The sequence below is a fragment of the Thamnophis sirtalis genome, unplaced genomic scaffold (assembly GCF_051295495.1).
Source record: "Thamnophis sirtalis isolate CommonGarterSnake01/CBP01778 unplaced genomic scaffold, rThaSir2_p1.2 scaffold_4, whole genome shotgun sequence".
NCBI classification, from domain to species: Eukaryota; Metazoa; Chordata; class Lepidosauria; order Squamata; family Natricidae; genus Thamnophis; species Thamnophis sirtalis.
Window position 1 is genome coordinate 82,594,255 of NW_028261384.1, and position 72,089 is coordinate 82,666,343.

The 72,089-nt window shown below is 37.7% G+C and overlaps 2 protein-coding genes across 6 annotated transcripts; one reads left to right on the forward strand and one right to left on the reverse strand.

The window, feature by feature from the left end:
- Positions 1-13,635: 13,635 nt before the first annotated feature.
- CHMP5 (charged multivesicular body protein 5) lies at positions 13,636-32,831 on the forward strand. The gene is made up of 8 exons (XM_087713196.1): positions 13,636-13,806; positions 15,467-15,571; positions 20,232-20,278; positions 28,222-28,315; positions 28,398-28,469; positions 29,310-29,418; positions 29,931-30,043; positions 30,903-32,831. Exons 1-8 carry the CDS (start codon positions 13,738-13,740, stop codon positions 30,951-30,953), a joined length of 660 nt encoding a protein of 219 aa, XP_087569322.1. The 5' UTR covers positions 13,636-13,737; the 3' UTR covers positions 30,954-32,831.
- Positions 32,832-34,837: 2,006 nt separating this feature from the next.
- Positions 34,838-56,878, reverse strand: FH (fumarate hydratase). Of its 5 annotated transcripts, none has more exons than XM_087713197.1 (11): positions 56,646-56,796; positions 52,311-52,441; positions 49,693-49,827; positions 48,832-48,942; positions 47,308-47,484; positions 46,307-46,489; positions 45,967-46,132; positions 43,399-43,602; positions 40,665-40,792; positions 38,491-38,644; positions 34,838-35,031 (listed from the first exon to the last, which is right to left on the reverse strand). In XM_087713197.1, exons 2-11 carry the CDS (start codon positions 52,359-52,361, stop codon positions 34,889-34,891), a joined length of 1,452 nt encoding a protein of 483 aa, XP_087569323.1. In that variant the 5' UTR covers positions 52,362-52,441; positions 56,646-56,796; the 3' UTR covers positions 34,838-34,888. The 5 variants fall into 5 exon arrangements, with proteins under 5 accessions (XP_087569323.1, XP_087569324.1, XP_087569326.1 ...); XM_087713198.1 differs by having other exon boundaries at positions 52,311-52,461; positions 56,646-56,793; XM_087713200.1 differs by lacking the exon at positions 56,646-56,796 and adding an exon at positions 50,981-51,011 and having other exon boundaries at positions 52,311-52,444.
- Between the last annotated feature and the right edge of the window lie 15,211 nt (positions 56,879-72,089).

Genomic DNA, 72,089 nt, shown 5'->3' on the forward strand with positions numbered 1-72,089 from the left:
TACAAATCATATTGTATTGTAGTACCACCAGAACAAGATTTTGTGATTGGACTCTGACAAAAAAAAGAGACCTGAAATCCACCAGATTTATCTGTTTTGAAGTAATTGAAATATTATGTTTACACAACATTTATAAATAAATATACTTTTTTAACCTCAGTATTTGAATATTCATAGTATTTTGAATCATAACTATGGTTGGATTCACTCAGTGTGCTAGACCAAATAACTAGGTTGTTTCAAATTCAATGTGGTACCTGAATGCAGACTAATGGAGAAGCGCTTGGAACCATAATTCTTTACATACAGTTTGTAAGGCTCCCAGTTTTATCCAGACCAAGAATGAACATTAAGAGCTTTTCTTTCAGCTTCGCAAAATGATTTTGAAATATTAATCCAGATCAGTGTTTTAATACAATACAATGAATCATAAAAATAGAGGAATTCTAAACTGGACAGATCCATAATATATGGACTGTAAAACAGTCCATTTCATCTTTTGTTTAGCATTTTTCTCTGGCTTTTATTTCCTTTACTTGAGTCTGCACCAGTATCTCTTTTTACTGCCATACCGTTATGACATTGTATTCATCTCATTCGGAACTCATGAGAAGCTCAGTTATCCATAACTATATTTTAAATATTGAAAGACTGCTTTCCCCCCCCCCTTCCCCAAAGCAACAAGGCATTTTTTGTGCTGAAGAATCTGTACATATTACCAATTATTTGGATGTTATTGAAATCAGGTGACATTGCATCTCCCACACCAGGGCTGGCACCTACTGGCTGAGTCGGGCTAAGGCTGGCATGTGCCTTCCTCTCTCTTGCTCAGGGCTATTTTGCTTTATATGAAAAGTCTACTTTTTGAAACCAGACTGCCCTTCTACTGGTCTACAAACTGACCACAGTTCAGAGAGCTATGTCTGAAGAGTGGTTGATGGGCAATGGCAGTAGATAAGATTGGGGAGGGGAGGAATACACCCTACTGTAAAGTGAGAGGAGGTTTTCTGTATCTGTTGTGCAAGTCTCCCTATATTATACAATATAATACAATAGCAGAGTTGGAATGGACCTTGGAGGTCTTCTAGTCCAACCCCCTGCCTAGGCAGGAAACCCTATACCATTCCAGACAAATGGCTATCCAACATCTTCTTAAAGACTTCCAGTGTTGGGGCATTCACAATTTCTAGAGGCAAGCTGTTCCGCTAATTAATTGTTCTAACTGTCAGGAAATTTCTCCTCAGTTCTAAGTTGCTTCTCCCCTTGATTAGTTTCCACCCATTGCTTCTTGTTCTACCCTCAGGTGCCCTGGAGAATAGTTTGCCTCCCTCTTCTTTGTGGCAACCCCTGAGATATTGCAAATCTCCCAAGTTACTCCTTTGAACATAGGTGTGGTATTCTTCTGTAATTTCCTTGTTTTGGCTGATAATTACACTTATTTAACTACAATTACAGTTGCATACAGTCAGAATGAATTTTGATAGGTAGCTAAACTCTTGGTCAAGCCATCAATCAGAACTCGTCTTCCTTATTCCATCTCATGGAATTAACTTTTCATCTACTACCTTATAGCATAAAAATGAAAACAAGGAAAGTGATTGGTAGATGTTTCCTGCTAGCTAGTACTATAATGCTTATTCAGAAGAGGAGAAAAACAAATATGGGGGAATCCATCAATCCCTCTCTTTAATATGTACTGTACATTATAAGCAAGGGAAGCATCAGTTGTTTATACAGTATATATGGAAGAATATCAATCATCAATTGAAGAAACATGTTTTATGCTATACAATTTTCTGCCATCTCAAGGGCTCACAGACAACTTAATTCAACAATGAAACAGAGCCTGTAGTTTATTACACTGAATCCAGGAACAAGTGTGTATGTGTAAAATGATTTTAATATTTGAAGAGCACATTGGGGCTTCTATTACCTTAGTCTGTAAATGCAAACTGAACATAGAACCTAGTTCAGACAGCATACTAAACCATACATTTCATTCAAGTTTAGTTAGTCTCTTGTATGAACTTAATAGGAATGCAAAATATTCAAAATGGGGAAGAATTGAAGGTATCTGTGCTAGATTCAAAGAACTGTTTCACTTTTGGATCCAAATATTGAATATCTCTACAATCAAGTCATTGTGATTTTCAAACCATGAATTTCAGCTAGTGTCTTGTGTGAACACAGCTGTTGTCCCCAATTCTGGTCTGAGCCTGGTGCCGAAGCCAATGATGGACGCCAGACACGAGGTGCAGGTTTTCTGATTGGTTTTTATTGGAGTATTCCAAGGAAAAGGGTTCCTGATCAAAAGGCCAAGAACTAAAAACAAAGGGTTCAGAAAACTTTATACATTTTCACTAAAGGAGAAGGCGGGACAAGGTGAAATAATAAGAAATATCATTTAATAAACATTTTAGCAATAATTCTACAATTTGTTCTATTGGTATATAGCTGTCGCATTCCTAAGCCTTGCTAATGAATGCCCCAGAAGTTATCTAACAGACATTTCATTTGCTGCCGGTCATCTCTATTCCTAACTTTTAGCTGAGGTCTGCAAGTTGTCTAATTCTTGTTACTTTTATCAACTTTCTAACTACCCATAATTGCTACAAGCTTTACATATGGATATTTCCTGTTGATAAGCATTCTTTGTTCTTGTGAGACAGACAGACCCACACATTCCAATTACAGTTTTCCTGATTTACTTTCAAATGTGTGCCATGAACTTGCTTTAGCAGCCAGCCCATCATTCCACCACCCCCCTTTGAATCTGAAAATGATGTAATTTTCCAAGATTCACCCAAAATCAATATCTGCATACTGGAGACCCCTTAATTTGCTTACAGGTGGAAAGGCAACGTAAAAGACATTGTAATGCACAACAGGTTATTAAAAGAACAATGATTATGCCTGCCAGGGTCATTACTTACTTAGTACCTACTTAACCAGTGAAATCAGGCAACCATCCTGTCAGTCAATGCCACTAGTCTTTCTGTTCCTCCATGTGGGGAGAGGGTGTTGTAGTTATCTTTGTGATGTGTGTAATTCAGCTGTGGAATTCCTCCGATTTGTTCAGAATATGTACACAGCATCGTTGTCCAAGTAGTGCATACACATCTCCTTAGGATGCTAATATCATATCAAGAGCCATTCTATTCTGGACTGTCATTGTCCGAATGGCTTCTTGTTCTAGGATTTCCTTCACTGCTTGTATGTGATACAAGGCATTACTGAGGGACCAAAGCCCACAGAACAAAGTAAGGGGTTGGTAGTTCTTCAAATACTTTCTGGATTGTTCAAGATCCCTATGATTTCCAATCTTTCTTTCAGGTAAAGTGGGCTTAATGTAGGTGGGTGGGAAGGGCACAGATACGTAACAAACCATATGGTCGCATCCCAACAGTTGTTAAGTCTATTTGTCTTAATATCTTAGCCTTCACAGACACAGACACACCAATCAGCTAGTGGTAATAATTGGGTAACTCCTAATTCTAGTGTGGGTAGCTACAAATACCTTTGGGGAAAATTTTCTAATTGAGAAAACACCTAAGGGAGATCGCAGTTCTCCTCTCACACAACTATGGTTCTGGAGGCTTTTGATTCCAGAACAATAAGTTAAGTCCCAATTCTTCTGAGAAAGTCACAGGTTCCGTAGTCCAAGAATCAGGAAGGGCAGATTGTGGGTATTTTTCATTCTGGAAGTGATGTATCCAAGATGCGAGGCCTTTCACTTTTAGTGCTGTATGCGTGGTCTGCAGCACATGAAATGGTCCCTTCCACTTCTCATCCAAGGAAGTTTTTGGTCCTCACATCTTTACAAGCATCCAGTCTGCAGGCTGAAATGGATGCACTGGATGATCTAGTGCTGCAGGTAACAGGAAAGAAAATTCATAACCCCAGCAAGTTGTCTTATATATTGGTACAAGGTCAGTTCGCCCACCAATGGGATGGACCTCTCCTCTGCCTTTAGGGAGGAATGTGGTCATTCAAAAAGGGCCTCAAAGAGGCTCAAGCCTATTTGCTTTCGAAGTATAATGTGAAGCCCCAACAATGTGAGTGGCAAAGTTTGCAGTGAGGACAGGTGAGCGTCTTGGCATAGCTTAGCTAGCTGTTGTTTTTGAAAATCAATTTTTTCATAGGACTATTTGCCAGGTGGTAGGCTGAGTAAAGCTTCCAAGTGATGTTTCACACAAACTTAGCTATGAAATATGGGTCACAATCAAATGATACACTATTTGGCAGCCCAAACCTAGGAACAATTTCTTCCAGTAGGATGTTTAGTACTTTATGATCTTTATTAGTCCTGCAAGCAAAAGCCTCAGGCCATCCTGTGAAGGTACATTATAGTCCCAAAACATACTTAAAACCTTGCTTTCTAGGTAATGGAGTGAAATCTATTTCTCAAATTGTCCCTGAGTGCAAAGTATGCCTTTAAGTCGGACTCATAGGAGTGGGCGTCTGTCCACTTTTGGATTATTTCTGGCACAAATCAGACAAGCTGCTACAGCTTGGAGATAGAGGATTAGAGACCCTTGCCTACTACACAGCATATCACAAAATGTATCAGTGCTTTTGACTCCCAATGTGTGCCAGCATGTATTTGTTATAAAAGAATCCTTAGAGGCGTATCTGGTAGAATAAATTTGTTCTCTACCCTCCACCACCCATCATTCCCCTCCATGCCACCGATAAACTTGGCCCATGCCCTGTCTCCAGGTGTATAAGAGGGCGGGGAAGTAGGTATGGATGGAGACATCAGAATTAGGAATACTGGTCATTCTGAGTGTCATAGGGCAATTTCCTTAGCAGCCCTATCTGCAGCCAGTTCCCTTTCCTGTAAAGAGTGTTTTCCTTAGAATGCCCCTTGACATGTATGACTGCTACTTCTTTTGGCTGCCAGACTGCTTCCAATAATTGTAAAATTTGTGGACCATACTTAATAGTTACCCCCCTTGCATTTAATAATCCTCTTTCCTTCCATAAAGGTCCATGGGCTTGCAAGATTCCAAAAGGCATATTTGCCATCTGCGTAAATATTTACTGTTAGTCCTATAGCCAGCTGTAAAGCTCTAGTTAGACCTTCCAGCTCAGCCAGTTGAGCAGAAGTGTTTACTGGTAGAGATTTGGTTTCTATTACTCCCCACGGTGTGACCACTGCATATCCTGCCTTTCTTAGACCTTCCATCATAAAGCTACTACCATCTGTAAACCATTCACTGTCAGCATTTGGGAGAGGTTGATCACTAAGTTTGGGTCTACTGGCAGATACAGAATCTACTACCTGTATGCAATCATGATGCAATTCAATATCTACTTGGGACAAGAATGTGACTGGATTAAGGGTATTGCATACCTCTAATTGTATGGCTGGGGAGTCAAGCAGGATAGTCTGATACTTGGCTTGGCGGCCCCCAGTCATCCAAAATGCTCCTTTCACTTCAATAATGTCCTGAACCCCGTGTGGGACTTTGACTATTAGATGTTATCCCAGTGTTAACTTTCGGGCTCCCTCAACTAGCAGGACAGTTGCTGCTGCAGCTCTCAGACATATTGGCCATCCCAATGCCACCCCATCTATTTGCTTACTAAAATATACCACAGGCCTTTGCCATGAGCTAGTTTCTGGGTGAGAACTCCTGCAGCAATGCCTTTCCACTCATGTACAAAGAGGGTAAAAGGTCTAGTGAGGTCTGGAAGTCCCAGTGCCAGTGCTTTCATAAGCTCACTCTTTATTTGTGTAAATGCTTGTTGGCATTCTCCAGTCCATTCAAATATTTTCCCATCCCCCTTTATCAGATTCATAAAGGGGCTTGACAATAAATCAAAAATTAAGAATCCAAATTCTACAAAAACCAGCCATCTCCAAGAATCCCAATTGTTTTCTAATAACAGAGGGCTTTAATAGATTGCTTTAGGTTCACAGTCTATGCTGTCCTGTAGAGAAGTCATGCCCTAAGGCATGGGTTGTCAACCTGGGTTCCACCACAAAACCGCGGACGACAAAATCGCGGTCGACGAAAGCGCGTATGTGATGTCATCACAGCGCGACGAAAAAGATCAAAAAATGTAAAAATAAAGCTAAAACCTTCCCCTAACCCCTCCAAACCTAACCCTAAACCTAACCCTAAACCTAACCCTTAACCTAACGAAAAACCTAACGCTAACCCTTAACCTAACGCTAAACGTAACGCTAACGCTCTAAACCTAACCCTAACCCTTAACCTAACCCTAACCCTAACCCTTAACCTAACGCTTACCTTTATGTGAATCGGCTTGCTGTAATTTAATTTTTATTTCAATTTTTCGATCTTTTTCGTCGCGTTGTGATGACGTCACATACACGATTTCGTCGACCGCGCTTTTGTGGAACGCGGTTTTGACGGGTCATGGTCAACCTGGTCCCTACTGCCCACTAGTGGGCATTTTGGGATTCCAGGAGGGCGGTAGGGACTTTGGAGGTTAAAACCTGCTTTTGAGTGAGTGGGCAAGTGCGAGTGCAAACATCAATAAGCCAACGTGCGCGTGCATGCAAACAAGCAAACACATGGGAAGAGGAAGGGGAGGAGTGGAAACTGATAGCAGGGACAGGCAGATAAGTTTTGTTATCTTATAAAATAAAGCGGAGCAGAGCAGTTGCAAAATAGGAGAAAGAAAAGTTATAGGTAGGGGAGAATTGTTGTTGGCTAATAATAAGTGGGCTAACTAGCTCAGCCTTACTTTTGTACATTGCCCTACGAAAGGTAAAAAAAGGAGATAAAAAGGAAAAGATTAAAAAAATTATCAAAAGGAAGAAAAATAGAGAAAAGGGAATAAAATAAGGGAGGAGAGTAAGCAGTGTTTAGTCTGACTCAATAAATTAAGTTTTGTTATCTTATAAAATAAAAGAAAGAAACAAGTAAAAGAAGAAGAAGGAGAAAATAAAAAAGGGAAAAAGAGATCCTTGATATAGTGAAATACTAGAAGGCAGGAAAGAATTTTTGTTTTGATGGTGACACTTAATAAAAATTGGCACCTAATACAGCATTGTTTTTGGTGTTTGTAATAAAAGGGAAAAGAGGAGGGGAAAAAGCACTGTGTGGAGTGCAGATCAAAACGTAAGAGTAAAAGTAGTTGTTAAATTGTGAAACAAATTTAGAACCCATGTCTGAAAAAAAGAAATATGCTCATGTTCTGCACTTGCGCAAAAACTGATGGGCGGTAAGGAAATTTTTCCATCAAGAAAGATCCATTAGTGGGCGATAAGTAGAAAAAGGTTGACTACCACTGCCCTAACTTTTCACCTTCTGCTGTGCATTTTGGGCTTTTGTTTTTTCAGGCACATTATAGCCTTTCCTGAAGCCCCAACAAAAGATATCTCATCGGTAGTCCGAGGAACAATACGAGGAACAATACGTCTGTTAAAAGTCTGTTAAAAACAGATCTACTGGCTCCTGTATCTGTTAACATCTTATGTTTAGATTCCCCAATTTGGACTTCCACAGAGGTGGGTTGGGGGAGCAACAACTCCCTGCCCCTGGCCTCTTCACCCTTCTTTTTCTGCTTGCCTGGCTATAGTCACCAGGCATCCACTCTTCCAATATTCTTCTTTTCTGCATATAGCATACTGGTAAGGTCCCAAGGGGACCTTTCTTCTTTCATGCCCAGAATACTTTCAATTTCCCTAAACTCCCACTACTCACCACCTCTTCTGTTTTGTCCCCCTTCCTCCCACCTTTTCCTGCCTAAGGGCATCTGCTAGGAAGATAGCATTTTGGCTAGCCTTCTGAATTTCTCATTTCTTCTTACCCTCCAGTAACCTATCTTAACAAAGTCTGAAATGTCTTTCCACAGACCTCCTTCAATTTCCTGTAACTTTCTTCTAATATCCTCTGCTGATTTCCCTATAAAAATCATTTTTATCATTTCCTGATTATCTGAGTCTTCATGATCTAAATCAGTGTATTACCTAAAATCCTGGTATATTCTTTCAAACAAAGTCCTCAGGACTCTCATCTTTCTTTTGCCTTATTTCATATACTTTTGCAAGATTCTTAATTTAGGGAACTCCATTTTTGGATTCCATATAAGATTGAGAATTCTGTAGCCTCATATTGTCCCCATCATTATCCAGATCCCATTCTGGCTCTGTGAGGGGGGCATTCCCAGCGGCTGCCATTCTCATGCTTCTTCTTTTTAACTGCTGCTCCACTGCGCCCCCCCCCCCAAGCCTCTGTTTCTCTGGTGTTAAAAGGACATCCATCAATGTCTAAATGTCCATCAATGTCTAAATGTCTGCCCAAGTGGGGCTATGCGTCCTTATAATAGATAAGAGTGCATTTTCTCTGGGTCTTCCCTATAACTGGGATTTTTTTGCTTCCAGTTATAAAGGTCAGAAGTAGAAAATGGTGTGTAAACTAGCACTCGACAGAATCTATTTCTTCCTCCTACCACTATATTTTCTCTGAGTGGGACTGCATCTCTGGTTTTAGTTTTGAACATGATTGGATGTCACAAGAGTCACTCGCTGTTTGATTAAGTTGTTCCTCAGCCTCCCCCCTTCTCTGGGATTTTCTTGTCTGGGATGTCCCATTCCATTAGTAAGCAGGGGGTGGCAGACCAGTCTCCAAGTCCTCCAGTTTAACTGGAGAAGCACTGGGTTTCTTCATAATAAGAAAGGGAATCAAAATAATTAACCCCTTTCACAGTCTGGGGATAGGGACTCAACACACACAAGTATTTACACATCAGCATACTTATACATTTATCCTCCATTCAAACTGCTTGCATAAAAAATCCATATACAAATATTTCCTTTCATATTTTCTCCAGGCAAACCAATCATTATTATCATTTTAGGAACTTTCACAAGCCAATAAACTAAATTTTTTCCAAATCCCCCTTTTAAAGTAGAATAATAAATAATAATACCTTTTTGTTTATTGTTATTAGAGGGTCTTACTCCTCTCCCAAGTCTTGGAAATGACACAACATAGAAGCACATATACACTACCTCCACACTCCTTTAACAGAAATGGACTATTAACAAGTTTCATAAATAAACTCAAATATTGTATCTCTGTCTGACTCTTTTGTTTCTGCAATATTGTTTTTAGTTGCTCAATAAGTCCCATATTATGAGGTTCCTGAAATGGCCAAAAATCACCTGGATTGTCCAAGGAAAGTTAAGGTCAGACAGACATACAATAATGAGAAAAAGGCTGCCTTTGATCCCTATATCTAATCCTCCTAATATCTCAGATTGAGGCAAAATACAACCTACCAGCAAATCTTTCGGCAGCTTCCCTTTTGGCAATTCTGTCACTCCTGGACTAGATGCCTTTTTGCTACCAGTTTTCCATTTAAAAGCCGGATCTCAAATGGATTCCTCTAATCCTCTGGGACGTCTCCTGTCCAGTCTTTGCCTTTGTTTGCCTTTTACTTAGGGCTGGATCTCAGGCAGATACCCCTTATCCCCTGGGATGTCTCCTGTCCAGTCCTTACCTTTCCTCCACATTTTGCCTCTTTCTGTTCCTCCACCGGTTCCTGCTCCTCACTTTTCTTTTCTTTTTTTAAATAAAATTTTTATTTTCAGACAACACATATAATATAAAAGCCTCTTCAACTACATACAATGTGTCAATTGGTTACAAGGTCTGTGTCCTTTCCATAATCACTTGAATTTTATCAAAATTCACATATTGACAATCAAGATATCTTTGTATACATTGTTATTATGCTTCCTCCTATTCTAAGTCATTCTATTATTTTAGCATTGATAACATTCTCTAATAATTTTCAATTCCATGTTTTTCCCATTATTATATAATATGATATTATTAGTATATCAATCTAATATACATGTATACAAATTGTTATAATTATTAAACATCTATTAAGCCTGGCTATTATTACATCCTTTCAACATAAGGCATATTAAATTTGAAGTAAATTTATATTATGACATTTTATTACATCATGCTGAAATCATCCAGTGATATTTCATCTTTATATTCTATTCTATATAAAAAAAATATCTTTTATAAAATGTCTTTTCAACATCATCTCCATAATCCTCACTTACAGTATTGTATAAAATTTCATATTATCAATCTAGTATATATAAATGCTTTGTTACCATTATTAATCATTTATTTGACTATAGCTATTATGTTGTACACAGCACTCAAAATTTAACTACATTTAACTAAAATTTATTGTGACATTTCATTTCATCATCCTTTATCCTTCTAGAGATAGTATAGTTCAATATCGCTTGCCATTTGTAAAGTCTGTATTCTAAGTGTTTTCTTGATAAGTCTTATGTGGACTTCTCTTAAGAACTTGTTGTTCATTGTATGTCTTGTAAGAATTTGAAACCCTCTATCTGCTCTTTTTATTAGCTTAACTTTTGTTATCATTAGTGCTTCTGCCGAGATTACTCTCATTATTTCTGCCAAATTTTCTCTCCATCTATTTTTTGACACCTGAAATAAAGTTCCAGTTCATTGATTTCTCCTTTCCGTATTTCACACTTGTCATTTCCCCCCACTCTAAGTTTGCTGTCAGTGTCAACAATTTTCTTATCACTTTCATATGTCTGTTATTTTTTCAGCTCTGTCCTCAAACTTCATCACTATCCCCATACTTTCTGTATTTTGATCTATAATTTCAAGTCTCTTTTCAATTCTCTCTGTAATTATTCAAATTTTTTGAATTTCTAAGAAAATACTTTGCAAAGTTAGTGCCTTTTCTTCTTCACGTTGTGCCGTTTTCCAGGTTATAAACATTGCCAAAACATCCGAGACTTTTTAGGTTTCAAACAAATTCAGTGGAGTTTTTAAAATCAAAGCTTTCTCTTTCCTTCAAAGCAACATCTGTATAAACAAAATGTTTTCCACTGACCCTTTCAGTAAACAAAGCTTATAGCTTTATCAGATATTGCCAAGTCTCTAGCCACTAGATGGCAGTGTTACCTCTTTTTCATCTGTTTTTGCCTCTCTCTGTAAACACCAAGTTCCGAGAGAGGTAAAAAAAATGTTTAAAAATTACGCTCTGTCCAAGCCTTACGAGAGAAGCTTTTAATCCACGAATACAAAAAATGGAAAAAGTATAGAGGAAGAATGAAAAAAAGAGATCAGTCCAGTTTAAAAGTAAGAGGCATTTGTAAAAAGTCCATCCATAAGAAACAAAGTTAAGGTAGAAAAAATAACACAATAGTCTTAAACCAGGGTTAATTCGCCACTTATTTTCTTCTGTCTTCAATTTTATTTTAAATTCCAAGTCTTTTGGGTTTTCCCTTCTCTAACAACTTTTCTCACCATTTCGACACACACTGTCTCTCCTGTACTGCTTCTGTTTCAGAGGCTTGTCCCAACCTTCTGCAGCCATTTTGGCTGCTTCTCTTGTAGCTGGCAAAAAGAGCTTTCTCCTGGATCAATCAGGGGCTTTGCAATGCCCCTGGGATCAGCAAGAAATGCTCTTCTCTATCACTGTTCCTTCAGAACAGTTTAGGTCCAAAAGGACCGTCCAGGAACAGAGATCTCGACAGCAATCCTAGAGCCCCAAGATTGCATGTTGTGTTGTTGTGACATCAAACCCCGCCCATCTTTTTATTCCTGCTCCTCGCTTTTCTTCAGGGCTTCAGCCTTTGAGTTCAATTAAGAAGTCACCAAGGATCTTACCGAGGCTGGACGTTCATTTAGACAGTAACTCATAGCATTCAGTCAACCCAGTCTTTGCATCAGTGGGACATGCGGATCTCTGCATTACCCCTTGCTTTTCTGAGTATTCAATCACTGTCAAAAGACTCATGAGCTCTGAGGGCGGCTGGCAGTGCAGAAACACACAGTCCTGGTCACCGACTGAGAGTTTTATTTCAGAGCAATCACACACCTTTCAGCCACTAAGTCTTACCCGTCCAGGGGCCCTCCTCTGGTAGTCTTTGGTGCCTTCCAATTGAATCCAGGTGTGGAATCCTGGACGAACCCCGATTGTTTTCCCCAATTCGGGCTTGAGCCTGGTGCCAAAGCCAATGATGGACGCCAGACACGAGGTGCAGGTTTTCTGATTGGTTTTTATTGGAGTACTCCAAAGAAAAGGCCAAGAATCAAGAACAAAGGATTCAGAAAGTTTTATACATTTTCACTAAAGGAGAAGGCGGGACAAGGTGAAATAATAAGAAATATCATTTAATAAACATTTAAGCAATAATTCTACAATTTGTTCTATTGGTATATAACTGTCACATTCCTAAGCCTTGCTAATGAATGCCCCAGGAGTTATCTAACAGACATTTCATTTGCTGCCGGCCATCTCTATTCCTAACTTTTAGCTGAGGTCTGCAAGTTGTCTAATTCTTGTTACTTTTATCAACTTTCTAACTACCCATAATTGCTACAAGCTTTACACATGCATATTTCCTGTTGATAAGCATTCTTTGTTCTTGTGAGACAGACAGACCCACACACCCCAATTACAGTTTTCCTGATTTACTTTCAAATGTGTGCCATGAACTTGTTTTAGCAGCCAGCCCATCACAGCCAATGGTTTATTCAGAAAATCTTGATTCTGTAAAACATGATTCAGTGCAATATTGAACTCTGATTCTGAGATCGCATTCTTTTAACCTAGTAAAATAGCATTGATAAAATAATTGTCTATGTGGAGAAAAAATAGCATTAAATACACCCTTGCAGTCCAAGATTTGTAGTTGACCTTTCCCTGAAAACAGTTCATATATTATTGTGGGGAAAAAAATGGAGTATTAGCTCCAATCATGCTGGCTCAACATAATAAATGGGCTTCTTTATGATCTATTTTGACCATCTAAAGTGTTTGTATTGGACCTATAGTTTTGATTCCTATGTGTATGAAATAAAATTCAACTTCAAAAGTTTTATTAGTACTTAACTATTTAGCAGACCAGGATCACATGTAATTCAAAATTATAATTCAGTGAGATGTTTGAACATGGTCTATAACATGGTTTATAAATTCATAATATATTATATGAATCTAATCAAAGCCCTTCCTATTGGCTGTATTTGCATGAGGCACCCACATCTGAATATTTTGGAATATGTAATCTTCTAAGCTTCAGAGGTACAAAGAACCATTCACTTTATAGATTTTGTTCACACGTACTGGAGTACATTTTCATTAGTCTTTGCAGCATTCTATGGAAAGCAAGAAATAGATGTACATAGAGTCTGAACACATTCACAGAAAAGGCTTTATATTGTTTGTTAAAAATAAAGTAAGCCAAAAGACTCCCTGGATGATATCCAAAATGATATCTCTTCGCATTATCCGTTGTTGTTTGGAGTTCAGATCTTGTAGCCTTCCTTTAGTCCAATTTATCATAGTATTTTGCCTACTATTTTGCAAAAGTAAAATAAAAATAACAAATATCTATAATGCTTTACTTTGTTCCCATTACTCCATATTTTATTTCCGTCCTTTCCTTGTTCGAAGCAAATACGCCCTCGCGCTACTAACAAGCTCTACTCCTCAACGGTGTTTTCCAAAGGAATCCGGAAGCCTTTAATTTTCCTATAATCATTTTTTCTCAACATCTTCCGGTCTTTAAGCCAAGTGTTTCTCGCAGTTTTTCTCGTCCGCTGATTGGTCGTTGTGTCAGAAGGGGGATCTCTGAGCAGGCGCAATGGATAGTTTCCGGGTCTGATGGGGTTGAGAAACTTTTGAAGTCGCTCTTTGTTTTCTATTTGGGCTGTATTTCTCTGGTTAGTTGCTGAGATGAATCGTTTGTTCGGCAAATCGAAGCCCAAGGCGCCACCTCCGAATTTGACGGACTGTATTGGCACGGTGGGTACCACAGAGAGCGAGGGTGCTGGCTGAGCCCTGTTACTGCCGGCTTCTCTAGAGAAGAAAATCGTCGTCGCATCCGGTCTGAAGGCTGAATCCCATTTTTCAGAACATTTTAGTATAGATATCTATTGGCAGATTTGCTGTGTTGTTTTTGATAATTCTAGGGCAATGTTTCTCAATCTTGGGCCTTTTAAGATGGATAGACTTCAACACCCAGAATTTCTCAGCCAGACTTGCTGGTTAAGGAATTCTGGGAGCTGAAGTCTATATATCTAAAAGGAGCCAAGGTTGAGAAACACTGCTCTACGTCTAGGAAGGCCTAGTCGCTACGGTAGCAGAACAGCAGATGCTTTCTCAGGAGCAATATCTACTGGTTGCTAACACATCAAATAAAGTGTTTTTAATGTAGTTTGAGCACTGAATTATGTATATGTCCCTTTTGTCCATACCTTTAAAATTACACTGTTGTCCTCATATTTCCATGATATTTTAAACAGTCTCATGGCTCCTTGGCTCTGACTTGAATTGTTTTGATGTAGTCAGTACTTTGATTCATATCTTATGCTGAGCCATGATTTGCTTAACCATAGTTTGTTGAATAAATTGTTGGCTGGATTCTGAGAACGTGCTTTGCTTGATGTGGTTGTGATTTATGTAAAACCAAGGAATCCATATTATTCCTCCTAATCACTTTTATCCCTTTCCTTTATCCCTCCAAAAAATAATGTGATTAGTTCTGCCTGTTTGTGTGCTTTTTAAATAAATTTCATTCTACCTGGCAATCTAGTTCAAAACTAGGGAAATTGGGGAATAGGGAGAGAAATAATACTGTGCATGAACATATTTTGATGAGTTCTTGGATTCCAGCCAACATAACTTAGAATATATATTTTGGTGGAAAATCTCAAGACAACAACTACATTTTTAGTATTTAGAAGTGATGATAGGGGCACAAAGAGGAACAATAAAAATATCTCAGTGTCAGACCCAATTGTTACTTTTCTCTTATATGTACCTAAGGCTCTTTAAGCAGTGTAAGTGGAGATTAATTGTTTTAATTAGAATTTGTGTTATAAATTAAAGTTTGGTAATTGTTTTGATCTCCGAGCTTGGCAATTTGGTTGTAAACATTTTGTCACCATTTGAGGAAACGTTTTAAATTTTTCAATTGTTCAATTCAAAATGCACTGACAATGTCTCCTCAAATGGTGACAAAATATTTGCAGCCAAATTGCCAAGCCCAGAACTCAAAACAACAGCCTAACTACCAACCCGAGCTACTAATATTCAAACACATTTCAAACTAAGGTTTATTCACATTTGCATACCGTGATATAGCAATTCTTTTTTTGACAAGAATAGAAAACCCTTTATCCCCTACAACCTTAATGTCTGTTAACATAGTCATTTTTAGTATGTTCTCTTTATATAGGCTGATAGAGCTCTGTCAAGTTTTAAAAAATCTCTTAAGCAGCCCCATGTTTTTTTATTTCTTCTTTATGATTTCTTTTGTAAATAGTTATTGATAAAATGTAACAATTTGCTAGATTGCATGTTTAATAGTTGAATAAATACTGTAGAATATTTTTACTTTTTATTTTGACTAATGTCTTTGCTGCCACTTAATAGCTCCTTTATTCATAATTCCCGACTAAAGGTGGATGGCAGAGCAGAATCGATTGATAAGAAAATTTCTAGACTTGATGCAGAGCTGGCGAAATATAAAGATCAAATGAAGAAAATGAGAGAGGGGCCTGCAAAGGTAAGATGTAAATAGTTTTATGGTGAAGTGATTCATGGTCATATGATGACTTGTATATCCTGTTTTTTGGATAATTTTTAATGTACCAAGGTTCAGAAGAAAACAAATGAATAACAGTGTATAATCATGGTAGAAGTAGGGTCTGCTGGGCTTGAAATCAGTGTCCAGAAGAAGTGTCTGAGCAATGGCAGGTATCTGTAACTTTTTAGAACAGCTATACATCTTTTAATATATACTATTGCTATATTAACTTTGCCAACAAAATCTATTATCAATATTGATGTAGCTAGAGAAATCGTGATTGTGTTAAAGATTTTTGACTCTAGGTTGGGTACCATCTTGCACTTGAACTGTGTATTTTCAGGTAATAATAAAGCCATAATGAAGTCTTAATGAGGCCTTAGCGCACAGAGGCATAGTGTATGTGAATTTTGGTTCAAGAGGCATGTAACGTAACTGAATAAGGCACAATTGACTTGTTGTTCATACATAAGGTGAACTTCATAACAAGGTAAACCATCTAACTTTGATTAATAAATTAATATTGATTTTACATTTTTATAATGATTATTTACACATGCAATAGGTTGGGTTTTTTATTGTAAGCCATTCAGAATCTCTTTTTGTAAGATGGGTGGCTGTATAAATTTGACTAATAAATAAATAAAGCCTTCCAACTGACAATGGGTGGGTCCATAGAATATGAGATAGCCCAAAGCCATTTTCACTATATTGTGACTTAATATGTGTGACTCCATATTCACTATGTTATAAACATTTACTCCGTAGCTTTGCTTCTAAATTAAGTTGGCTAGCCTCAAGTCACAAACTTCAATAATCAAAGTGCATATTGGCTTTATGTATTGAATGTATATAGTTCATTTTATTGCATCTAGCAATAAAGTACAATGTAGACTAGCCTTATTGTATATCCTGGGCAACGTGATTTTGTCATTGCTAAATAGTCTACATGTTCTGGCTGCTCGATTTCACAAGGATCAAAAAGCAGTAGCATAAATATTGAAAATAAAAACATCTCTTTTCAGAACCAAGTGACAAAGACTATAGGATAGTGATAGCTAAACTTTTTCTAAAGGTGTGCCAAAACTGTGTCTGTGCATGCACAAGCAATCCGCCCACTTTCACATACATGAGCGACCCTCACTGAGCATGCGTGAGCGACCCTTGTGTGGGAGGGGATTTTCACCCTCCCCAGGCTCAGGAGACTTTCCTGAAGCCTGGGGAGGACAAAAACGACTCACGCAGCCCTCCGGGGGGGAGGGGCAGAGGAGGCCATTTTCACCCTCCCTAGGCTTCAGAAAAGCCTCCAGAACCTGGGGAGGGCAAAAAACAGGTCCAATGGGCCAACCGCAAGTTAGGAAACAAACTTTCGGTTGACCCGTTGGACCTGTTTTTCACCATCTCTAGGCTCTGGAGGCTTTCCTGAAGCCTGTGAAAAACAGCCCAACAGCCCAATCAGAAGTTTGAAAACAAACTTCCAGTTGCCCATTGGGCCTTTTTTCGCTCTCCCCAGGCTCTGGTGGCTTTTCGGAAGCCTGGGGGGGGGGGGGGAATGGCCTCTCCCAGCCCTCCGGAAGGCCAAAAATCAGCCGGAGGTGAGGGCTGCCGAGGGCTGCTGTGAAGGCAGATATGGCTCCGCATGCCATACGTTTGCCATCACAGATATAGGAGCTATTTTGAAAAAATTTACAATTTAAGGTGGGAGATATGAGCAGAGCTAAAGCTGATATTTACTTAGGGTTATGATTAATTACTCAGTGGATATTGTCCTACTACAAGAAATTCATTGTGCGAATGAAATCCATTTTAAAAACAGATGCAATCTTCTAAAATATTCTCTGACTGCAACTACCTACGTAAAAAACAACATAGACCAAGTACAAGATATGAGAAATCATACTGAAGTGAATGTATTTATCACACAAATAAAAATTTCCAACATTGAAATTGTCAACTTGTATAAAATACTCACACAGCTATGGGATAATAGCATGTTGTCTAATATGCAGTACTCCACAGCAATTATGGGGAATTTTAATAGCTGAAATATGTTATGGGGACACAGAGACACTAAATAAGGTGGTAAAATGATAGTGTAGTGGGTGGGTAGTGAAAAACCCTTCTGGGTCCTTGATGCAAAGGATAAGGGTATGTTTCACTTGGCCAGATAGAGTAAGGACTATAACCCTGATTTACATTTTTTTTCTCCAGGTATATGCACAATAGACCATTACATTGTAACAAAAGAGTACTCCATATACCCCTTGGAAGTTAGCACAGATCTGTGCTATTAAATGTTGGATTCTCAACATTTGTAGGATAGAACCTTAAGCCTTGATTGAATTTATTAAACATCCAATGGATCCCCTAAGGTAGAAAATTACAATCAATTTGTGGGATTGCTACTTTCCATAGTTAAGAAGCATATCTCAAGGGGCTATAGAAAAACATATATCCCAGCCTGGTGCCAAGAATGCACAGAGTTACACAAAATGCGGAGTCATGAACCTAAAATTGCTGATGAGAATCTAGACTCCGCCAGAAGAGAAAAGTGGTACGTTCTTATGGCACAAATGAGTTTTCAACATGCCAGCAAAAAGAATTGGTCCATGCTTACAAAATTGGGAGATAGCTTCATGAAAGATATCTGAAATATTGACAATGATCCTTACAAGAAAAATATAAGGAATAAATAAAGAACTAGTGAAATCAAAAAGGAGAAAAAAGCCCAGAGTCAATGATTTAACACCAGAAAGCAACATTTCAGAAGAATTTTCTACATTAGAAATTGCTAAAGTACTAACAATAAAACACTAACAATAAAATCAGGAAAAATGACTGAGCTAGATGGAGTATATCCTGAGTTTCTGAAGTATTGTGGGCTGTGTTTTCTACTCCGACTTGTAGGGATATAGGAAAGGTTACGTAGAGGTATGCGCAGCACACTGCCATGACCTTAGTAGCTGTTTACCTCAGATGTGTATGAGCTCACTTAATTAACAGCACCAGGCAGTACTGGGAACCATCTAGATATGTGAGGCTCTACCTTGGCTGGGATGTTCTTAAAAGATTGACAAGGAGAATACGCCAATTATTATGCTGTTGCTATATGCTCTTTGCTTTGCTTGTAAAAACTGTATAAAAGAATTAACTCTGTGAAGGCAGACAGACATTTTGGATGAACCCCGTTATGACTGGTCTCTGAATCCATCACTGACTCACACAGTTTTATAACAATATCCAACGAACAGGGAGACTTCCAAAAGCACTCAAAAGAACCCAAATTGTGGCCATCCTGAAATGGGTAAAGAGGAGAAAATTGTGGAAGATTTTAGACCTATAGTGCTCTTAAGCCTCTTATAATTTACTGGAAAGATTTATCTTAAACAGAATTAAACCCCTCACCAAGGAACATATATATCTATAGATAGGCTGGATTTAGCTAAAGAGGTATTGGATATCATTTATATCCCATATAGAAAATGCATTTCATTGGAGAAAAAAAATGTTGCTGTGTTGCATCAGCCTATGATACAGTGTGCAACCAGTCCCCACAAACAAGGGAAGCCCATCTACGGAATGCAGGCAACATGCAAAACCACACACCCCTCCAGTCCACAGAAAAACCTTTCTCCATGGAACCTGTCCTGGTGGCCAAAAGCTTGGGGGCCACTGATCTAATATATCAACTCCACATTTTAGAAGACAGTCAGCCTTAAAAATAAAGTGGCAGAAGTGCAAAGCAAACCAATTATTACCTATATATGAGGTCTATCATGATCAAATACTCAGAACCAACAGTGGAAAATCTGGACAGCAATTAATCAGAGAAGACTTAGATACTAAGACAGCATAGTGCCAGGAATGCACAACTACTAACCCAGATCTGTTTAATTTAGTGTCTGATCCAGTACAACGCCTCTCTAGCTTTGATCCTCGAAAGAAAAACTGGATGATGCTCAACCAGATCTGAACCTACAATGCAAATGCCAACTTTGGAAATAAAATGGGGGCTGTTTAATAACACTAACTGTGACTATGTGAACATCCTGCAAACTTTATATCATAATGCAACAGAATGCCCCTCAGAAAGTTTGCCGTATTTCTGCAAAACTACATTATCTTCAGGGCACTGTTGTCCAATGGCTGTATGATTTATATATCCGGCTATAGGCTTAACCATTATGTATAATTTTATTTTATTCATAATTTTGTTCTTCATTTGTATTGTGCTTTTTTAAAATTCACTGTACTGGTATTTTATATTTTGATTCACATTTATATTCCATTTTTGTTAATTTTTATGTACTTAATGCTGTATTCTGTTACACCATATGAAATAATAAATAAATTTCATCTAGTGTCGTTATCAAGGTAACAGCAAAGAAAATGATGTGATTTGAATTCTTTTAAGAAAAATTAATTAAGCAATTTTGGAATTTCCTAAACATATGCTTAATTGGTTGATTATTGCTAATCTTATCAAAGAATATCTTACTGGTATTTATTGATTCTAGGCATTAGAGCAAAAAACTTGTATATAAATTTTAAAGTACAATTAATTATATGTTTCATTAACTTTCTTTTCAGATATTAATCCTTATTGAATTTAACATCTGCTTTTTTATATATATTTTAGAATATGGTAAAGCAGAAAGCCCTGAGAGTGTTAAAACAGAAGCGAATGTAAGTGCCTTACTCTCTAAACATCATCAATCTAAAGTTATATTTTTAAATAGGCTGCTATCGAGCCATTCTTTTGAACTGTACTTGGGAATAAGAATGTGTCTTGTCGTTCATTTTGCATTGAATATTGCATTTTAGATGCCTCTAACCTAATTTCCCGATTGCAGTCCATTTCATTGTTTTATGTCAGATAAAATACTTAGGATGGAAAGAGAAGGAACTTATTTTCTAGAATAAATTGGAAGGAATAGGACAGTATAGTTCTTTATTACATTGGAAGAGCCTATTTTAGCAAAAAAAAAAAAATCAAGAATCTTGTAACACTTTTTATCGTTTGTAGGAAAAGGTGCTAACAGAGTCTTTATTACATTCAATGAAAAGAATTCTTTTTGCAGCTTAACAGTGTAAATAAATGAAATAAAACACAAACAAAATTGTAACTACATCACTGAAACCATGACAAGTTTTATAGGCAGGCTCAAGGAACTGAATTGTATTAGTTTCATAGGACTACCGTGTTTCCCCAAAAATACAACCTGTCTTGAAACTAAAGCCTTGCCACATTTTTTGCATGGGAAAAAATATAAGCCCACCCCCCAAAATAACCCCCCTGAACACCTCCCCCCAACCTCCGGCCAGGCAGAGCACCGCTCACCGACATATGGTATCCTGAAGGCGCCAAGCCGCAGGAGCCGGGGGGGATAAAGGCTCACATTGCTTGCCGCCTTCAGGATACCGCTAGGTTGGGGAGTGGCATTCTGCCTGGCCGGAGGAGGGAGTTGCCCAGCTCTCCCTGCAGCAGCCGCTGCCGCTCTCCGAGCATAACGTCCTCTCCAGTTCCAAACTCAGCTGCCGAGTCTTCCAGCAGCGGCCGCTCTAGGAGTGTGCTCTATGGTTGTGGGCTGGCTACTGGAAGATTCTGTAAAAGAGTCTTCTGGACAGAGAGTCTTCCAGCAGCCAGTCCACAACCATAGACTGCACTCCTAGAGCGACCGCTGCTGGAAGACTCGGCAGCCGAGTTTGGGAGTTTGGAACTGGAGAAGACGTTATGCTCGGAGCGTGGTGGTGGCTCTGCAGGGAGAGCTGGGCCTGGACATGTTGAGTCTAGGAGGCATGCCTGCTGGGGGCGGAACAGGCGCTTGTGCAACTCCCTTCTCCAGCCCGGTAGAGCTCCATGCACTGATCTAGGGGGTATCCCTAATGTGCCAAGCCGCGGGAGCTGGGGAGCGGGCAGAGCACCATGTGGTTTGGCGCCTTAGGGATACCCCCTAGGTCAGTGAATGGCACTCTGCTCGGCTGGAGAGGGGGTTCGCCGGGTGGTTGCTCGTGAGCTTGGTCACCTCATAGCTGCTTTGCCTCTGAGGCTGTGCCTGGCTCTTCGGGAGTCAGTTCGCAAGAGAGCAGCCGCCCAGCAACCCCAAAACAATAAGCCCTCCCCTATAATAAGCCCAAGACCATATTTTGTAAATAAAAAGAAAATAAGGCCCTGTCGTATTTTGGGGGAAACATGGTAGCTATACATAAAATAAGCCAGAATTGTCTAGGTACTTCATCAAATTGTGAGTTATAAAACATGCATCCTTGCAGAATTCACAATAGTAACAAGGCATGAATATTTTGTCTGATAATCTGTCTGGAGGCATTCATGTGAAAATTAGCAGCTATTTGGTGTACTGGTAAAGGTGGTGGCCTAGAAAACAGGAGTCTTATGATTTCTTTCTTATGAAAGCTATTTTTATCATCTTAAAAGCCAAATGTCTAACTATGCCCTATAGTATAATATGTTCTCGGCAAAGTTCCTCTTTTCCACTTTCATGCCAAATTTGTCCTTACAGCTGTTAGAATGTCTCTTAAGAAATTATGATATTTTTCATTTATTTTATGGAATTTAACATTATGTTTTGAATATTTTTATCTATTTCTTTTCAATGCTTTTGTGGGATTTTTCCTTATAACCAACACATATGATAACATGTTCCTGACATTTACAGCATGTATTATTATATGATTTGTTTCTTTTGGTACTTATTGACAGAGTTATATATCATCACTTAATACATTTTATACCAATTTTCTCTTAAATTGTAACTTGAAGTAAATTGTGTTAATGTTTTCCATAGCTCATCCTATTGATATATTATGATCATTTAATTTATTTATTATTTGAAGTTTTTATATCCAGCTTGTCATACAGTTTTCTTTTTTTAATATTGTAAATACCTTTGAAGTCATGACTAATATGTTACTATTTTGGGATTTTATCCATTCTATTGTACATGATAAGACAGTAGCACAGTAACATAATTTAAGGTTAGGAAGTGCAAATTCATCCATTTTTCAATCTTGCAAAAATTTAAATTTTACTCTTTTTTTTTCTTACTCTATAGAAGTCTGTTTACTTGTCTGCTTCAAGACTGGTTTAGGCCAAAGTCATCCTTGATTGATGATTTAGTGCCAGAGAGACCCAATAGGAAGCATGAACTCTTCTGATTTTGCTGTCTCAAAAACATTAATTTCCACTGGTCTCGTTTTTCCCCTATATCAGAATAATGTGTCAAGATAAAAGTAAAGAAAAAAAGGATGGCAAGCATAATGAAATGAGAATTCCCATTCTTCCTACCAAAGACCTAGATGAAGGCACAGGTTTTTATGGCTCTTCTAAACAAGTGGTCAACAGCTGATGGTCCATTGACCACTGGTGGTTTGTGAGAAAATTTTGGTGGTCCCCAGAATTTTTTTTGCATTTTTTATATTGCAGTAAATCAGGGGTCCTCAAACTACAGCCCCTGACTCAGATAAGTGCAATGAATGTTTGCGTTGCTGCAGAGAGTCTACCCCTTCAGGGTCTTTTTGTGTGGGTTGGAGCGGGGGAGAAATTCTAACTTAGGGTTGCTTCAGCCCCGTGGTGTGGGCTTTGGGTGAAGGCTGGAGGGAAGTGCTGCAGGTGGCTAAGAGCCAGAGGGCCTTTTTCTAGTGGGATTGCATCATGGCCTGGAACTGGCTGACCATCTCAGTGGCCAGATCTGATTCTCTGGTACCTCATCTTTTGCTGGGTCTTGCTGCCTGACAGTCAGGTTTTTAAAAAAGATTTTTGCAGCAAGAAATGATGGGTGGTTACTTCTGGCCTTTGTTGGTGCAGCTGGGCATGCCTTGGTCACTTGGGGAGACAGGCGACCTGCTCTCCACCCTGAGACACTGGCCTGCCACGTTCGCCGCCACCACCTCATGGCCTGCCCAATGACCCGGCCATGGCTGACACCACTGCTGTTGTCAGGGGCGAGTGAAGCATTGTGGCTCTGCGTCATAATGAACACCAGGAGGAGGTCTCCCCCATTGTGAAACACACTAAATTTCACTGTGCTGTGCAAGGCGCTACGAGTGCAGCGAGTAGGCCACTTCAGCCATTAGGTGGCAACAGCGATGGTAGCGTGGGTTGGGTCAGTGGGCAGGCCATGAGGTGGGGTAGTCAGGTCAGCAGGCAGCTGTGAGGCAGCCATGGCAGCAAACACAGCAGGCCATTGTCTCAAGATGTCAGCAGGTAGGCTATGAAGCGGGGGCAGTCAGGTCAGCAGGCAGGCTATGAGGCAGCCATGGCAGCAAACATGGCAGGCCATTGTCTTGGGACCGATAGCAGGTTGCGTGACTCCTCAAGCAACCAAGCCATGCCAATCTGCACCAACAAAGGCTGGAAGTAGCCACCCACTGTTTCCTGCTGCAAAAATCTTTTTAAAAACTTGACTGTCAGGCAGTGAGATCCAGCAAGAGCTGAGATGCTGGAGAATCAGACCTGGCTGCTTTTCTCTGCCACAGTGCTTGCCAGACGTGGCTTACAGCTCCAAGCCTGAAGCAGTGAAAGGCAAAAGCAGCCTTAAGCGCAATGAAGGCGGAATGCTGTTGCTGCACAAAGGCAGGTTTGGGGCACTAAGGCTCCGGCCATTGCCACTGCTGCCTCGGGCCGTCTGTGCTGCCTTACCTTGCCACAACAATGCCATTACCTCACTCTGACTGGCAAGGGCTGTGCTACTCCTTGCATCAGTACAGCGGAGATTTCCAGCCCCACCTAGAGTAAGTCTCCTCCTGCTATCGCCCTTACCTTCTCAGGTCAGGTGAGGAGTGACTGGGAGCCGATGGGTGGGGCCAGCCACTGGTGAGATTAGCCAGTTTATTGAACTGCACAAAAAAGTTAACTTCACACTGGTTGAACCAGTGCGAAGTGTCTGAATCCCACCACTGATAAGATTCCCCCCTCTGCCATTGTTTCATTCAGGTGGGAGAACATTTTGGATTTTTCAGTTCCCTGAATGAAATGCCCACCACACCAGGGCTAATCAGGCATTTGATATACCCAGGACCTAGCAGGGCTGTCAGGAGTCTCTTGCATCCTGAGGAAGCCACCATTAGTTCTATTCAAGTGGTCATGGAAATAATGGTGCCACTTACCTTCAGATCATCTTATCCCTCGCTCTTGTAAATGGCTGAAGACTTCCAGGTTGGAGTTCTCTCCCCCTGACTCCCCCTGACTGACTGACTCCCCCGGAACTCTTCAATCTCCATTCCTTTTTAGCTCATCTCCTTCAGCTTGGACAGACCTTTTGTCTCTCTTCGGCAGGCCTCGGGACCGGTTTGCAATGGCCACAGGGCAGCACTCTACCACTTGGTGTCCCTGTTTATTGCAGCAGAAGCACACAATGGAGCCCCAACAGGGCTTGGCTGGCTTGGGGGAAGTACCTCCCTTTCCCCTTTTTGGATGCTTCATTTCGCCAGTGTGTGGTTTGCTCATGGAATTCAGCCAGATTGATTTTCACTTCACTGGCTAAGATGCAACATCTTTGTAAGGTCCACAGAGCACCCCAGAAATAATCCAGTAACGACCTTTGAAATATCAAAAACTATTAAAAGATGAAAGCATGTAAAGCTCAAGGTCCAGATGTTCTCACAAATCAATATTATCATTTTTTATGACCAACTCCTTTCGTCATTAAAAAAGACGCCAACAATGAGATGCAATTTTAGTAGAAAGATTGAAGATTTTACAGTTATATATTCATAAAGATCTGGCTTTTTGTCAAAAAGATAGTTAAGAGACAATGTTTTGAATATATTTTTTTGGTTTTTTTTTGTTTTTGTTTATTATTTATAGGCCGCCCTTTTCCCTGAGGGGACTCAGGGCGGCTTACAATTTATGGGGAGGGGAATACAAAACAAGACATGAGACAGTACATAAGTAAAAATAGAACACAACATTCATTCATCATTCGGGTGGGGATGGATTAGAATCTTTATCCCCAGGTCTGATGGGATAGCCAGGTCTTGAGGGCTGTGCGAAAGGTCTGGACGGTGGTGAGGGTGCGAATCTCCACGGGGAGATCGTTCCAAAGGGTCGGAGCTACTACTGAAAAGGCTCTCCTCCGCATAGTTGCCAGTCGACACTGACTGGCGGATGGAACTCGGAGGAGGCCTAATCTGTGTGATCTAATAGGTCGTAGGGAGGTAATTGGCAGGAGGCGGTCTCTCAAGTACTCAGATCCACTACCATGGAGGGCTTTATGGGTGGTAAGTAGCACCTTGAAGCGCACCCGGAGATCAACAGGTAGCCAGCGCAGCTCGCGGAGGATAGGTGTTACTACTATTGTTATTACTGAATACCTACAAATATCATAGTAAGAAACAGGTAGCTTTAATATTTTTGGGTGAAAATAAGGCCTTCAACAATTTTAGTTTTCATGTTATGAGTTCTGGAAGATAGGAACTTTGAGAGAAATTTATTCAAGGTGTCAATGTGATTTATACCACAGCAAGCAAAGACCATTATTAATGGAAACTTAACTAAATCATGTAAAATCGAAAAGCATACAAGATATGGATGCCTCTTATTTCCTGTTGTATATATTGGTCCTGAAATTTTGAATAAGGATATTAGAGAATTTGCTGGTTAAAAAAGGTAAAGGTTTCCCTTGCATACGTGTTCTAGTTGTTCCCGACTCTAGAGGGCGGTGCTCAACTCCGTTTCAAATCTGAAGAGCCAGAGCTGTTCGAAAACGTCTCCATGGTCATGTGGCTGGCATGACTAAATGTCAAAGGCGCACGGAACGCTGTTACCTTCCCACCAAAAGGGGTTCCTGTTTTTCTGCTTATGTTTTTACATTCTTTTGAACTGCTAGGTTGGCAGAAACTGGGACAAGTAATGGGATTTCACTCCATTACATGAATCCAGGAATTCGAACTGCTGAACTGCCAACTTTTGTGATCGGCAAGCTTAGAGTCTTAGCCACTGAGCCACCACATCCCCATTGATTGGTTAAGCAACCCCATTGTTGCTTATTTAGCTATATTTTTAAAAAACTCAAAAACCATCATAGAACATTTGATGGTCATAGAACTAAATGAGTTTGGTGCTTTATCAGGATTTAATATAAATAAACAGAAAACAATGTTTTTTAAGAATATGATCTCCCAGGACTATGAAGTTGACAAAAAGTTGGTGGAGAAAAAGGTGAAATACCTGGGTTACATTGACAAATATAAATTGTGAAGTGCCTCTTTGGAATGATTTCAAAAAGAATCCTATTAATGTAGATAAATTGCTACTATCATTATTGGATAGAATCTCTAATTAAAATGAATGCTTTACTAAAGATGCTTTTTCTGTTTCAGGCTTCACCAATACTTATAAGTGATATTCCATTTAAACAATGGAAGATGGAAATCTCAAGTTTATATGACAAGGGGGAAAATAAAGATATAAATTATTGCAGGATGCTAAGGAAAGAGGAGGTTTGGGTTTATTAGATTTGAAATTGAACTTTGATGCCTGTTGTTTGGTCTGGCTTAAAAAGTAGGTAACTCTCCAAAACAAGAGGTTACTCAAGCTGGAGGGTCATGAATTAAGATTTGGATGGCACACATATTTATGGTATGATAAGGTTAAGTAAATGTTGTTTTCAACAACTATTTTATTAGACTTGCTACTTTGGAATAAATATAACGTAAGGTTCTGTACAAAGATGCCTCTTTAGATGTCAGCCCAGAAAACATTTTTTAGAAAAGAAAATGGTGGCAAGGCCAGACTGATGGACTTATGGTCAAATAATATTTTTTAATTATGGTTACCCTTTCTTCAAATCTAAAGAGGAGTTATAATTAGAAGGATGTAGGTACTATTTTTTTACATATTTACAATTAAAAGAAGGATTTAAATTAGATAAAAATATCTTATGGACTTAACTTTGAAAAAAAATTGGAATTCTGGGTGGTAAATATTGCTAAGGTTTATAAATTGTTATTGAAATTGAACTTGGATAATAAATATGTGAAACATTGTATGATACAATGGCCAAAGAAGTTTGAAACCCATGGTATTGAACACCAAAGAAATTATCGAAAATGTATAAAGGTATTTCAAACATGTTAAAATGCAAATGTAAACAAGGAACATTTTACCATTTATAGTAGTCTAGTGATAAAGGAAAGAAATATTGGAGCAAGATTTAAATCTTAATACAGATGTTTCTTAAAGTGAATACAAAGATAAAACCAGATTTTTTTTTAGCTTAAGGAACAGAGAACTTTTAAAAAATGGAACTTTGATATGATAAATATTGACAGCAGCAAGAACACTCTATGTACAAAAATGGAAGGGCACTCCCAAAAGATAGCACTGGCAAAACAGTAATATATTATTCACAAGAAAACCGTGTAGTAATCAGGAGATTTTGTTTTTGAATCATACAGCAGTTACAATTACTACAAGAACTTATGCTGCTCTTTGACCATAATAAAGATTTGATTTGATTTATTATAGGAACTGACATCCCCATTTTTGTTTCAAGTTGTAAATTTGGGGGCTGGGACTTAAATTTGCACTGTTTGATTTGTAGTATTTTTGAAAGACAAGTAATACGGCAATTGTACCATGCTTTTAAGCGTATATATTATTAACATAGGTACGAAAACCAACGGGATAATCTTGCCCAGCAATCCTTCAATATGGAACAAGCCAACTATACAATCCAGTCCCTAAAAGATACAAAAACAACGGTAAAACTGCCTTTTGTTACATTTGTAATTATTTGTTCAATGTAATAATGAGTCTAATTATTTTATCTGATAACTTTTCTAGGTTGATGCTATGAAGCTAGGAGTGAAGGAAATGAAAAAAGCTTACAAGGAAGTAAAAATTGATCAAATTGATGTGAGTTTTAATGTTGCTTTAAAAAAAAAAACTATAGTCCTCTTTTCTGGCCTGGAATAATAATAATGCCTGCAAGCAAAAACAAGCAGGTCCATAAAATAAAGAAAGCAATAGAAAATAAAGAAGCTAAAATGCTCTGGGACTCTAGAATTCAAACAGCTGTCACATAACACTCCATATTTAACAAGAAAAATAAAAAAATCTGAATAGTGGATGTGGCAATTATGTTAAATTGTCTTTATTCTATTTATATTCCACCTTATTGTTAGCACTTCAAAGTGATATGCATAGCACTCCATCCCCCAGTTTTTCCACAACAACCCTCTCAAGTAGGTTGAGATGAGAGTGAATAATTTTCATGAGTTGCCAGTTTCAGTTAAACAACATTTCTAGTGTGCTCTATTTTAAAACATGAAAAGAATGAGAACAGCTGAATCTAGACTTCAAGTATTAAATTAGTAGAAATTGTAGTTTACTTTCACTGATTTCAAAAAGTCTAATCTATAGCTTGGTTCTCATATTCAGTAAACAATGGTTAAACAAGTCATGGTAGAGTCTAGCACAAATCCAACAGAAGCAGGGTTGGGATTTTACCGATTTGGATCGGTTCGGGCAAAGGGTGCACTCAGCGAACCAGTTGTTAAACTGGTAGGATCCCACCCCTGAACAGAAATGTTTCTCATGCCAGTACAAATATGAAATATTCACCAATTACATGAACTAAAAGAGAATAGAGGAAGGCTTTGTTAATTTCAAACAAATAAGTTCTTTCTGTCATTGTGAAAGACAGAGCAGCCACAGGTCCCTCCTACTGTGATGAATGTATATTTTAAAATCCAGGACCTGCAAGACCAGTTGGAAGATATGATGGAAGATGCTAGTGAAATTCAAGAAGCATTGGGTCGTAGTTATGGAACCCCAGAGATAGATGAAGATGACTTGGAGGCAGGTGAGTTACCAGTAAATATTGGTGTAGTTGTATAGCCATGGTTTGGTGAGTTCAGTATATAGGTAATTTAATTACTATTTATACTGTATTGTCTTGATTATAAGCAAACAGCAGAAAGTGTAAACATATTTTATGTGGGAGTCAATAATGTAGCGAATGTAAAAATTTCTGTATTCCCTTCGGTTTCAATTTATTATAGCCATTTGCCAGCAAACAAATAAAAATAAATGAAGAAAAGGTCAAAAAAGTTTTATTGTACATTGCGTTCTTTGTGGATCTTCTGCTGCATCTTGAAACTAGGTAATCAAGCTACAGAATAGTATATTGTTTCATTAAAATGCTTGTCTGCAAAAAGGAAGTACTTTTGTAAAAGCCATAAATAAATGGCTTTTAATTTTTTCCAGAGATTTTAGGATTTTTAATTGCGGTACTATTGATATAACAGATATAACAACTTCACTCCAAATTTCAGTCGTTTGATTAGACATTTTCTGTTCTCATCATAATTTTAGAATTAGAAGCACTGGGTGATGAACTTCTAGCTGATGAAGACAGTTCCTATCTTGATGAAGCTGCAAGTGTTCCATCAATTCCAGAGGGCATGCCAACTGAAGTGAAAAATAAAGTGAGTCACTCTTCATCCCCTCACTCTCAATATCACATAGCACATAGAAATCAATAGACATTTAGAGAGTAATATTCACCAAAAGTTAGGGTTTTTTTTAATTGCCAATCTTTTAAGCAACAAACAATAGGCATATTGAAAGTATTTGTTTTTATTTTCATTTTATAGTTCATCTTTTATTGCTGTGATAATTTGAGAAGTTATGCATAGTAGTTTAAGGGGTTACTAACACTTTAATAGAGTTGCTTTCTTAAATTCATATTAAATACAACAATTGGTATAACCATAGTATGTTGACTAAGGCAAAGTGACGAATGAAGTTCACATAATTCTAACCTATAAATCATGATTTTAAATATAACAAATGAATTCATGTATGGCATAGTGTAAGGTATTATATCTAATACATTACATATTTACATATATCTAATATATTACATATTACATAGATTTATAAACAATTCTGGGTGATGTACTGTGCAAAAAATGAACAATAATAAAGAACAAAACAAAGCCTAATATGTACACTATATATATATATATATATATATATATATATATATATATATATATATATATATATATATATATATATATATATATATATATATATATATATATATATATATATATATAAAATAGTGAGTAAGCAACATACAGCAATATCACAGTTAAATATTTAAGTTTTATAAGATCAGTACTTAACATATGTGGACATAATATTTCCCTGTTTGCTGGGGCAGATTATTCAGAATTTAAAATAAGATTATTATGATATTAATCTCTATTTAAAATGAGTGTTTATGGTTTATGGACAAAGCAACAGTTAATTATAAATAATGTATTTTCAATCTCACAGGATGGGGTACTGGTGGATGAATTTGGACTCCCACAGATTCCTGCAACATAATTATGAAGTTCAAAAGGAATGTTTTTTCATTTACATTTCTGAGCAAAAACAATGTGGGGGTTGAATCTATACTTTTGCAGTATCAAGTAAATAACACTATGTTATGAAATAAAGAATGAACGATAATGTTTCTAGAAAATACAGCACTATAGATTTTTTATTAATGCCAATAAATTAACATTACTTTTCTTTCTGTATCATATATTGAGAGTTCTAAAATTTGGTTTTGTTGTTTGTGTAAAAGTAGTACATAAAAATATTTATAGCTTATTTGTTATAGATTATTGTGCTTCTGTTTTTGAATTTACCACCCCATTTAATTGTAGGTGATTGCACTGTATAATCCATTTGGACATAAGCTGATTATTACAAAGAGCAACTTGATTTAATTGTGTGATTTTTAAAAAAAGGTGTTTGACTCAGTTATTATAAATTCCAACATGTTAAAAAGTTCATCAGAAGTGTTTCTAGCTGGTATGTATCAAAATAAGCCTATATTTTTTTCAACACAAATTATTTATAAATATGGTTTGCATTGAAGAACATAACCCTGATTAATAGCTTATTTGATAGGAGAGTCACTTTGAAAAAAGAGGAGATGACAGTAAGTAGTTCTAGATTTTAACCAAGCTTTGTGCTTATGCTGTGGTATAAACTTGAAACAAAATGTTTTGGGTTGTAATAGACAGTTTTACCTAAGATTGCCATAGTTGAACATCCAAACTTCCAAAAACAGTGGTTGATGTAAACCTAGGATCTAGAATTGCCATGGATGCAATTCTACTTAGTGAAGTTTAGATTGTTGCAGCATGCCTCTCTGCACAAGAGCAGTGGCCAGAGATCAAATTTAAGCCAATTCACCATCTGAAGATTAATGGTCTTAGCACACTGGAGGTGGTTTTCTCAAATCTGGTCAACATTTTTATTATCACTGGCCTGGTTGAAACATAGAATGACCATTTCCCAGTCAATCAGTAATGTACTTCTAGGGTTCTCTTCTCATGCTCGAGCCTGTAGCATTGTATTTGTATGTGGATTAGTTAGGAGAATTTGAGTGATGAAATGTGAACACAAATGGATTAAGCAACTATGGTACTGGACTAGAGGCAAATTTATCATCTTAAGATCTGGAACACAATATTCAGGGAGGAAAAAGGCAATAGTTGCATCCACAAAAAATATCAAAGGGAGCTGTCAAATAGATGATCCTGCCATCAGTGGAACTTTGTGATATCTGGATATTGTCTGCATTTTTTAGTAATAAAGTCAAAACTATACCCAAAATTTACTAGGCTTATTGCTTACTTTGAGTGATGCCATACCAGTTATCCACTGCAGCGTCTTCTAATATGTCTCTGAATTTTTTCTTTGCAAATTCCTTGATGGTAATAGGTAAGATTATTGGATTTATTAAGATCATTGTTTTTATATTGGATCCTTATCTTGATTGCCTTGTAAGTGCCTCTAAGTATTTTGTCCTACAGATTCTTCAAAACAGAATCTCCTGCTGACCTAAAGAAGATGATGCTATCAACTATTAGCCAGAGTCCAATGTTCTAAATTTAACCAAGCTGGGACTGCAGTTAGAGTGACTGTAACATCATTTGTCTTCATCCTTTTCTATCTAGATTTAGAACAGAATTTGGCAGATAGATAGATAAAAGAACTAAAAGAAATATTATACTGTGAGACACGTAAGGCAGTGCTATTCACTCATGGGGTGGTGAGTTGGACTTGCATTCTGATTGATCCATTTTCTTTGTTACAAGTATGTAGTAATAATTTCTGCTTGACCTCTTGGAAATTATTCTGCATTTAGTAATATTTCAACTTGCTTGATTAGTTATTGACTACAATAAAGATACTGATTCTAATTTCTTCCTGCCTTCCATGTTATTTAATATCAATGTGAAATCAATGGAAAGATCATTTGCAGCTTTGAAATTACTGTACAATATTCTGATGATATTCAGTTGTAAATCTTTTTTGGAGCTTGGGATTTGATATTTCCAGGTTATTACGTTTAAGGGCTGAATGTGGAAGATCTGAATTTGGAAAAATAAATCGAAAGCAAACAAGATGTTATTGATCTGAGGAATTATAATTAGTTTTGGTTAGGGTTAGATGACACTGGATTTGTACATAACATTGATGACAAAATGACCGGTATCAATCTGACAGAATTAAGTTCACCCTTACCTTAAGGAAATGGACCTGACTTCAGTGCCCACAATAAAAAAAGACAATAAAGGTTATCTCTCTTTCTCTCATCTTTCATATACACTCAACATGGAGAGATTACACACACACAAACCTACATACATACATATACACACAACTCTCCATGTTGAATTCATATCAGAAAGAGGAAGGTTGAGAGTTCACAAGGTTGATGGAACAAAATTGAAGAGAATGTGTAGTGTCCCAGACAATACTAAGGACTCTGGTCAAACATCACTTAAATGCTATATCCTGAATAGACAGAAGTGACCTGCCAATCTCTGCATTCCTTATGACACTGCACTGCCTTCCAGTAATGCTTCCAAACCAGACTAATGTAATGACAGGATGCTCTTGATCTTCCCTCTATAGAAAGGGGTGCAATTCAAAGTGCTTTAAAGCCTTACATGGCATAGGACTGGGTTATTTGCTGGCATGCCTCTTCCTAACAATCTGCATATCTCACTATAATAAGCATACTCCAGATCTCTTCCCTGAAATCCTCTCACCTAGTGGGATCTCGTGACTGCCATGTTTGGTGATTTGAAAGAAGGGTATTTATTGAAGCAGTGAGATAGGATGGAATGGAATAAAAAGAATGGAATTAAGATAATTGGAATTTGCTGCCAGGCTTCTAAGGGGCTATAATAGAAACCACAATCAATTTGTATATTGCCAGTTGTACAAAGACTTATTTGCAGTAGAGCTCCATGCTCATCTTTAAATGTGGAAAGCATTCTGGCTTGATTACTTTATGTTACCTATTAGGCAATTTTAAAAATTCTATATCCATTAAAAATTGCTATGTTTTGTAAACTTCTGTACTTCAAGCTATGACTGACAGTGGTTGCACAATATTTTATTATGGGGATCTTAAATTCATGGCTTTTGCTAGAAAATCAGATGGAAGTCATGGGTGAGAGAAGCTTCTCACTGGACTTACCAGTTGATTTTGGTAAGCTTTTGGAAACTGAAGGAACAGAGGGTTTAAATTACAAGGATGTTTTTGCTAGCAAGGGAATGGAAACTGCTCTCTGGTAAGTACTGGGTTATTTAGATGTTTACATATTTGTTTGATATTTGTTACTTAAGTTTGCATTGTCTTGTACTAAGCTGAATTAAATTGTGTAAACTGATTAAATGAAAGTAGCATGTAAGTCATATTAATACATAAATATTTTAAAGAAAATATTTCATATGTCTTGAAAAAAATTATGTGAATTAATTTACCTTACTATGATAAGAGTATCATAGTAACTAATATAAATCATATCAAAACAAATGGATTGCTTTTGCGTAAAAGAATAATTCTTTAATTTATTGAACATTTTATCACTGTTTTATCTGGAAAGAAAAAACTAAAATATCTACAAAATATAGTAAAATCAAACAAGCATAAAACATTTACTTTAGATAAGAAATATCAATTCCATAATAAACACATTGCCTTGTCAGAATGAAACAATCTGATTTGAATACAATATTATTATTCTTGTATGTCTTGATTCCAATCTATCTGACAATGTAGAAAATTAAGTAGATTTTTCCTGAATTGTTTCATCTGGTAGTAATACTTGCATTTTTTTTCAGTACCATATTATTTTTTGTGTCATTAATTTTAGGAATACAAATGCAACTGTGAATAAGTTTTGGACAACAAAACATTTGATTTATATAATTTATTTATTTATTCTGTTTTATCACACATAGTAGCATCACTTAGGACCCAGCATATTTTCTGGCTTTACCCATTGATCAAATTGTTCTGCTGTAAGAAATCCAAGTTTGATAGCAGTTTCTTTTAATGTCATCCCTTCTTTATGTGCGGTTTTGGCAATCTTAGCTGCTTTGTCATAACCTAATAAAAAGGAAAAATATGTAAGGTTGATTCTATATTTTGGACCACCAAGAAACATCTTCAGTGACAAGTCACCCAAGGCAACCAACTAGAAATTGTACTATCAAAAGGGTTCAGTTCCCACAAATGCATAGTACTTATGCAAGTAGCAACCCGTAAACTGAACCAGGGTTAGTGAAAGTTGCAGTTGCATACTGAAGGCCAATAATTTAAGTGGGCTAGTTCCAATGGAAAATAAATGTAATGTTAATCATTTTAGCTCAGTGCTAAATTGCTTTTCCTGAATCACAACTTGTATCAGCTTTAAATGGCATATTGGTGGTCACACTGAAGCAGTAATCCTTGACTAATCATTTAAAGATTGATGTTATAATGGCACTGAAAAAAGTGATTTATGACCATTTTTCATATTTACAACTGTTGTACCATTCACATGATCAAAATTTGGACACTGCAATTGGCATGTATTTATGATAATTGCATTGTCCTAGGGTCGTTTCCCTGATGAAAATATTGAGTTAATTCTTTTGTTTCCCACTTATCAAGGGACATTACAACTTCTTAAGAAAGAAAATAAATTTGATTGTTATTTGTATTAAAAAAAAACAAGAATATTGCCTATATCTTCTTAGAATATTTACAAGAGTAGTTTTCAAGACACATTTGCAAGCAACTGTGTCCATACATGCATGCCCCTGCACTCTCTCTCTCTCACACACACACCATTATTGTATACAGTACAAGAAATTAAATCTGCAGTTAAAACATTACAGCTGGAAGGAAGTGTTGGGAAAAATATCCATCTGGTTCAGTTCCAAGTGGGGAGAAAGAACATGGAAATATGGAGACTGATTGGAAAGATGGTTTAATGAAGCAGAACCATCAAGCACATGCTCCTGACGCAGGTCAACACATGGAGTGGAAAGTGAGGGTTATTTATAGCCTCTGGGTTTTGAACTTGAGCTTCCCGTTCCTATAGTAAGAGCAAGTATTCTATTGGTTGCTGTCAAGGTCATAGCTAATTTTGTAGGTTATCTGAGTCAAGCTTGGTTGAAGCTTGCTGATGCAATGATGGGCTTGTTGGGAATTCCTGTTGTGGCTGAATGGCTTTGTCCTGAAGGATAATCATCCTGGAGCTGAAGGTTTTTTGTTTTCTAAATAGGTTGGTCCAGTCTTTCTTAATGGGCACCAAATATCTGCTGGGGGCAGGGAGCTGAGTTTCTGTCACCCTTAAGATTTCCATTTCTCTTTTAGGAGAAATATAATATTCTGCCTTTTTAAATATTTCTCAAAATATTTCACTCTTCTAGGAAGGGTGACTTTCCTCAGAAGGAAGCATAGAAATCTATGTAGTTGGTTTCTTCTCACACAGGTTTTTGGACAAGACCTCTGAACTCTATGATATTATCATTTTTGCTCTCCCCACTCCTACCCCCAGCCACTTCAGTAATTATCAGCAATTGCCTGTGAGAATGCTACAGCTATATTATAGTTTTCAATACTAATTTTTAAAAAAATAATTTTTATTTGACATTTTCCAAACATTAAAATCACAATTACACTTTTACAGCTTTCTGGTATCGGTATTTCTTTTTTCTGATTTGGAGCCGAGATGGCGCAGTGGTTAGGGTGCAGTACTGCAGGCCACTTCAGCTGGCTGTTATCTGCAGTTCAGCGGTTCTAATCTCACCGGCTCAAGGTTGACTCAGCCTTCCATCCTTCCAAGGTGGGTGAAATGAGGACCCAGACTGTGGGGGCGATATGCTGACTCTGTAAACCGCTTAGAGGGGGCTGAAAGACCTATGAAGCGGTATATAAGTCGAACTGCTATTGCTATTCCATTTTCCATTCTATTGTTTTATACATATTCTTCTTTGTTTACTTTCTCATTTTTACAATATATACATCTATATACAATATTTCCATTTCTATTGCTTTCTAAATACATGCCATCTCTTTTCACTGTGTTTGCTATGTGTTCCTTATGCACCGATTTTAGATCTCTTTTCAAGCCAGTTATACCACCTGTTCCATATCTTGTAGTACTCTGTTTCCTCTTTATCTCTTAGTTCCATCGTTAGTTTGTCCATTTCTGAGCATTCTAACGCCTTTTTTATGGTTTCTGCATTTGATAGAATGGTTTTTAGTTTCCAACTTTGGGCATATGAAATTCTGGCAGCAGTGATTATATGAAGCATTAAGTATTGGATATCCTTACTAATATTTTTTATTATTATTCCTAGAAGAAACAGGTCAAGGTTCATGTCAATTTTTTGTTCAATTATTTCTTCTAATCATTTTTGAATTTTTGTCCAGAATTCTTTGGCTTTTAGACATGTCCACCACATATGATAGAAGGTCCCCTGTTGGTGGTTACATTTCCAACAGTTTGGAGATCTATTTGGGGACATTTTGGCCAATCTCGCTGGGGGTAAATGCCTACTTATAAAACATTTTGTAATTTTTTTCCTTATAAGATGCCAAGATTTGTCAATTTATAATTTTTCACCATACTTTTTCCCAGTACTCCAATTCAATATTATACCCAAAGTTTTTAGCCCAAATTATCATTGTTTCCTCCTCCATTTTGAATTTTAAGAGACAATTGTATGTTTTTGTAATCATTTTTTTCCGTACTGTTCTAAGTCCTTTTTATATCTTGTTGAATTTGAAGGTACGGCCACGAGCCTAATTCAATTCCCTGTAATTTTAACTCCTGATTTGTTTTAAGTTTTCCTTGCCCATCCAATAACTCCTTATATGTCAATATCCTATTCAAATCTATTACATTGGGGTAGATAATTGCTTCCATGGCTGATATCCATCTGGGAATTTTTCTGTAGAAGTTTCTTTTGATTTTCATCCATATTTCAAGTAAGGCCCCTCTTACCTGATGACTCTGGAAATATTTATGGGCTTTACTCTTTCCCTTCCAGATAAAAGCATGCTAGCCCAGCTGTAAATCATGACCCTCTATCATCAATATTCTTTTATTTTGAAGTACTATCCATACTTTAAGCCGTGTTATCGCTACTGCCTGATAGTAAAGCTCCCAATCTGGGAAGCCAAATCCTCCTTTAATTCTAGAATCCTGTAGTAATTTTAATTTTATCCTAGCTTTTCCCCCCACCCAAATAAATTTTAAAATTATTTTTAGCTCCATGAAAAAAAAATCCCTAATTTTACTGGTACAGTTTAGAATAGAATTAAATTTTTTGTTAAGATATTCATTTTTATGGTCGCAATTCTTCCAATGAGTGATAATTGTAATTCAGCCCAATTTTCCAAGTCCTTTTGTATTTGTTTTAATAATTTTAAATAATTGTCTTCTTTTATGGTAATTTTATTTTTGATTACATTGGTTTACATTGCTTATCAATACTCTAGGACATGGGTGAAAAATTCATCATGTCACATTGTGATAACGTTTCATGACATTTTTATTTATTAGATACTTACCAATGTGGGGATTAAGGGCAGTCACCAACATCAATGACTCATTCATTAACTTATTTATCCTCTCTGTATTCGCTTCTATTCCAGTTACACAATTTTCAGTGAAAGAGACACAGGCATCTCCTAAGAGCCGTGCAGAATGTAGCACATTTCTAATCTAAATAAATTAAAAATAATTAATAATTTAACAAAAAATTGTTCACTGATACATTGATTAACAAGAGCTTTACCATAATCACAACAGAAAATCAAAGATAAATATTTACATGATAAAATAACAGGCCAAAAAGAAGGCATTTGATATTGTAGACAACATCTTTCCTACTTCTTGATAAAACCAACTGCACTCAGATTGTGGTCCTCAGTAGAATTCCATTTACATGGAGTTGTATGCAATGGATTTCCCAGGTTTTGTTTTGGGCCCACTGCTCTTCAACATCTTCATAAATAACCTAGATAAGCGAATTGAAGGAGCCCTCACCAAATTTGCAGATGACACATATTTCAGGAAGCACTTTGAAAAACAGACTCAAAATTCAGAAAGATCTTGGTACACTTGTGCATTGGGCCCTATCCAATGAGATACAGTTTAGTGGAAAGAAAAGCAAGATACCATACTTAAGCAGGAAAAAAACAGATGCACAGATGCAGGATTAAAATATAATAAAAGTTAAAGCAGTCATGGGCTGCATCAGCAGAAGGATAGTGTCAAGGTCAAGATAATGACAGAATTGCTATGTGCTGTATTGGTGAGCCCACATTTGGAATATACATTCAGTTCTGGTCACCACTATAAAAAAAGATCCTAGGTCCTAGAAAGTGTATAGAGAAGAGCAACAAATATGATCTTTAGTCTGGAGGCTAAATCCTATGAAGAATGGCTAAAGTAATTAGGTATGTTTAGCTCTTAAAAGAAGATTAAGAAGAGACATTAGCAGTTTTCCAATAAAACAACTGTCACAGGGAAGAGGATCTCAATTTATTGTCCAAAGCACCTGAGATTAGGACAAGAACAAGGGCTGGAGGCTCATCAGAGGAAAATCCAACCAAGAAGTAAATAAGGAAAAATTTCTTGACATTCAAAACTATTAAGCAATGGGACAGCTTACTTCCTAGTATTGTGGATGCTTTATTGCTGGATGTTTTCAAGAAAGGTTTGGACAAACATTTGTCCAATATGATTTGGGGACTCCTGCATTGGGTAGAAGGCTGAATTAAAACATGTCCAAGGTCCCTTCTAATCCTATAATTCAATTTTTCAGATTTGCTTTGGGGGAGGAGGGAGTGGTCATATATTTAAAAAAATTAATAGCATATATATGGTCACTAGACAAATGGTTGTAAGTCAAGAACTACCTATATTCCTATAAGGCATTGAGCAAATATAAGCCAGTAACAGAAAACCATCAAATTGAATCTGGATTGCTAAGAAGGAAAGAAAGGCAATGAGGTTTCTCCTGCCTTAATTAAAGATTATAGATTTTTTACTGCTAAAGGAGTAAGAAGCCAAAATTCTGTAAAGAGCACAAGAGTAAAAGAAAAGGTAATCATCTTCTCTACTTGGTAAACATCCTGAACAGCATCCAAATCATTGGGGCTTTTTTTGCACTCAGTAATATTGTGGTGAACTTGTTTGTGTGCATTCAGCTAGTTCTTGACTTACAACAGATCATTTAGTAATCATTCAAAGTTACAACAGCACTGAAAAAAAAAGACTTATAACTGTTTTTCACACTTACCACCACTGCAGCAACCCCGTGGTCATGTGATTAAAATTCTGACTGACTCATATTTATGACAGGTGCAATGTCTGCAGTCATGTGATCACTTTTTGAGACCTTCTGACAATCAAAGTCAATGGGGAAGCCAGATTCACTTAACAACCCACGTTGTTACTAACTTAACAACTGCAAGTGATTTATTTAACTGTAGCAAGAAAGGTTGTAAAATGGAGCAAAATTCATTAACAACTAACTCACTTAACAACAGAAATTTTGGGCTCAATTGTGGTCACAAGTGAAAGACTTGTATGTATGTAGTGTAACACATGAAATCAAATTCAGGACCAAAAATTGAAATGAACTTATGTACAAAAGGTGACTCCCACCAATGCATCTATCTAGCATTACATAGTGAAATTATGTCATTCAATTATATTATAATTTTACCAAACTTACAATCATAGGCTTAAAGACATTCAATTCAAAATGACCATTGCTGCCTCCTATTGTAACAGCAGTATGATTTCCCATCACCTGTGCTGCTACCATAGTTATGGCCTCACACTGAGTAGGATTCACTTTTCCTGTGAGGGGACAAACAAAGATTCGTGAAATTATTTTATTACACATTGCAATATTTATTTTGCTGTTTATTCTCAAATGAAACTTTGACAACCAAATAATGAATCAAATGTTCCTGAAAAGTGTAGTCTTGTAGTTAAGGTGTTGCACTAGAACAAAGATACCCAGTTTCAAGCTCATTCTTAGAACTCACTGAATGATTTTAGCCCAGTCATTTTCACAACATATGCTGTGGGAATAGAATGAAGGTAACCTCCTTTAAAATTGCCTTAAGTTCTTGGAGGAAAGTCAAATTATACTGTAAATCTAGAGGATGATGATGATGTTACAAAAATATTGGGTTAATGTAATCAATCCAAATCTATTATGAATCCAAAACAATAATTTCAAAACCCTGCTTAATGCCTTGAGAAGCAGAACATGGGTACTGGAAATAAAATAGCTGAGCCTATTTTGGGATTTTTTCGGTAGCGATTTTATTAAAAATTACAATTGCAATGATAAAATATTAATACAAACTGGGGAAAAAAGAAAAAAGTGCAGAAAATAAAAATAGGAAAAAAGCAAATGGAGTAAAGAAATATATAAATTATTTTCCCCTCATTACAAGTGTGAACAATTTTAATAACTTATAACTTCCTAAAATATAACTATTTATCTCTTTTTCCCATATGTCATGTTTTAATCTACAGTATAAACAAAATTTTAAACCTTGTCATTTCAGTCCTGATCAGCAATCATCCACAAGGATTACCAGAAATAACAACATATCTATTTTAATCAACTTTATATTTCTTTATTTTGCTTTTAATAATCTTGATCTTTAATGCATTTAAATAAAGTCCTATAATGTCATTTTGTTTCATTTTTACTTTCTTCCTTCCCACAAAATTTTTCAAAACTTTCGCAAATCCATTATAGGAAAATTATCCAGATTTCTCCCTTGGTTTGTTATTTGTATATCCCTTTTAATTACTAAAACATCAGTCACTTTATTCATTCTAACATCTTTTTCCATACATTCTTGAGCCTGTTAGTTTTAAATCTGACTTTTCAGATCAGTCTTATCTGGCAAAACTTGTTCCTCTTCCATAACATCTTTTAACACAGTCTGTTTACAGAAGCAGACACTCTTAAAATTAACTTTTGGGTCCATTGTTCAATAAGTGTTCTTATTCTTTAAATGTAGTTATTAGTTCCTACTAGTTTCCTCTAGTGTCCATTCAGGTTCCGTCAAATATTTTTTAAAAGATAGAGTATTTTCTTTAAACACGGTACTTTTATTTAAAAGTATTTTCCCACAGGTGGGATTCTTGTAATTAATTCAAAAATCACATAACTTAAGGATGGCACCGCTGATGGCAGCCTTGATGAAATGCTTTTTAGAAGTTCTGATGTTTTTTATTATTTTCTGTGACTCTCTACAAATTTTATACTCAAGAAATGAGATTTTTGAATACCATACAAGGACTTTATAAACAGCATTCTGGAGCTATTCCTCCCTTCTTTTCAAATGTGGAAGAAGTTCTTACTGAGGGAATGGGTTATCTCTTTCTGCATAGCAATTAGAAAGAGGCAGAAGAGAAAAAGAGAGAAGGAGAAGGAGGGTCAAATGAGGCATTTTACAAAGACTCAAAAAACCTGGGGTAAGAAAATATCCCCTCCCTTGCTGTATTTAACTAATCTATACTCACTTGTAAGTAAGACAGATGAACAATTTCTTTAAAATAGGAACAACTCAGACTTTTCTAACTCAGCAACCCTCTGCTTCATTGAAGCATGGCTGAACAATTTGATTAATGCTAGCTGCTTGCAAATCCCAGGATTTCAGATTCAATACAATTTCCTTTAATGGCTCAATGATGTTTGTCATATTTACAATAGCTGAATATTTCAGTAGACCTAGAACTTCTTTTGAATACCTAGTTTATTTTCTAACTGTAGAATAAATATGTCAAATGCTCTTCAGTTATTTATACTTATCTTGCTCCTTCCCTTGTTTACTAGTTTTTCCTATGCTATTAAGCATTTTACTTAAAGAAGCAAAGCACTTTTTCTCACTTCATTCATACCTGAATTAAAACATTGTTAATTAAAACAAAGTACAGAACTAAGGTAATAATAATTTGAGGATATACCATCCAGTATCCAAGACATCACAAAAGATCCATGTTATCTATGGTAGTTGTTATGTTTTCTTTGAATAATTTGATGTCATTTTATAATAATTTATGTCTACTACTACAGTTCTATAAATTTAAGCTTGTATCTTTTAAATTATTAAATCTAATTAATATTATTCCTTATTCTTAATCAATTAGCACAAGATTAATTAAAAATAAATAGGAATAAGAGTTGACTGAGCAGGGAGGAAAATGTTATAAATAATAAATTATTTTTAAATGTAGCCATTAAAATAAATTTATTAGTAAGTGTAATAGCACATTTTATTCTACTTCAATCTATTCCTGCTTACTGTGTACTGAAAAAATATGACTGACATCATATATAAAAGAATTTGCCAGGTTGTAATTAATAAATATATTATACCATCAGTCTTTCACTATCTATCAACCCAAAGTTAACAACCAAATCTTGGCAAGTTTACCTGGCATGATACTACTACCAGGTTCATTTTCAGGCAAAATAAGTTCTCCTAAACCACATCGCGGACCAGATCCAAGAAAACGAATATCATTAGCTATCTTCATTAGGCTACAAGCCACAGTATTCATTGCACCACTCAATTCAACCAAGGCATCATGAGCTGCAAGGGCTTCAAATTTGTTTGAAGCTGTAACAAAGGGCAAACCTAAGGAAAATAATGAAGATATTATTAACATTCTATCTATTCTTATGCACAGTTCAAACACTATATGATCAATACATGTAGTCTATTTTATTTTGGTCTGAGTGGATGTTCATAAATAAAATTTGACAATAACCATTTTTAAGGGTTCCCAGACTACAATATCTCATGGAAAAAATAAAATTGGGAAAATAGATTGCCAGAATATTAGCACAGCATTTATTGGCCCTGAGCAGAGCTAGCTAATCCCCTTTGTTTAAACAGAGCAGGAGTTCATGGATAGATGTAGAATTTCATCTTAGGGTCTTGAAAGAACAATGCATCATAATTAACCCAATTGATTCCCAGCGAGTTTCTACAGATGTGAACGAATTAATTTTTTAATACTTAGAGAAGGTAAACACCAAACAAAATGATTCCCCTCGCCCCTCAGCTATTCCAAAATATGCTCTCTTTTTTTTTGCAAAATGTGACTGATAGAGCCATTTTTTAAACTGGGTTCACTGAGATTCCTTTCTCATCTGGCAGGCTGCTGAAGGAGTAAGCAATTATTCCTTCTCCAAGCAGATCAAGATGAACACTGCGTCTCTGTCCCACAGGGATCTGGATAAAGCAAATAAGCAGATGTGGCATATAATGTATATATGAATCAACACAAAAGTAGATGTCTAGATTTTGACTCTGCAAGCATCTAGAATATGGGTTTTTTTTTGTTCTTTGGAAGAATAAAATAGGGCTGAATGACAAAATTGCTATAGTAAATCAAAGGCCATATTTATTTTTGAGATTAATTGGCCCTCCTTGAAAATCAGAACAAAGTTAATTAACTTCAGAATTTCTTGACATAATGGCCACAAGCAAAATAATATTGAAGAGCAGAATTTTGGGGGTACCCTTGAGAACAAAGGGTAGTTGGCTCAGTTTCTTAACCCTCAAATGAGGGATCTACTGGTTATGAAAGGGCTTATTAGATGTGCACAAAGAAAGAAATAGTTTGAATCTGCCCGATTCATAGAAACTCAGAATCATGGCCAGAGAGGCAAAGTATGCACCATTTATTTTTCTGGTGGGTGGGGGCTTCAATTACACATGAACCAAGTGCAAATTCATTATGTTGCTGGAGGAGAAGTGGCGGGAGTGGAGGCTCAGCTTGACAGACTGAGATTTATAATAGGAAAGATGAAGAGTATCTTCTAAGCAAGGTAGAAGGATATTTTAAAAAACAATAGAGTTTGCATAGAAAACAGGAATATTGAAGGAGAAAGTCCGACTGGTAGAACAAAGAGAATCAGAAGATACAGTATCAGTGCTCATGTTTAGGCATGCCACCTGGAAGAAAGATTCATAGACTTCTATAGATAGATTTTTATCCAGAATTCCAAGAAAAGGAAGGAAAGAAGGTTAGATTGACACTGTAACAAGGAAATAAAAAAATAATTACCCTACAGAAGAAATACATGTCGTGATGATGACTGACTTGCTGCTCACAGAAATGGTCAATGATCTACAAACAAGACATAATGATCAAAGAAAGTATGTTGTCGTCCAGGTGTACAAATTCATGACATGATGTAGAGGCTTAGCAATTAATCAAATTTACTAGCTACAATCTCTTTCTTCAGTTCTATAGTTGAACAAATAATACTGCCTCCATGGAAAAAAATGTTGAGTCTACAAGAAACTAGGAAGGCAGGCGAATCGATACAAAAGCTATGAGTGGCGCAAAGAGTTGTGGAAAGATATATGCTTGGCATTATAAGACAAGAGAAAAAGACCTCCATGTGGATTAGAGAATGAGCAAAAGAATAGATATCATCAAGAGAATAAAAGCATAGAAATGGAAATGGGCTGGTCACATAGCAAGAAGAACTCATGGCAGGTGCACTAAGGCAGTCATAGAATGGATCCCACTTGAAAAAAAGAGATATAGAACAAGATGGATCGACGACATCAGCAAGTATTGCAGGCCCAATTCACAAAAGAAAGCTAAAGACTGTATTGGTTGGTAAATGCAGAAGAGGCCTTCATCCTGCAGTGGATAGACAATGGCTAAAATGATGATGATAACTGGTACCTTCTGCTTCCTGCAGAAGAAAACTTCCTATTCACACAGGGTGGCATTTTCTCCAACTGGCTTCCTGAATTTGAGTGAGAATGGACTATAACATATTTCTAGCAATTAAGTTGCTATAAACATTGATAATATTTGCTACTTCTACAATATCCCAATTTAAAAGTTTAGTGAATGAGAACAAAAAGATATTAGACAGCAGATACATTTTCTTCTTATTTTCCATTCCCCCCCGTTTTTTTTTATTCTAGCAAGTTAAAGGTTACATCAAGATTACTTTTAATGTCTTTTCTTACTTGTAAGTGCAGCTATTTTAGATGCAACCTTTTCAGCAAAACCAATTCTTGTATTCAGTCCTGTGCCAACTGCAGTGCCACCAGCTGCCAGTTCATAAACTCTTGGCATGACTGATTTGATTCTTGTGATACTATATTTAACTTGTTGCACATAAGCGCTGAATTCCTTGACAAAAATAAAAATAAATATTGCAAATTTCATAGCATATTTTTCATGTTATATATGTTTAAAGTGACCACCCATTATTTTACAATTAGCAAATACATATTGTGTGCGAAGAATTTCCTCAGAAGAAATTAGTATCTTTTTCATTGCATGAAACTGTAAAATGATTCGTACCTGGCCAAGAGTAAGAGGAACTGCATCCTGTGTATGAGTTCGTCCAATTTTAATAATTTCAGAAAATTCCTTTGACTTGGCATCAAGGGCATCTTGAAGCTTCTGTAGCCCTGGTAACAACACTTCATGCACTTCCAATGCTGCGGCAATATGCATTGCAGTGGGAAATGTATCGTTTGAGCTCTTTTAAAGTTCAAAAAACAGCAAATTACTATTGGAACATTTCTTTCATGAGCTTCAACTAAATTAAGAAATAGGGTTCAAAAAAAGACTAAGCATTTGAGGGTGGTGGAGAGACATGATGGCAGGATAATGATGCAATAGTAAAGCTATTCTACAAAACTATATTGCTGATTTTAATATTATTGATCATCTATCCCTAAGTTCAATTAAAAATGGAGTCCTTAATAACACATGTTAAAATAAATTAGGAAAACCTTCCACCTTTCCAGGTACTGTCATTTATGATGCCATTCAAACCACTAATAATAACTCAGCCAAGCTTACCCACAATATGCAGCATTTGAAATAGAATTCCAGACAGGTATTAAAAGCTATATATCCCAAAAGCTTTTTCAAGAGGCAGCGGGATTTCTTTGTTTTTCTTTGTAGACATTTCAGTTCTCATCCAAGAAGCTTTTTGGATAAGAAGCAAAATGTCCGCAAAGAAAACCCAGTTGCTTCTTGAAAAAGCACCTTTGGGACAACCATGACCTGGATGACTGAGAATCTCCACAGACATAAAAGTTATATATTTTGTGCCATGAAATTAATTCTCTGTCAATGAAATCAGAAAGTTAAATTTTTTAATGCAACAATAAACATAATTTATTGAAGAAATGCAGCAAGTCATACAATGAGGTTCACACACATGCCTACGCATGAGACACACTGAATATTATATGCCCAGTTAAGCAACATCTATTTAATAAATATTGTGATTGGCTTACAGATACTTACTAATGCAGAAAAATGAAAAATAAAAGGAAGAATATATTGACCTGGCTTTTATTAACATGATCATTGGGATGTACTGGGTCCTTGCTCCCCAGTTTACCACCTAGTATCTCAATAGCTCTGTTGCTGATGACTTCATTAACATTCATGTTAGTCTGAGTTCCAGATCCAGTTTGCCACACCACCAAAGGAAAGTGATCATTTAATTTACCTTCTGATACCTATAAAACATACACTTTATTATTTGTGTTCCTATATAATGTACATCAAGGAAAAACACATTGTTTGAAATAGTAAACAGATAGAAGTCAACGAGAAACAGGCTCAACCATCAATAAATGTTCAATGTAATAAAAACAAACATATCCTAAGTAAAAAAAAATGCAGGATAATAGGAGGCCTGGAATTTAAAATTTACATAGAGTCCTTGAGTTACAATAGCAATTGGGACCATAATCACCATTGGTAAGTGATAGTCATAAAGCACACCACATGACCACATTGCTTAGCAACAGGAATCCCAGCAGTTCTAGTTGCCAATGTAACCATAGGATATGGGAGTCATTGAGCAGGAAGAAGGGGGAGTCCCAGCAAAGCAACAAAGTGTGTACCATGGAGCACAAGGAAGCATGGACAAGTTGATAGGAGCCATGGGAAGACTCGCAGCGACCTCAGGTGGGTTGGCTGCAGCCTCAAAAAGACAGTGGAGACTGAAAGGTTCCTGCAGGTGGGCATTAATACTGCAGAATGCAGGTAGAAGTGCTGCAGAATATGAGATCCCTGGGATCTGGAACTCCATAGTGGGCTGGACTCCATGGGAGAAAAAGGAGTGGGAGTAACTTACTGGGACAATTTATAACATTCTCAGCTGGCATCCATTGACTTTGCTTGTGGGAAGCTAGCACGTAAGATTCCAAATGGTGCATTTATATCATAATTGCAAGCCAAGCAATTAAATAGTAATCCTGTATGAGGGCCACAACTTTGAGGACTAATCTTTTCAGTTCCACCATAATTTTGAACAATTGCTGAATGCATGTAGTTAAGGATTATGTGTATAAGAAACAGGCATTAGGTACACTGCATACGTATAGCCTGCAAGAAAGAAATTAACAAGGCACAGAAAACTCTAGTTTAAAAGAAGTAGATTTAAATTGGACAGTATGAAGAATTTGGAATTCTCTGCCCTCAGAGGTGAGATGGATCTCCACTCCCCCAGTGTTCGGAAAATGTTGAAGACCTAGTTGTGAAAACTCACTTGGAACTCATAGAGAAACATGTAACTTTGGGATTCATTAGCATCTTGAAGGCCCTCCCACACAAAGTTTACTTACCCAACTAAACTTTTAAAAATGATCAAATCACCATGAAGAATTTGCTAAGAAAACACATTACTGACTTGTTGAGTTTTAATCTTTAGCATCTTTAAACAGCTTAAGGGAATTAGATACATTTACGCATAACTAAATTGAAATTACTTTTCAAATACCTCACTTTATGCAAAAAAATCATCTATATATCAAAATTAAATACAATATTTCAGTTGTCATACATGCATGTTATCTTACCTCATTTGCTGCATTTATAATGGCATTAGCAATCTTAGCGTCAAGGCCATACTCCTGATTTACTTCAGCAGCTGCACGTTTTAAGATACCAAAAGCTCTTATTACTTGAACCTAAGATTTTCAAGAAAAATGTAAAATTTCACATATAAAATAATACATACAAAACTATCTTGTTGGAAGCTATCTTATTTATATGCTATTTTCTATATAAAGCCTCTTGTTTTGCTAAAAGTGCTTTCTACTTTATTTACAACATATTTATATGACACTATCTAATAGCTAGATCAACATATATTATCAATGAATAGAATTTTTTCATACCAATCAAAATAATTAATGACTTCCTGGTAGAAAGGGCAAACTGAACAGTAGTCAACAATGGTGGAATAAAGAACTAGTGAGTAACTCAGCTCTTCATAATTACTTTCTGTATAAGAAGAGCATTTCAGATCATCCATAAATGATCCGGAAATAATAGTATAGTAATCTTGCTGAAACCACTGTTGATGTTTTTAAAAGAACACTAAGTTTGCATATTTCCTTTTCTAATCACTTTTGGAAATTGCTCAACTATTTTTCAGCTATTAGGAATAAAATCAATTATGGAGCATTCTAAAATACAAAGATAACAAATATCTCACAAGCTAGCATTGGTCTGTATATGTACTAACTAATTAATATTTAAGGATTAGGAATGACAACAGCACACTGGCCTACTTTCTTTTTATCTTACTTTCTTGTTTATGAGAAACAGACATAATTTGAAAACCTACTTTTTTAACCCTTAGCTCTGACTAAACGTATATCTATACTAGCTTTAAGTTTACATTCAGAGAATAAATTCAGATTTGAATAACTTACTGGCATCCGTTCCATTGCACCACCAATCTTAAAATTCATTGTAGATCTCACAGTCTGTGCACCGTAATACTTGTCATTAGGAACATTGAGTTCACCAAAAGTATCATATTCAATTCTAAACGATGATTGACTAGCCTAAAAAGAAAAAAAAGGCAAAGCCAATAAAGGAAGAAACCTGTAAATTCAAAAAAGAACACTAAAGATACAATAATTCAAAACTGTGAATCAATAAGAAGAAACAATTTTAAAAAAAGGCTGGCCACAAGCACATCCAAATGAAAGAAGCCAATCACTTCCCACAATATGGTATTGACCATATCAGGTAAAAATAGGTCTTTAAAAGGACGTGTCAGTTCTACCCCAACTTAGATCCTTAGGAAAGAAAGACTCAACACCATTTGGTTGGAGTGATAGTTTTTTAAAAAAAATAAAGTTAACTTGTTGCAGCAAAAGTAAGGCTAAGTCTGAATATTCCCACAGTTTGATGCTTTGGGGACTGCTTTCATGCTGGGTGCTTCTTGAAGAAGTTTCACATTCTGTTCCCAGGCCACTTGTCTTTGGCAGCTGGTTTATTCTGGTTTGACACTTCTGGTTCCGGTCAGCTTGTTTATGTTCCCCTTTCATAAGCCTTCTTCTCTCCAGCCCAAGCTTCCCCAAATTCCTTCCCTCCCACCTTTTGGTTTACGGCAGAATACCAGCAAAGCAGCTGAAGATGGCAAACCTGATAGGACTATATCAATAACCAGTGCTATGCTGATGGTAGATAAACAGAGAAACAGAGAGACATATTTTAGATTATATATAGTATGTATGCTACATTGATGATGCTATGAAAACTGAATATACAAGTAAACTACAAGCTCTGGTATTAAAAGTTAGGGAGCCCAGTATCAAGTAGATCAAACTAAGATACAGCTACTGTGTATACTTAAAGCTACTTCATTAGAACAACTACAGAAACAAAATGTGCTATCTTTCTTCCACTTATATGCTATTGTCATGAAAATTGGGAAAAGGGAGCTTGAGGCATTTTCAAACATTTCTTGGCCTAGGCTAAAGTTTCATTTATTTACTACACACAGTGGGGGGGAAAGGCACTAAGATTAAAAAACAAAAATAATGACAATATATGTATACAGTAACCAGCTTTTGACAATAGATACTGAAATGATGAACAGTCCTGTCTTTTTAAGATCTACTATTAACATCAAAGGAACTAACAGTCAAAAAAATACAATACAGACTAACATTTGTCCGAGTAGCAATGAAGGTATTGGAGATGCTATACCTCCAACAGGTGGATTCATACAGGAAGCACTCTATGGAAACAAAAATTGGCATTGAAAGTTGGACTTTGAAGAAGCAATGATAGAAAGAGCACTAATACTTTTGACATGAAAGAAGATTACTGAGAATACAAAGGATAGTCGAGGGGAAAAGAATTATCAAAGGGGGATATCCTTCGGGCTTTCTGAGCTTGATTGTTTATTTGCAGATATTCTATTACCCCGAGGGAAGCATATCCCAGAAAGACAGTGCCAAAAACTGCCAAAACAGTTCAGAATAAAACAAGCTTTTCTCCCTTCAGAAAAAAGGGACCCAAAGGTAGAGGGAGCAAGCAATCATATCTAATTGAAAGTCTGGGTGTGTTGCTAAAAGACATTAACACCTCTTGCTAAGAATAACAAAGTAGATAGGAAGACAGAAAGACTGCCAAAAGTTCTCACTAGAAATTACAAAGGAGATCCTGAAAAGCTTAAAACCTAAAAAGCTAAAAATAACTCATCAGGAACTCCTTTTTTCCTCTTCCCTGACAGGATTAAACCCCAGGATAGGAAAGACAAAAGTGCGGAGATAGGATTAATCCATCAAGGCAGAAAGGCAGAACTTAAAATAAACAAAAACAGTATAAAAGCCCACAGATTTATCATTTCAATCTGCTTGCAAGCCAGGAAAGCTCAAGCTGTGCCACTACTTTTCCTACCTTCCTGAATTAAAGAACCCTGCTTTCTGGCAGCTCACTTCTGTATCAATTATTGTCAGCATTGTGACTGTTTCCCAGATGGGAAACAAACGGGAAATTTCTTCCAACAACCCAAATTAGGTAACTAGGCTCTGATGATATTACTTAGTTTGGGAAATGAAAACAACCAAGCTCAGAGAGCATCAAGGACCCAGCATTTTAACCTCGAGCTACAAATATTTTCCTTCACTGATTAACAAACAAATCAATTCAAAGTTTTCAGGCTCAAATTATCCCACTTTTATACATTATGTGAATACCTAGCTATCTGAAGAAATCCATAACGCTGGGAGTGGGGGGAAGGAAGACAACAACTAACATCAAGGTGGATAGGCTCATTTACAACAATGACTATTGGAAGATGTGAAGGACCAGGTTGGAGACAAATTATTCTGAAGAAAATATATCTATATGGTTGCTAGGAATCAGCATTGGATTGACTGCATGTAATTAATTAATCAATAGCAAGAATCCCCATAGCTATGCTCTATCACATGCTGTGATAGGAAAAGGGGGACAGCTGCAGAGAATGGACAAGAAGTCGGCCATGCTAGAAAGTCGCTGACATAGGAAAACAGATATACAGAAGTCCTACCTGAAACAAAGGGTCATGTGGTAAGTCATGTGATTTGTTGGTAGTCATCATTTTTTAGAATTCATCATGTTTCCTGCAACTAATTAAAGACGAGTACCAAGATACCACTGTAATTGCATCAGAAGTTAACCCTAAAGAAAATTCCAGAATCCTGATAAGATAAAGAGCAACTTTAAAATAATTCAAGGTTACAAAATAGTGTACAAAACTTTCCCAATGCATACATTTTCTTGATGACTTATTTCCAAATCAGGGGTCAGTGTTTAATCATTTTTTCTCAACCAGTTATACATTTACTTTTAAATAATCAACTGGCCACCATACAGGATTGCACCATACTATCAAAGTAGGACAGAACGTTAAGAATGCCTTTTTTAATTGTTTTGTAAAACAACTAATTATAAATTACATTGTTTTACTATTACATTGTTTTATAATTATATAATGATACAATTAGTTAAACACATATAAATCAAGTATATTATTTATGTGTCAGATAATATATTACAATACAGAAGTATATTACAAAACCAAGCATGATTTTGTTTTGCTCAGTTATAACATGCAGATTAATTTTAGGGATAAAAGTGATATAATATAAAAAGTAATTTAGCCAAAATAAATATTACCTAGTTTTAAGACACTCTTTGCTTTGTTGCTTTGTTATTATAAACACCATTAAAAACTATATCCTCCTTTGTGACGTGCGTGATAGCATGGAGATTAAAGTGCATGTTTGTTTGGGATGATTACACCATACAAACTTTGAATATCCAATTCTGCATGAAAAAAGGGCAAAGAGATTCATCTGGCTTCTTAAAAGCTAATTTGACAAGAGTCTATGACTGTAATGTAGAAATTATCAGATTCTAATTACTGCACTTCTTATTGCTTCATAAAAGAAAACTAAACCAATTTCTATCTAGAGGACCAACTAGAGAATACACACAAGAGATAAACAATATATTTGAAGGAATAAAATTGATTTGATTTAGTTTAGTTTAGTTTGATTTTATTTGTAGGCCGCCCTTTTCCCTGAGGGGACTCAGGGCGGCTCACAGAAACCAGGGAGAGGGGAATACAATACAATACAATACTAAGACAACAACACATAATAAAATAATACGCAACATGCATACAACATTCGGGCGGGGTAATGGTCCTTATCCCCAGGCCTGACGGGCGAGCCAGTTCTTCAAGGCTGTGCGGAAGGCCTGGACGGTGGTGAGGGTACGGATCTCTACGGGGAGCTCGTTCCAAAGGGTCGGGGCCACTACTGAGAAGGCCCTCCTCCTTGTGGTTGCCAGCCGGCATTGGCTGGCCGATGGAATGCGGAGGAGGCCTAACCTATGAGATCTTATAGGCCGTAGGGAGGTAATTTAACAAGGGAAGAAGAAAATAACAAGTTACCCTTCCTGTATATTCCCATCAGCAGAGGCAATGATGGCAAATTAGAAATACACATCTATTGTAAAACTGTTCACACTAAGTGCTCACACTAAATAACAATCCAACCTTCCACAAGAGAAGCTATGTAAGAACACTATTTAGAAGAGCACAAATACATTGCAACAACAAGCTCTACAGGAATGCATAAAACCAAGAAAAGCCTCCTTGAATGCATATGGGTTAATATAAACTTGTATGACATGCTTCTCTTTCTCCCTCCTCCACTAGGCCACCAAGCCGCAAAGGTTGGGGATCGCTGATCTAGTGTATTGTAAAGAAGGATTAGGTGGACATGATAACAGTCTTCCAATATTTGAGGCAGTACCACAAAGAAGACAGTGTCAACCTATTCTTCAAAGCATTTGAAAACAAGACAAGAAGCAATGGATGAAAATTAATCAAGGAAAAGAAGGAGCCTAGAGCCTAGAACTAAAAAGAAATTTCCTGACAGTGAGAATAATTAACATCAGAAAAAGCATCAGGAAAAGGACTGACTTGAAATCACAGAATTGGAAGGGAAATGGGTTTTTTTTTTTGCATGTTTTCAGAAAAATGGCAATCTTTTCTGACTATTTAATAAAACCTTTTCTGGAACACAGGAAGCGAAAGGGAACTCCTGTTCTTCCTCCTATCCTCAGTTAATGATTCTACTTCTGTTAGAATCTGACTCTGTAGAACTTAAATCCATATTTCACATCTGCACTTCAGAGCAATAAATATAGAACTGCTGCCCATGATTTGGAAAAGTAAAATACTTTTACTGAAGTACCAAAAATCTGCATTTGTGTATAAGCTACTATATAAATAAATTAATATTTCAAGATCTTTTACACAAGTATAGTACAATTGGCAATTATCCTCTCCCTCCTCATGTGAATGCCATTTTAATCACTGTGAACATATATGTTCGCAATACATACATAATTTAAAACAATCATTAAAAATACCAATAAAACATAATATTACATAATCGTATGTTAAGGATACTAAAAAGGATTAAACCATCAGAATAGATTATCAGAGAAAAAATAAATGCCTTGCAAAAAGGGTTGATTCTACAACTTTATGAAAGCCCAGATGGTGTTTAGGCTATTAGAACTTTAGGGAGATATTTTTCTACAGAATAGCAGAGCTACAAAAAAAAAAAAAAAAAAGATCTTCTAGATTGCAAAAACTGAAAATAGCTGGGATGTGGTGTGTCCAATCGTTCTGTATCTTATTGTTTAGGCAGAAATAGTAAGAGAAATAAAAGTGTCAAAGATATCCAAGTCCTAAATCATGTAATTTTATAGATGGTAATCAACAGGTTGCATTGCATCTGGTTTTCCAATGATAATCATTGCAAAATTTCAGCTTTGTAGTTGAAGAATTTTGCATGAATCTCTTTAAATCAAATTTTATTATTTACAATCTATTTTACAAATATGTCAAAAATTTTAATGTTATATATTTCAAATATATAAATATTCCACCCAATTTTAAGTCATTTACAAATTTGATAAACATTGCATTTAAATAATTAATGAAAACATTACAACCACAAATGCTGCAGCTTCCTAACTGATTTCTCTTCAAATTGTTGAAACCATTAATAAACACTCAGAATTATTTTTGAGTCTGTTATATATTTATTACACTAGTTTGCTAATCAATATGTTATGGGGTACTTGTTCTAAAATCCTTCCAAATTTAGTATTTGCAGCTTCCCTTCTCTCTCTTTTTTCAGAACAAGAACAACTACTCTCTTGCAAGTTATTTGGTATTTTACCAACTCTCCAAGGGTCAAAGTTTCTCTCATCAAAAACTAGAACTAGCACAAACAGCCAATACACCAAGGAGCAGAACCTACATAAATGTTTTAAATAAATAAGGATGCAGGTATCTGATAGCTAAATTTATTGCTAATTACTCAAAATAATTATGTATGATAGAATTTCAATAATTTCTACATATCAAATAAAAGTTATTATACTATACAGAAATCAAATCCTCTCATCCATGCAATGCAGTGGAGCTGCTTTTTAAAAATAGCATTATTGTCTTCTCCCATAGGTGGTAGACTAGCCTGGTTTCAACCTATTCAACTCCTTTTGTCTTGGCAAAACTAATACCAAGAATTTTTAAAGATTTAATTTCCCTTAAAATATCAGCTTTACCCTTGTTCCTGTGACTTCCTTTTTATTCATTATTTATTTATTTATGGTTAATAGCAGGTTTTTCACTCTTTGGAAGATAAAGCTATCAAGAAAACAAATCAAGAATTTCCTGGAAGACTTTGGCAGAACTTATCTCTAAATCGTTAGTTTGAAATGGAAGGTCATCTAAACAGCGGGTAAAAATAAGTCATACCTCTTTGAAAGGTCGGAAGTTTGATTCTAAAAGACATCATATACATTTTCTTTGATTAAATGAGCAATAGCATACCTCACAAGGATTTTTTTTATCATTAGTGTATTGATAAGAATGGCATGAACTTTATAAGGATACGATTTTGATTTTGCATCGAGTGCCTTAACATTCCGTTCTCGTTCGTAACAGAGTATCGTGCAACTGGCACATTCTTATTTGTATATGGCACAACGATGCTGTTATTCCTTCTGAATTTTCTTGATTAGTATCAACTAGCACACATTTGTATTTTAGAAACCACTCAACGAGGGCTTTCCACCATGTGTACTTTGGAGGCGTTCAACTTGATGGCGTCATTTCCTCATCCTTCTCTGCAGTATCAACCTCGTCAAGCAGGAGTCCAAGTCACATTCTACCGCTGTCTTTCCCCCGTTTTCCCCCCTAACACTAGCAGCCGGGACACCCAGGGACTGTCCAAGGTCACCTTCCAGCATTTATTGCGTCCCCCTTCCCCGGCACAAGGAGTTACGCGCTCACCATTCCTCGTTGCTTGGGCTGACTGTAGAAACACCTCTGCAGACGAACGCTGCGGAACTGAGATTCGCCAGCGAGGGCCACACTACAAAAACGGCGGAGACGAAGTAGCGAGCGATACATGGCGTCGGGAGGTGGATAGCTGGAAGGAGGAGCCAGGAGACAGAGTAGAGGCAGCCAATGGAAGTACAAAAAAGAGAGAGGAAAGACCCGGACTCGAGAAAACTTCGTCGCCCGCAGAACCAATCAAGAAGACCGGGTGGACTTGAAAGCGAGCAAAAAATAAAGAAAATCAACTACTGACACAGCGGCGTGGAAAACCGACGCATTTTTGAATAAATGCGCATGCTTCCCTTGCAAACGAGCTTCCGTAGAGGTTACTTTGTTGTCTTTTTTATGTGTCCTTTTTGGAGAGGCAAATCTATTTTTGGTAGCTGTGGAAAAAATCGGAAATACGATAAGTTTTCACCTATAACTACTTGCGCAATAGCAACATTTCTTCCCTTTCACCTCTTTTTTATGTCTCTCTTAAACCAGATGTCTCCAAACTTGTTGATTTTAAGAGTTGAGGACTTCAACTCTCAGAATTCCTCAGTCAGCTGAGGAATTCTGGGAATTGAAGTCCACAACTCGTAAAGTTGCCAATTTTGGAGTCCCCTTCTTTAAACCATCATACTTGAGGAATTCTCCTTGAAAACGAAAACTTTCAGGCAATTTTGCAATTTGAAATTAAGCTAATAAAGGTTTATTATCAACTGAAATTTTTCGCATGAGTAACATGGCTTTAAAAATGTATTTTTATTATTTTATTATTATTATTATTATTATTATTATTATTATTATTATTATTATTATTATTATTATTATTATTTACATTCTGCCTTCATTTTTACAAATAACTCAAACCAGTGTAGAAAGTTAGCACCCCACCCCTCTTCCAAAGAATGAAGTATCTCTGAACCATTGAACTGTATCTTTCACAGATCCTGAACTATCAGAGATCTGAAAAGGAACTGATGTAGTTCCCATCTTCAAAATAGAAAGAAAAAAAACCAGATCCAGGAAACTGCCTTCCATCCTTCCGAGGTGGGTGAAATGAGGACCCAGACTGTGGGGGGTGATATGCTGACTCTGTAAACCGCTTAGAGAGGGCTGAAAGCCCTATGAAGCGGTATATAAGTCTAACTGCTAACTGCAGATCAATTAGCCTGCCATCAATACCTGTGAAAATCCTGGAACATATCAGCAACGATCAAGAGAAATGGGAGGCATCTGAGTTAAATTTCAAATGTTATTGCAAAGGATCTGAAAATTTATGCCAATGTGATATTTCATTTTTTTTTCTTTTTAATAAACTTACAGACATTTCTAAAATTATATTTTCACTTTGTCATTATGGGATAAGGAGTGTAGATTAATGAGAAAAAATGAATTTCAACAACTGTAGAATCAGGCTGCAGCGTAAGAAAATTGACGAAAGTGAAGGAGGTCCAAATACTTTCTGAATGCACTGTATTTTCTAAAAAACATACAAAGGAGTATGCAGTCACTGCCACTGACTTCAATTTGGTAGATATGACCAAGTCATTTAAGTTCCACCCTTTTTAATGTAAGTTTAAGTTAATGTTCAATGGGATGTGTCTAGGTATCTATCTATCATGGAATTTTTTGTCTTGATGCACTTATATATTAGGCGTTTACCCACTCTGTTTCTGATCAGGGAAAGACTTTCCACAACACTAGATATTTGATTTTTCTCACGTGTTAGTGACTCTAAAATGTCTTTTGACTTCTAAGTATTGTTCTCCCTCAATTGGAATGGGATTGGTGGTGGTTCTGTTGCCAGAGTAGGGGACAACTGTTTGCTGATTTTAGCAAGCTACAGTAGAATACCAGATGGATGCGCCCAAGAATTTTTGGCAATTCAAGTTGGACTATTATCAAGTTAATTATTTTTCTTTTTTAAATATTATTTATTGTTTTATCATAAAAAAAATAAAGTACAAAACAGAAAACAGAGAAACAAAATAAAAGCAGGCATTCAATTCTAACAACAAAAAAGGAAAAAAATGGTACAAAAAAGAGGAAAAAGTGATCAATTACATTTAACATTTAACATGTAGAATCCATCCTGGTTGGGTGTTGAAAGAAAAAAAACCAGTAAATTCTGTTCCTTCTTCATAGTGTGTGTGTGTGTGTGTGTGTGTGTATCAATAATGGGTTTCAAAATTTTTGGAACCTCTTCTGTAGGTGTGGCCTGCTTTGTGGGAGTGGCTTGCTAGCCATGTGACCAGGTAGGAGCAGCTTGCCAGCCATGTGACCGGGTGGGAGTGGCTTGGCAGTCATGTGACCAGGTGGGAGTGGCCAAGATTACCTCACTGAATTCTTTGCCCCAATGGATGAACTACAAAAAGATATAAAAAAGGAAATTTATTATTTTGTGCACTTACTACTTAAATAAGATTAAAATAAGTACACAAAACAATAAAAGAGCTACTGTGTTTCCCCGAAAATACGACAGTCTTATATTTTTTGACCCATGAAATATGGCCTTGGGCTTATTAAAGGGGAGGGCTTATTGTTTTTGGGTTGCCGGGCGGCTGCTCCCTTGCGACCAGGTTCCCAAAGAGCCGGGCACAGCCTCAGGGTCGAATGGCTGTGTTGTGCTGTTGCAGCAGCAACACAATTGCCATGAAGTGGTTACGCTCACGAGCAGCCGCCCAGCAACCCCCCTTTCCAGCCGGGCACAGTGCCACTGCTGCCGCCCCCCCCCTTGGCCACGAGGCGTATGTGACGCCATGGCTTTTGCGAAGGAAGGCCGTGTGTCCTTCCTTCATGAAAGCCATGCCCTCATGCAACGCAGGCTGCCGCCACCGCCGCCCAGCCCCCATCCGGCCATAAGGCATACAGGAGGCCGTGGCTTTCACGAAGGAAGGCCGTGTGTTCTTCTTCACAAAAGCCGCAGCCTCGCGCAATGCAGGCTGCTGCCGCCCACCCCCCACCAGGCCACAAGGCATATGTGATGCCGTGGCTTTCACAAAGGAAGGCCGTGCGTCCTTCCTTCATGAAAGCCGTGGCCTCGTGCAACGCAGGCTGCTGCCACCCCACCCACCCACCACCCACCCAGCCACAAGGCATAGGGGAGGGCGCAGCTTTCACGAAGAAAGAACACGCGGCCTTCCTTCGCGAAAGCCGCAGCCTTGCGCAATGCAGGCTGTTGCCGCCCATCCCCCACTGGGCCACAAGGCGTACGTGAGGCCGTGGCTTTCACGAAGGAAGGCCGTGTGTTCTTCCTTTGCAAAAGCCGCGACCTCGTGCAATGCAGGCTGCTGCCACCACCCCACCCCACCCCCAGCCAGCCACAAGGCGTACGGGAGGCTGCAGCTTTCATGAAGGAAGAACGCATGGCCTTCCTTCACAAAAGCCACAGCCTCGCGCAATGCAGGCTGCCGCCGCCCACCCCCCACCAGGCCACAAGGCATACGTGAGGCTGTGGCTTTCACAAAGGAAGGCTGTGTGTTCTTCCTTCGCAAAAGCCGCGGCCTCATGCAACACAGGCTGCCGCTGCCGCCACCCATCGTCCGCCTAGCCAGGAGGCATACGTGAGCCTGTAGGTTTTGTGAAGAAAGGCCTTCCTTCACGAAGGCTCTGGTCTCATGTACCGCAGGCTGCGTTTAGTTGCTTAACTGAGGGAAGCACAATCTACTGGAAGGCAAAGCGAAGTGAAGATATCCAGGACCCGATTAGCAAATGACTACATGACAACCAAACAAGTAAAGACTCTTTTCAAAGGACTCTTTTGAAAAAAGACTCCTTTGAAAAGAGGTAAGTGGGCTGTTGCATCATGCTTTTGAACGGGCTGTTAGAGGCGGGCAGGGCGATTCCAGCAATCAGTGAGCGTTGGTGGGGTCTAGCATAGTGCGGACAGGTGGGTGGAGTAAGCGATTGAGCAGCTTCTGGATGGGCGGGGGTGAGCGAGCGAGGGGATGGGGTGGTTCCACTAGTGGAACTGGTTCTAAACAGCTCGCTAGATTTCTGAAACCCCCTCTAGCAAACCGGTTAGAACCAGCAGGAACCCACCCCTGATATATATATATACCCAGTAAGGGTATGGCTAGCTGATGAGAGCTAAATAGCTTGAAATAGATCTATACTAGTCTCCCTTTATTTATTTATCAGCACAAACATAACACTATATATATGGTACGCCCCAATTATGGGACAAAGCTAACTGCTTCCATTCTCTGTCCATCAGCTCGTCACAAGAGACCATCATTATTTATCAGCACAAATACAACACACACACACACACACACACACACACACACACACATATATGAAGAAAGAAGAAAAAGCACACAACAGGTTAAGCTATACATTATACTAATCTTCAAATACTTCTGTTAACCATCTTTTATTATATTTAGCATGTAAAAAGTCCAAAATGGTTTCCAGTCTGGAAGCTGTCTAGTCTGTTATCACTAATCAAAGCAATTAATTTCACTATCTCTGCTAGTTCAATCAATTTCAAAATCCATTCTTCAATAGTGGACATCCATTTTTCTTTCAAGTGTTTGGCAAGTACAATCCTTGCAGCTGTCACCATGTGAAGGAGTAGTACTCTCAAACCTTTTGTCAATTGGCTTGTCCATCATATCTAAAAGAAAAGTATTTCAAACATTTCACTAATATTTGTATCTTAAATATTTTTCCTTGTCATTTTTATGTTTATCCAATATATTTTCACATATTTCCAAGATAACCACAAATGATAAAAGGAATCTGGATTTTAGGCACATTTCCAGCACTTACAAAAACCCTTTTATACATTTTCACTAGTCTATCTGGGGTCAAGTACCAACAATACATCATTTATAAAAGTTTACTTTCAAACTATAATTTAAGGTAAATTTTAGTCCATTCACCCGTATATTCTCCCATTTATCTAGCATTATATTATACCCAAATTATTTTAGCCATGTTACCATATATTCTTTAACACAGTGGTCCCCAACCTTTTTATCGCCGCGGACCAGTCAGCCTTTGATAATTTTACCGTGGCCCGCTGAGCGCGTCGATGACCAGCGCTAGTAACGTAGCCTTGCGCAGGCGCAGTTCAGTATGGCTAGCGTAGATAGCGTAGCACAAACTGCGCCTACGCAAGGCTACGCTACTAGCGCTGTCTACGCTAGCCCTACGTAGCTGCGCAGGCGCTCTTAGGTTTTTTTCAGGAATCGGCCAGCGCTGAAGCGCTGAAAAGCAATGAGAAGGGCGGCGCTGGACACAGGCGATCATGGCCCCCGGCCGCTGCGCGGCCCGGTGCCAGGTACTCCACGGCCCGGCACCGGTCCACGGACCGGGGGTTGGGGATCACTGCTTTAACATATTCATCTCCTAGATCAGGGGTCTCCAACCCCTGGTTTGTGGACTGGCACCAGTCCATGACATGCCAGCAATTGGGATGTGCAAACAAGTGAAGTCCCATCTGCAGGATACAAGCAGCATGCAAAACCACGACCCCTCCAGTTTGCAGAAAAACCTTTCTCCACAGAACCGGTCCCTGTGTCCAAAAGGTTTGGGCCACTATTTTAGATTCATTTTGAGTAACATTTTATACACTTTAGAAATCAAGTGGTCATCTCTTGAACATAAATTAGCATCCAATTTGGGTTTACTTCCTATGAAAACATTTTTTTTTACAAATTTAAAATGCTCAAAAATGCTATAATAATTAAACAAATCACAAACAAATCCTTCCCTTACTAATTGTTCTCTTGTCTTTATCTTAAATCCCTCTTTTCCAAACCTCATTAAGTCTCTGTATAACATCCATTTACATTCCGATATTATCTGTTTTATGCAGTCCTTTGTAAAATGATAGACAAAGTGGAAAAGATCAGCTAATCTTCTTTTATGCTTCCATCATACACATGTAATCGATCTAATAGCATGAATCTTAAAACCAGTATTAACTTTAACTTTGTCATATCATAGATAGGCATGCCACACAAATTTCAAGTCAAAAACTTTGAGCTTTAGCAGCCCTGACTTTTTTCAAGTTATCTAATCTTTTAACCATACCAGAGAACTAGCATAAGATCCAGTAAATCCAGACCTCCTTCCTCTATCTTTAGAATCTTATAGCATCTTATATTTAATTCTTGTTTTTTATTTTGCCAATTACATTTAGATATATCATTTTGCCATTGTTTGAAAATGGAATCTATAATCAATATTGATATAATCTGAAATAAAAATAACATTCTAGATAGTATATTCATTTTAATTACTGAAATTCTTCCCATTAATGACAAATCTATTTTTTTGCAATCTATTTCAATACAATTTTATCTCCTTCCATATTTTACAGTAATAATTTTTGAAAAGCTTAGAATTTTCCTTAGTGAGTTTCTCAGCATAGTACCACAGTATAGTACCTAGTACAACTTTAAAACCAGTTTTAAATTCCAATTTCTTCTGATGTTCCACATTTATGTTCTTAGTCAGTGTGTTGTCTTCGATTTATTTATTCTTAAACCCGCTTTTTTTCCAAACATTTTAATCTTATTTATAACATATTCAACATTCTCTAGAATTGGTGTTTTACAAAATGTAGGGTTTTTACGAAGCCAGAATATTCTGTTTTCTTTGGAGTCATGACTTTTTTGAAAGGCCATAGTTCGCTGACTCTGTGGGACATATAGTTTGGCCCCTACTCACACTAAGCCAGTGTTTCTCACTGCATTCGCTGGCTGGGGAATTCTGGGAGTTGAAGTCCAGACATCTTCAAGTTGCCAAGGTTGAGAAACACTGCACTAAGCCATCACATAACATGCACTTGGTCTGGTGGATTTGATGCTGCTTTTAGCATGCTGAGTAAGTCATCTGCAATCCGCCGTTTGAGTTTCCTCCAAGCCTTAGTGATAACTGGGGTTGCCAGCAACTGAGATGGGATGACTGGCCTGATGATTTCAGGAGTGAAGCTATTATACTGCAGTAGATCTGATTAATACTGAGCCCAGTTAACTTGTTAACGGGACAATTTTCTGGGGGTTTTCAGGGCCCCAGATTTTTGTGGTCTATCTGTTGACCCTTTGAATCGTTCTTTATTCCCTTCTAGTAAGTGCCACAAGGTCAAGACTACCCAGAACATTGCATATGCCTCTTTCTCCCACTCTGCTCACCTGCTCTCAGTCTCAGTGAGTTTTTTAGAGGTTTTAGAGGTTTTTAGTGCAGAGCACCTGTTCATTTGTCCGTAACTATATGACTCCCATAGCTACATCACTAGCATCCACCTGAATAATAAAATGGATGTTTGAATCAGGGTGCTTTAACACTGGTTCATCCACCAACAAGCACTTAAGTTTCTCAAACGCCGCTAGATTCTAACCCAGTAGTACACTTCTCATAAGAGGTAATCGGTAAACATTTTTCAATGTAGACTACAGTAAGCCCATGGTAATATCTTTTTCTTCCCTGAAAAGCACTAGGCCAGTAATTCTCGGAGTTGAAGTCCAGACATCTTCAAGTTGCCAAGGTTGAGAAACACTGCACTAAGCCATCACATAACATGCACCATCACATAATAGCAAATCATTGATGAATATGTTGATTTGGAAAAAAGTGCTTTGGGGTGGCTGGTGTCCCTACACAATTAGGCAGCTCCGGAGCTGAATGACTTGTACACTTCCTGCAAGAGTAGTTTGAGGCTCCCACGGCAGTTCAACATGCACAGGCCTGTATCTGCACCTGGAAGCAAGGCAAACGGACAGTGATAGAGTACATCCAAGACTTCCGTTGCTTGGCCAGAGCGTATGTGGTCTACCTGTTCCAAGAGGGACTGAACAAGGAGCTATACCACAAATTCCTATTGCGAGGAGTGTCGCTGAATCTGCAGGCATGGTACTGAGTGGCCACTGAAATAGAAATCGTCTTGATAGAGTACCACAAGCACACAGCACAAAACTGACCTTGCTGAGTGCCTAAAAAGATATCAACACCCAGAGGAAATGTGGGGTGCCCTTGGCTAGGGGAAAACCTCACCAAATCACAGCTTTCTTCAGCTGTGGAAAGGAGGGTTATTGACCTCCAGTGATTGTGGTGTCCTCCTCAGGAGTAAAGGGTATTCTTACAGCCCTATTGGACTAGGGGTGCACGAGGTGTGTAATTAGTCTCCAGGTAGTAGAGAAGCTGGAGATGAGAAAGTTGAGGTAGCCCATGGCATTTTCCTAGGTGGATGGGTCAATAACAGGTGGAGTGCCAGTGATCTGCTTGACCAAGCCAGTGAAGCTCAAAGTATAGAGACTATTTACTTCATTGTATCCCAGGAATGACCAAGCCCTAAGGTTAGGGTGGTAGAAAGTGGAACCTGAATTTGGACAGAAACAAGTAGCAGGTATGAAGGAAAACTTCCACCCAGCAGGGGCTAGTGAAAGTGTTAAGAGCTAGCCACATGCCTGTGGCCAGGAGAGTGAAAGCAGAGCTTGCTAATATACTAAAGTGAGGTGGTGAACTAGAGCCGCTGATTCCACAGGAATAACATGAATTATTGGAAGTCTTTAGCAAAAAGGAATCAGACATACTCTCACCCCAGATCCACAGACTTCACAATTGAGATCATGCAATGGGCCAAGCTATCCAAATCGAAAATGTACTCAATGACACCCAGGGAGATGGAAAAACTCTGGGAGTTTTTAGACAAGAAGACAGCTAGGGGTTCATTTAGCCAGCGAAGTCGATGGTTTCCCAACATGATCTTGAAGATTGTTTCCTTAGGCTATGCATGAACTATATGAGCCCAAACTGTATTTGCATTGAAAACATGTACCCACGTTTTCCAACATATGAGGGCAATGTTTTACTATCTGGTCAAAAGGAGGATTTCACTAAGCTGGACTTGAGAGAGGTGTACTACTGAGTGAAGATAAAAGAGGGGGACAAGTGGAAAACAGCATATAATTGCCCCTGGGCTATTACCAGTTTCAAATGATGCTGTTTGGTCTGCAGGGAACGCTTGCTGTACTCATGCAACTAATAAATTAAGTCCTGCATGAGCACCTGTATAAAGGGAAATTGCTGTATTTGAATGATATATTGACATACAGCAAGACCTCGGAAGAGCAAGTGAAACTGCTCAAAAATGTACAAAAAATGAGTTCTATGCAAAATTGTCTAAATGTGATTTTCACAAAACCAGCCTTGAACTATTTAAGGTATTAAATCTCAAAAGAAGGAGTGGAGATGGAGCCCAGCAAAGTGAAGGCAATATTAGAGTGGGAGGCCCTCAAACCAGGAGACAATTGCCGTTTCCTCGGTTTTGCAAATGTCTACCATCAGTTCATCCCCATGCCTCCCCCCTCGTAGCCTTTGATGGCAAATGCCATCAAGATGCCATGCGAAAGATGGCAGCCTGACACCATGGGTCGTTCTATGCCTGGAGCCTCAATAAAGTTTATGACCTCTGTATGGGTCAACATCCTCATTTCTATTAGTATGGTAATGTATGCTACAGGGGCCCCTCCTGCTATTGACCCATCCAGTTGACAAAAACCACAGGCACTTTGAGCTATGTGAGTTGTAGACCTATTTTTTTTACTAAGTCAGGGATGATCAGTTATCTGGTGCAGCTGTGTCCAGTAGGGCAACCAGGTTCCCCTTATGCACCAAGAAATGCATTACCAATTCTATGGGGTTGGTCACCAGGATCATAGGGTGACTTATCAAGGGTTACCACCCATGTCAATGTTGCTTTCCACTGGGTACCAGGTCAAAGTAGTTGAAATTCTCTTACTGTCATTGGGTGATGGTGTGAACCTGATGACATCCACTCCCTCCAGGGCCATTTCCCTGGCTTTCAGTGCTGGATTTGCTAGCTTGTTAGGGCTTTTTGGGTTGGCCAAATGGCTGGGTAGTCAGCTTCCACACTTGAAGCAACTAGTGGAGTGTTGGCACAGGCTCTGTTTGCACGCCACTACTTGGTGGCGGGACCATTGCCACCCAGGTCCGGGATTTAGCTAGGTTAATCTCAACTTCTTCAACCAGGACATACCATCTGTGCAGGGTGAGTGGAGTGGCCCTGGGAATACAGGATTTGTAGACGTCATCATTTAGCTTATCCTGGAAACGTTCTATTAGCATGTTCTCAGTCAGTTGGATAGCCTGCAGGCCCTGTCTTGGAACTCTTGAGTGTATGTAGCCACAGGTTGCTGGCTTTGGCTTACAGTCTTAATTCTCATGCTGGCTTTGTGGTCTGCATCCAGACTACTGTCATGAAGTTACACAGCTCCAGGGCATTGTCATTGTGGAGAGTGTTCATCTACTCTGCTGTGATTTCCTCCATTGCCATGGCCATACACTACATTCTGGCCTCTTTGATTGGCAGATCTTGACCATATTCTTGCTATGAAGGGCTATGAAGAATCCCAATTGCTGTATATCTCCGCCAAACTTCACTCCGAGGGATGGTGGTTTATGGTTTTTCCTTCTGGGTGCTGCAACCCAAACCAGTGATGATGGTTGGGTTGCTAGGGTGGATTCTGCCTGTTGTGTTGGAACTGCTGCCAAGGGAACAGATGCTACCATGGCCACAGATGCTACCATGGCCACAGTAGTGGGCTTCCATTGGATCTTGCATTGTTTGGGCAGCTGGCAGTGGCATCCTGGTTATGGCCTTACATGGTATAAGGTTGTAGAAAGCTCCGTCAGAAATTCAATTGCTTGCTCCACCAGCATGAAATCACATCTGTTTCTTCCTCGTTCTCTGCATGCAGTTCTGACAGCTCCCTTGAATTCCCCGCATGAATGTCCCTCCCACGTATCCTTCCTTCCAACTCCCCAGTGACCATCTGGGTCTCAGCTGGTCATCGCAGGCTTCCACCTCTCTGTTGTGGCCTGTCAGCTGCCAGCGAAGATAGCTGCAGAGTCAGATGAGGAGGTGAAGGGAGAGCCTGGGCCAGATTCAGAGCCTTTGGAAGATTCTGATAAGGAAATAGCATCAGAGGCAGAAGCAGGGCCTTCTGTCTTCCCCCTAGTGGAGAGGCAGCTGTGCTCAGGGCCTGAGCTGAGGGGGAAGAACAGATGGAGCCCATCCGAGATACAGGTATATGCAGACAGAAAAAGAATGTTGAGCAAGGGAAAGCAGTAAACTTGCTCTTGAGGAGAGATAGATGGAGACAATAGCTAGCCCCTCTCTGGTTGGGAAATAAATAGGAGAGGTCTGGGAGTGGCCAGTTGTCACAGACAACCATTCATTTCTAGTATAGAAGCAATTTGGATTTATTGGCTAAACCAAGGTTTATTTGAACTTATTATGTTTTTTTTTTAATTGAAAATTTTTAAAATCAAGCTTTTACAAATATTTATAAAGCTTCCATTTGAGGTTGAGATATAAACCCCTAAATATTTGACCTTTTTTCCCCCAAAGTTCATGAATGTTTATTTATGCATTTATTTTTTATTTATTTATTTGTTTTAAATAATCTTTATTGGTTATACATTTTTTAAAGGATAAAACATACAGATACAAATACAATTTTAAACATACAACACCCCCCCCCCCCGCAGTGACAGTCATTCACAGCCCAACTTTTTTTTCCTTCCTCATTGTTTAGTCTCTAAGCAGCATCTTCTCGTTACAAAGTTCAAGGATCTATTACAATACCCATGTTCACTTTTAGTTCCCATTGTTAACAACTGCTATTTAACTTTCCCCGTTTTAAGTCCCTGCTGTTCTCCTTGTCGCCCACATATACCATAGGTTCCAGCTAAGATAATGTTCTGTTTCTCCTTTGTCCCTCAGCCAACCTGTCATTCTGTCCATTTCTGCTCATTCATAAATCTTTTTAATTATGGCATCTTCCGACGGTATGGTAGTAGATTTCCAAAATTGTGTATAGGTTATTCTTGCAGCCACAATTATATGTAGGCTCAAATGCCATATAGATTTACTCATGTTTTCTGGTTTTCTGGTTAGTAAAAAATTATCGGGTTTCCATTCCATGCTTGCCCCGGTAATCTCTTTTAGCCATTTTTGAATCCTTCTCCAGTATTTCGTGGCCTCAGTACAAGACCACCAAATATGGTAGAATGTGCCATCCCTTCTTCCACATTTCCAACACAGTGGAGATAACCCAGGAAACATTTTGGCTAACCTCGTTGGGGGGAAGTGCCATCTATAAACCATCTTGTATATGTTTTCTTTAAATGCTGAAGATATTGTAAGTTTAATAGTCTTACTCTATAGATCCCACCATTTGCCCATTTCAATCTCATAGCCAAAGTTTCTCTCCCATGTTATTAGAAGGCTTTTATCCATCTCTTCTTTAGCATCTTGACAGGTCAAAAACTGATAAATCTTCGATAACATTTTCTTATCTCCAACAAACAAAATCTTATCTAGCCCCTGAGGGTTTGGGTAAATCCCAAACCGTACCTTATCGCTTTTAAACCTATTTCTAATCTGTAAATATTCCCACCATTCCAGATTCCTGCCCTGCTGCTCTAATTCCATCTTTGTTTTCATGTTGCCATCTTCTGTCATAATGTCTTTATATGTTATGTTTCTTGTCCAATTAAATACACTGGGATGCATTAAGGCCTCTAACGGTGCCAACCAGCACGGAACCCTAAGATAGTATTTTTTCCTCATCTTTTCCCACACCCCCATCAAAATCTTCCGAATATAATGTCCCATGAAGTACCTATGGGGGGTAGCTCTTTCTTGCCAGAGGGAGGCATGCCATCCCTGGGGGAGGTCATGTCCCTCTATAGCCAATAGGTGCCTTCTACTCAATGTCACCTAATCCTTCACCCATGTCATAATTGCTGCATTATAATATGCTTCCAAGTTGGGTACTCCGAAGCCTCCCAGTTCTTTACGTTTTTGCAACATTTGGGCTTTAATTCGTGCTTTCTTGCCTTGCCATATAAATCGAGCAACTATTGTCTCCAAGGATTTAAAAAAAAAATTGTCCAATTTAGTTGGTGCCGTTTGAAACAAAAACAAAATTTTTGGTAGTACATGTGTCTTAACTGTCGCAATCCTGCCCATCAAAGACAGTTGTTTACCACTCCAATTAGTCATGTCCTTAGATATCTGTTGTAGTAATTTCATATAATTATCTACCTTGATAGAGGAACATCTCTCCGTGAGCCAAATTCCCAAGTATTGTATTTTATGGGCCATGTTAATCCCTAGCAGGCTTTGTACTTCCTTTTTCTGGTTCAAAGTCGTATTCTTAATTAACAGTTTTGTCTTCTCTTTATTTATACGTAGCCCCGCTATCATACTGTACTCCTCTATTTTATGTAAAAGTTGTATCCCAGAAGCCATAGGATCCTCCAGAATAAAAACAAGGTCGTCGGCAAAAGCTTGGACCTTAAATTCCTAACCCTTTAATTTGTATATCACTTCTCACTATTCTAAGAAGGGGTTCTAATGTAAGGATAAACAGTAGGGGGGATAATGGGCATCCTTGTCTTGTGCCTTTACCAATCTCAATATCACCCGCCTCTTCTCCATTTACCAATAATGTCGCGGTTTGTCATACATAAATTGCCCGAACTGCATTTAAGAAGTTTTCTCCAAACTTCATATTTTCTAATTGTGACAACATAAACTTCCAATTTACCCGATCAAAAGCCTTTTGTGCGTCGAGAAACATAAAGGCCACTTGTTTATCCGGCCAGGCTTCATAATATTCTAAGGCATCCAAAATAATTCTAACATTATCTTTCAAATGCCTTGACGGCAGGAAGCGGTTCTGATCAGGGTGTATAAATTTACTAAGGAAGAATTTAATTCTATCTGCCAGTATAGCTGCAAAGATTTTATAATCCACATTCAAAAGTGAAATGGGCCTATAGTTTTTAATTTGGGTAGTCAGCTCCAGCTTTAGGCAAAAGGGTTATATAGGCCTCAGCCCATGATTTCGGTGCGATAGAATCCATCAAGACAGATTAAATATTACTATCATCTCTTGTCCTAAGATTTCCAAAAAAGTTTTATAGATTTCAACTGGCAAACCATCCATGCCAGGAGTTTTGTTGTTTTCCATTTTTTTGACTGCCTTTTCTAATTCATCTATTGTTATCTTTTGGTTTAGTACCCCTTTCGCTTCATTTGAGATCTTGGGTAGATTTGCATTATCTAAAAATTCCTTAATTTGGTCCTCAGAAGTTTCTTCTCTACTATATAGTTGCTGAAAAAAACCTTGAATAATTTCCTGTTTCTCCCCCTTGGTTTCTACTAATTCCCCTTTACTATTCTGCAGTTGAGCTATACATCTGCTCTCTCTTTCTTTCCGAAGTCTATAGGAGAGCCAATGACCCTAAGTTTCCAAGCAACATCCTCCTGGTCTAGAAGAGCTATCCCGTGCTTAATTCTAGCCATTTATTCTTTTTTCTTATCATCTAGTGGGACCTGTTGCAAGGCTTTTTCCACCACCTCCAATTTGGCTACCCATTTTGCCCTCTCTTCTAATTTTTTCCTCTGTGTGCCTATTGTATATTTAATAGCTAGGCCTCTCATATAAGCTTTGGCATATCCCAAAGTATTTGTGGGGTTACTCCCTTCCTATTTTCTTCAAAAAAAAAAAAAAAACCTCATTTCCCTTTTAAACATTTGTTGAAATTCTTGTTCTTTCACTATCTCTGTATTCATCATCCACCTTCTCTTCCTCCCCTGCCTTACTCCTTTCCACACCAATAAGAGTGGATTATGATCGGCCCAGGTATTAACCTCGATTGCTGCTTCCTTAATCAGATCCCCAATTTCTGGTGTCAACCAAGCCATGTCGATCCTAGAACAGGATTGATGTCTATGTGAAAAGAAAGTAAATTGTTGTTTCTGTGGGTGGAGTTCACGCCATACATCCTTTAATTCATATTCCTCCCTCATGTCTTCAAACGTTTTGGGGAGAGCTCTCCTCCTTTCTCTTAATTTCCCCCCCCCCTTTTGGATGTTTCCTGGGTTATAGTTCATTGTCCTATCTGCCATTTGACCTTTTTGACTATTTCACATCCTGTCATTCCTTCTAATTCTTCCCTTTGTTTAGTGTTCATATTTGTAACTAACATCTTTGTTTTCCCTAAATTTATTTTAAATCCTGACACGACCATATTGATTAATCATATTCATTAAAACCTTACTAGATTCCCATGGTTGAGTTAATATTATAACCAAGTCATCCGCAAAAGCACGTACTCTATTTACTTGCTGCCTAATCTGGATTCCCTGTAAATCATCTGAGCCCCGTATTTTATTCAGCAATAGTTCCAAAGTTATGATAAACAGTAATGAGGATAAGGGGCAACCCTGCCTTGTACCTTTCTCAAATTTAAATGAGTCTGTTAAACTTCCATTAACTATGATTTGAGCTGTTTGTTCCTGATATATTGCTTTAATTGATTGTAAAAAGTGCTTTCCTATTTGCATTTTTTGCAATATTT

Excerpts from the sequence above, each read along its gene's own strand:
- CHMP5 (XM_087713196.1), top strand. The coding sequence starts at position 13,738 with ATGAATCGTTTGTTCGGCAAATCGAAGCCCAAGGCGCCACCTCCGAAT. Across the intron at positions 28,316-28,397 it reads TAAAAGATACAAAAACAACG|GTTGATGCTATGAAGCTAGG; the intron begins GTAAAACTGCCT and ends TAACTTTTCTAG. Across the intron at positions 29,419-29,930 it reads TGAAGATGACTTGGAGGCAG|AATTAGAAGCACTGGGTGAT; the intron begins GTGAGTTACCAG and ends TCATAATTTTAG.
- FH (XM_014053497.2), bottom strand. The coding sequence starts at position 56,765 with ATGTATCGCTCGCTACTTCGTCTCCGCCGTTTTTGTAGTGTGGCCCTC. Across the intron at positions 49,828-56,645 it reads AGCCCAAGCAACGAGGAATG|GCTAGTCAATCATCGTTTAG; the intron begins GTGAGCGCGTAA and ends TTTTCTTTTTAG. Across the intron at positions 48,943-49,692 it reads GTGCAATGGAACGGATGCCA|GTTCAAGTAATAAGAGCTTT; the intron begins GTAAGTTATTCA and ends TGAAAATCTTAG.